Consider the following 72,089-nt stretch of genomic DNA (forward strand, 5'->3'; position numbering starts at 1 on the left):
GATCAACAAGAACCAGATTCTCAGACATCTAACAGCCCGATCCGCAGCCACAGCAAAGCTGAGACCCGTGGAGGCGACGTGAGACGTGGGACCGGCTATCTTGGAAAGACTGCAAAGTGCTTCCTGTGCAGCTCCCAAGGCACCCTCGAAGCTGTGCATTGGGGACTGAGAAGCCTAAGCCCCGAGCAGCTTTTGCAACAAAGATCATCTCTCCACACTCACCGAGTGCTGCATGGGGCCCTTTTGCATTTTCCTGCTTGACACATCTGTCCGGTCACTTGCCCATTGGCTAGTGGCCCCTACGACAACAAACCTTTAAATTTACACTGCTGGTCTGGTTGCTCCAGAGTGGCCCTCGCTCCCCTGAAAAGGAACAGCCACTCTGACCTTGCTGGTCTGAGTAAGAAGCGATCTTCAAATCCTGCGTGGGTTACATTTGCCAAGGCCTGTTGACTCCGATCTGGAAGCCGACACTGCCGACAGCGAGAACCTTTGTGGGACAGTCAGTGTTCCACTCCTGGTCATCATCGATGCCCCCGAGTCCACGTGGCAGCGGAGAAAAGCTTCTCAACAACTACCTGATTGCGCCCGACATCGCCTGGTTCCTTCCTGGTTCCATCCTGGTCACTGGCTAGTGACCCAGTCTCTGTCCCCTCTGCTTTCAGGTACTCTACATCTTTGATCCACCCTTGGATCCAACCGGACTCTTCTCTCCTGGCCGCCTGTAGCATCTTCATCTCCAGGCTCCATAGAACTCCCCGATGAAACCCGACACACTTTGGCACCTATGCACCCACTTCCTGTGGGTGAGGTAACGAGAATACACCGGTGCTCCTGTAGTGGTTTACACCTCTAGTGTCCTAGTTTAAAGTGGCTAAGTTCTAGGCCAGTCGGAAGACTTTCAAAACAGTAACTTTGTAACTTTTACGCGCCATTGACTTTGCATTGGTGCATGCGTATGCTTGAGGCACTGCATCCGTATCCCGTGGGCTACTCCCGTCCTAACCACAGTTAGTCCAGTATAGTCCCAGCGATTCCCAAGGCCCTAGGTCTTACCATTGTTCGTGACGTGGTTCTTATACCACTATTTTAGTATATGGTTTAAGTGGCCACCGGGCCTATCCATAACTGTGCAACTTTTGTATGTTTAACTGTGCTTTTGTTTAAACGCTTGTGCCTCTGGCCTCATAAAGAGTACAGAGGATTATTCTAGTAATAAATGCATATATTTTTATAATATATAACTTGTGTGGTGTCCTTTCATTTGATATTACAGGATTGCATATGGTAAAACAGCTGGCTTCACATGCCCTCTTGAGTTAAGCCTAAGACTGCTTAGGTCCATGCTACCCATAGGATAGCTTGTCTATAAGGTTGACTTACAACAACCCACCATAAGGGTTGTTTGGACTGATACAAGCGGCTCACTAGAATAGTGAACATCATACATCAGGCCAACTTCTCACATTGGTGTGCAGCGGTTGGGATTTGAGCTTGCTGTTGTTTTTACCAATTGTAATCTTGATATCATTTGAAAGATCACATTAAGTACCATAGTTACATATAAACAAAGCTTACATACTTAAGTTCTACTGAACTTAGTAGTTGTAGACCAAAGGGCTTAGCACACCCTTACTACAACTCACTAGCAAGGTTCTAGTAGGTAAACACATAGTGTAGGTAGGTGGATACACCCACACCTCACTAGTCATGTCTGGCACAGGGGAACAAGCCAGTTCTCTACATGTGACAGGTGACCTTCCCAAGGCACCTTCCAGCTATGAAAAACTCAGCTTCAGAGACTTGAGTGCCTTGTGCATTTCAAGGGGGCTGAAAAGGGTCACAACCCTACCATTCCAATCCTGATACATGTCTTAGAGACAGCTGACCTAGAGAAGGCTTCCACAGACCCCTCGGGTGCTACAGGAGAAGGAGTAACCCCCATAGATGATGAGACCATCACCCCAGAAGTAGAGGATGAGGAGGTAGATGGGGATCAAGATTCAGATGATCAGGGGGATAGCCAGGTCCAGGTCAGAAGGCTTAGCCAGGCTAACCTAAGCTTACATGGGAATGGAGAGGTGAACCACCTTTCCAGACCTAATAGTAGACTACTCCCTGGCAATAGAAGAGAGAGATCCCTTTCCAGGGAATCTAACCTTTCTAATGCCTCAAGGGCTTCTCAAAGGGGAATGACTTCCCCTCGGAGAAAAGAGCATAGGGCTAGGATGAGAGCTGTCCAACTCCAGAAAGAGAGAGAAGAGATAGCCCTGGCCCAAGCTAAACTTGCTTTAGCAAGGGAACAAAAATTGAGTGGATTAGAGTCCACTGGTGGCAGCAATATCCCTAGAGATAAAGACAGGTCCTATGAATATAAGAACCTGAGTAAGATTGTGCCCCCCTACAGAGATGGGGATGACATCCACAAATGGATGACTGCTCTGGAGAGGGCCTGCATGGTACAGCAGGTCCCCCAAGATCAGTGGGCAGCAATCTTGTGGCTCTCCTTTTCTGAGAAAGGGAGAGATCTCACTGTTAGACATGAGGATGCTAAAAACGATACTGTCCTGAAGAGTGCTCTTATTGATGGGTTTGGATTAACCACTGAGCAATACAGGTTGTTGTTCAGAGATACCCAAAAAGCTCAGACTCAGAACTGGACTGATTCTGTAGATTGTTCTACTAAGGCTCTGGAAGGTTGGTTACTGGGCAGCAAAGTACATGACTATACAGGATTGTATAATTTGATTATGAGGGAGCAGATCCTTAGTAATTGTCAAAACCAGCTTTTACACCAGCACCTGGTGGACTCAGATCTGACCTCTCCACAAGAATTGGGTAAGAGGGCAGACAAATGGGTCATAACCAGGATTAGGCCTAAGAATCAGGGTAATGACCAAAAGAAGGATAATTCCAAGACTCAAGAGAAGGGTGGGGATAAATCAAAAGACAAGTCTCCCACAGGGCCCCAAAACTCCAATGGTGGGGGTGGGTCCCAAAACACCTCCTCTGTCAAGAAACCTTATTGCCATGCCTGTAAGCAGCCTGACCACTGGAGGACTGATAGCAGTTGCCCAAAGAATAACAATAAGGAGAATTTTCCTCCGAGTAATACTCCAACACCTACTGTTACTGTTAGTAGTAATCCCCCAGGTAGTGGGAGTACACCCAAGAATTTGGCTGGGTTTACTTTTGGAACTCATGTGGACTCTGGCCTAACCAGGTCCCCTACTACAGATACTCTTGTCTGTGAAAATGGCATGGGGCTTGCCAACTTCACTGCTTGTCCAAACACTTTGAGCAAGTACAGACAGGAGTCCCTCATCAATGGTCAGAAAGTTGAGGCCTATAGAGACACACGGGCTAGTATCACTATAGTGACTGAGAATCTAGTCCCCTCAAGGCAACTTTTACATGTTGCCACATACCAGGTGACCAATATTGATGGAGTGCAGACAAATCATCCCATGGCAGTAGTAAATCTCAGCTGGGGAGGTGTCATTGGCCCCAAGAGAGTGGCAGTGTCTACCAACTTGCCTGTAGATTGTCTACTGGGAAATGATTTAGAAATCCCAGCCTGGGCTGAGGTAGAACAAGAAACCCATTCTAAAATGGTAAATCTCTATGGAAAGGTTAGTGGGGCTGTGATGGCCACAGCCCCAATCCAGGATGCCCTCCCTGAAAAGGTTAGCAGGGCTATGATGGTAACAGCCCATACCCAAACTGAGTCCCTTCCTGAAAAGGTTGGTGGGGCTGTGATGGCCACAGCCCAAACTCAAACAGATTCATGTGTTGTGAAGCCTGAAACTATGGATCACTCCACACAAACAGAGAGCATTGAGGAGGAAGAGAAATATCCCTCCCACCAGACTTTAGGAGAGGATCAGCCTCCTCAGGGAACTGATTTTACCCCTTGTAAAGAAACTGCCCCAGAGGTAGTCAGGCCTAGCCTGGCAGAGCCCCTGATGTCAGTGGATCCTTCTAAGGTGGGACCCAGTCTGGAGCAGGTAACCTGCCCCTCTCTACCGTGCCACAGTCAGCCCAGGGCTGCAGAGGTCAAGGAGGTCAGTGGACCCCAAAAGCCCCCCTGTCCAATAAAACTCCCCCATCAGCATATTAGGGGCACCAAAGCTAGCAGCCCTAGCAAGGTGAAAATTTCAAAAACTCCTGAGGGATCTCCCTTACACCTAGTTAGGAACCTCCCCCAGATGGACACTGTTGGGCACAGCCAAACTTGGGACCCAAAGGCCCCAAACCTTACCTGTTCATCCAGTAAGCCAACAAAAGGGCTGTAGGCAGCCAGAGGTTGACCCTGAGAGCACAGTGCAACTCAGTCATGGAAAGAAAGGTACCCATGGTGGATAGTGATTGGAGGAAGTTGAGCCCCACATTAGTGGAGCCTCACTTCAGTACTCCATCTCAACACCAGCCTTTTACTTTGCCAAAACACACTACAGGTAGTAATTCCCATGGTGGAGACCCTCTGATACCCCTAGGGTGAGGGATTGCTTAGTGGACCATGAGATAGGGGTAACCATGCCAGTGCAGGTTCCTCCATATATGGTCACTCAGGCAATATAGGCTTACCTGGTCAAGGATAGCCTTATCTCCTTTCATTTGGTGGGGGGGGGGGGTTATGTAGGAGGATGGATATCTGACTATGGTTACCCCAGTTTTTTTGCTTTGTGTTTAGCTGGTTTTCGACTTATTTGGCCTGGGACCCTGCGAATCAGGGCCCCAGGCTATCTGCTCTCTCTGTAAAATGGACTCCATGTACCCTAGGTACATAACTAATTGGATATTGAGTCACCTTATCAGCCCCTGTACAGTGTACTATAGGTACCCAGGGCATAGGTGCACCCAAGGCCTACCAGGGGCTGCAGCATATCTTTTGCCACCCCTGGCTGGCCATCCAAACTGACACACCTGGCTGATCATTCAGCTGGGGCAAGGTTGTGTAATCACCCCTTGCTTAGATAGAGCATACCTATGTCTAAACCTATATCTGGACACATATACACCTATAGGTCACTCCTATGGCAGGCCTTAACAATCCTGGAGGCAGAGTGCTTGGTTTTATGTGAGCTGGTGCTCTAGCATGAGCTGAGCCTGTCTGCAGCTTTCGGAACCATGTCCTTATAGCTGTTCCAGGGTATTGCCATACCATATACTCTTAAGTGCATTATAATCCTCGCGGTTATTGCTAACTTTGGTTTGGCTTTATCAAAACATGTCGTGTAAGGTGTCATACACTTTGGAATACTACCCCCTCGCCAGTTCTGGCAACGGGGGTAGCATTCCACACTTCTAGAGGGAGAAGACAGGTTACTTTACTTAAATGCGGTTAAAACTAACCAGAGCTTCAGCATCACAAAATGGATGCTACTGGCCTCCTGCTGCTAACCGAAACTCCGGCAGGGGAGGCCTGGACAAAAGGTTTCCTGTCACAGGGAGGTGTTATCAATACTTGGCCACCAGTAGTGTTCTCTGATCCTTCTTTTGGTGGTGGACATTCCCATGTGTCCTTCATGTGCCAATTTGCAAATTCTCTCTCTCAAACTTGAAGGAGGTACTATTTTATCTGATCTGATGATGATGTTTCCACATAACATTAAATCATCTTTAACTTTATAGAATGATCCTAACTCACCAGAAAGCTTTCTTTCTTCGGGCCAACCTTTTACTAAAAACTGCTTGACTTGATTCAATATAACATCATTCTCCATTGCTTCTGACCAATCTTTTTCTGATAGGGTTAAAGGACTTTCTTGATTTGAAATTATGTTAACATCTGCAACTGAGTACGCAACATCACAATCTGTGCTGTCACCTATTTCTACTCTGGCTGGAAAACGTGACATACAATCTGCGTGAACATTTAAACGTCCTGGAATATATACAACTTCACAACGGTACTCTTGTAATTTGGCCGCTAGTCTTGCCAAACGAGCTGTAAGAACTCTTCCACCACCAGCAGCTAGCATGGTGATTAAGGGCTTATGATCTGTTCTCAAAGAGAATTTTGTCCCCCATAAAAACTGTCTAAAGTGCTGAGAAGCCCAGGTACAAGCAAGTAATTCCCTCTCTATAGTTGAATAGTTCTTCTCAGCATCTCGTAGGGCTCTGGAAGCATATGAGACAACAAATTCACCAGTTCTATCTTTTTGCATTAAAACGGCTCCTAGGCCAACATTGCTTGCATCTACATAAACGATACATTCTTTACCCACTGAGTAAGGTTTGAGGAATGGAGCCTCAACAATTTTACGTTTCAAAATTTCAAAGGAATTTTCTTGTTCTTTGTCCCAAACAAACTTTGCATTTTTCTTTAAAAGTATCCTTAAGGGATGTACAATGTCAGAATAATTTTTAACAAATTTGCCATAAAATTCAGTTAATCCTAAGAAAGAAAGTAATTGTTCCTTTGTTTTGGGAGATGGTGCATTGACAATATTTTGGACATGATTAATTTTGGGTTTGATTCCATGACTAGATATTTCATGTCCGAGGTACTCAACCTTGTCTTGCCTGAATTTACATTTGTTATATTTTAGAGTAAGACCTTTAGATCGAACTCTTTCTAGAACTTGGGTTAAATTCTCATCATGTTCAGGATGGTCTTTTCCAAAAATCAGAATGTCATCTTGGAAAGCTATGGCTCCTTTACAATCCATCAATAATTCTTTCATTAGGCGTTGGAAGACGGAGGCTGCACTGGCTAACCCGAAAGGCATGCGTAAATACTGAAACATGCCCTCCGGGGTAACAAAGGCAGTTAATTTTCTTGAGTCTTCATCTAATTCTACCTGGTGGTAGGCGCTTGCTAAATCAATTGAGGTGAATACAGTGGCACCTGATAATGCGGAAATTAACTCGTGTATGTTTGGTAGAGGGTGTTTGTCAACCCATATTTCTTTATTAAGACTGCGCAAATCCGCACATAGACGAAGTTCTCCTGTGCTCTTAAGTGAAATTACTACTGGTGAAACCCAAGGGGAGGATTCAATTGGTTCTATAATACTCTTTTTCATTAAGTCGTCTAGGATTTCTTTTAATTTTGGTCTATAGGCTAAAGGAACATTTCTTACCCTATGCCTGACGGGAACTGCATTATCATTTAAGATAATTTTATGTTTGAAATTTATATATTTTCCTAGTTTGTCATTAAAAATTTCAGGAAAGTTTTTGAGTACACTCTTAGTGAATTCAATATTACTAGATGTGTTAGTGGTTAAGTTAACTGAGGAGTCAGTTATGTGTTTTTCATACCGGGGTTCTTCAACATAAACTGGTGGAATGGAATTTGGATCTAACTTGATCCCTAACGTACGTTGGTGGGGCCAACCTAGGATAGAAACACCCTTGGTAGCAACATAAATCTTTGCTTTGAAATCCCAGTTTTTAAAAAACAATTTGGCCCAAAAGAAACCTTCTAATGCAATTTTTCGTCCTGTGTACCCTCCAGGATATATGTCTGGACTTAAGAGTTCCCTTTTTTGCCATATTTGTTCGAAAATATCTTTACCGATTATAGTGTACCATGCACAAGAATCAACAAAGATTTCGACAGGTTTGTTATCTATATGGATTGTACAAGAGGGAAAGTTATTTTGAATACACTCATCAATAGAAAGTATGCAGTTCAGGCTATTAAGGACTTCTTCTTCTTCAGGAGAGATATAATTAATTCTCTGACCAGATCTGCACACATTGCTGAAATGTCCTTTCCTTTTACATTTGATACAGATTTTATCCCATGCAGGACAACCTTTGTAGTTGCCAACATGGTTGGGACTGCCGCATCTGTAGCAGATTATTGTACTTTTCTTAGTATAGCTCCTGTTTTCATTAGAGTTCCTTAGATATTCTTTCTTGAAAGTAGGTTTAGCATTAAAAGTATTTGGAGTAGACTGACCAGATTGAGTTTTAACAATGGCTACTTCAACCTCAGGGACATTTGTTTTCGTATTTTTTCCTCTAATTTCGGATACAAATACTTCAGAGTGTTCTATACCCTTAGCTATATTTATTACTGCAGAAAGAGTGGTCTCTGTACCCATCCAAAGTCTTTCTTGTATCTTTTTGCTTTTTGTTCTCATCATAATTTGGTCTCTGAGGACTTGTTCGTATGATATAGTTTCGAAGGAACAAGTGCAGGCAAGCGAACGTAGTGCTGCAACGTAATCTTCGATATTTTCATCAGTTTTTTGTTCGCGAGAGTAGAATTTGAACCTTTCCATCACTGTATTTATCCTCCTACCAAAACGAATTTTCATCTGTTTGGAGGCTTTGTTAAATACATCTAGGTCACCTGCATCCTCAAGAGGTGGTAGGTTATCAAATTCTTTTATTCCTGCTCCGCCAAGACAATGTCTTAAAAGAGCAAGTTTTCTTTTTGCTGAACAGTCCTCTTTTTCCAAAACATCTACGTATGCATTAAACATGGGAAACCAAAGATCCCATTCAATAGGAGGATCACCTGCAACTTGTAGGAAATGAGGTGGTGCTGCAATGTTAGACATCCTGTAAATGAAATTTTAATGTTATTATACAATTTACAAATTTGGATGTGTAATTCACAGTTGAAGTTTGTAGTAGATAGGGTGTGCAAATCACCGTTGAAATTTGCAGCAAGAGAAATGTGTAATTTACTGTTGAGATTTGTAGTTTATAAGGTGTGCAAATCACCGTTGAAATTTGCAGCAAAGTGTCTTAGTTAAAATTGGTAAAAGATCGTTTTTTTGTTTATTTCGGTTAAGTTCTTAATTTGCGCGATCATTTGGCTTCAGTCTTAACTAAGATGGCCGCCGAGAGCGTCTGTATTGCGCGGTGACGTGCGTAATGACGCTAATGCCCAGAATGCAGTGCGAGTCTTAACGAACTCCGGGAGGCTCGAGAGCTCCTCGCGCGATCCACTCAAAGGTAAACAAGGAGTTTGAAAGCGCTAAAGTCAATGTTTATTACTTTTCTAAACTTGGGCAATTAAACCGCTCGATTGGTGCGGTCGAAAATTGGATAATTTGATTTTTTGCGGTGATATCGAGTAAAATGAAGAGTTTTGGATAAGATTGTAAAGTAACTTACGTTTTTGAGGGTTGAATCAATGAGGATTCTTACGTAAGTTCTTGTAGGAAGTCGAGTTATTTGATGATACTCTTCACAGTTGATGGAAAATAATATTTTCTTTTCTTAAAGTTGAATAAATGTTGATTGAAGTAAGTGAGCGCTGTCTTCTTAGATTCACTGCTCCCAATCGTCGCCAGTAATTATGTAGTGACTTTGACCACAAAGGAAGTAGGTTTCAAGTGAGTTTATTCTCCAGAAGAACAGCTTAACATCCACAAGTTAGAGAACATGTCTTCATCTCTCAGTAGGACAGGAACTGTTACATTCAAGGGAATACATTCTAAACGTTGCTGACTATTCTAAGTGACATAGATAAGTTCTATAAGACAGGGAGTCATGGTCTTAGTGTGACATGGGGATTACCACACACCCCAGACAGAAGATAGTGGATTGAGGCAGGCAGGGCAAGTGAAACTAGACACTGCCTGGGGCGCACAAGGCCCCCCATGCATAGCCCAGTTCAAACCGGTGCTGGGGCACTCCAGCCCCAGCTCTGGCGCGAAACTGGACAAAGGGAAAGGGGTGTAAACACCCCCTTCCTGGGTCCCACCCATAGGAGGGACCTAGCAGGTAATCCAGCCCCTTGATTTGGAATAAAGGTAGGAGCTGTGTCCATAGACTTTAGATAATCCTGACTGAAACTTTGAAACGAAACTCTGGACCCTTCGACATCCCACTCGACGTGGAAGACTGAAGAATCTCCCTTGTGGTCAAGGAGTGACCACCCTGTGCAAGCAGGCACCATCAAGCACCCAACGGTTTGCTTTGTTGCAGCTCCCGCCGGAGCTCGAGCAACAGAGATCGACAAGAACCGATTCCCAGACATCCAACAGTCCGATCCACAGCCGCAGCAAAGCTGAGACCCGTGGAGGCGACGTGAGACGTGGGACAAACCATCTTGGAAAGACTGCGAAGTGCTTTCCGTGCAGCTCCCGAGGCACCCTCGAAGCTGTGCATTGGGAACTGAGAAGCCCCAGCCCAGGCAATTTTTGCACCGAAGATCACCTCTCCACACTCACCGAGTGCTGCGTGGGGCCCTTTTGCATTTTCCTGCTCGACGGGTCTTTCCAGTAACTTGCCCATTGGCTAGTGGCCCCTACGATGACGAACCTTTAAATTTACACCACTGGCCTGGTTGCTCCAGACTGGCCCTCGCTCCACTGAAAAGGAGCAACCGCTCTGACCTTGCTGGTCCGAGTAAGAAGCGATCTTCAAATCCTGTGTGGGTTGCATTTGCCAAGGCCTGTTGACTCCGATCCGGAAGCCGACACTGCCGACAGCGAGAGCCTTCATGGGACAATCGGTGTTCCACTCCTGGTCATCGTCGATGCCCCCGAGTCCACGTGGCAGCGGAGACAAGCTTCTTGACAACTACCTGATTGCGCCCGACATCGCCTGGTTCCTTCCTGGTTCCATCCTGGTCACTGGCTAGTGACCCAGACTCTGTCCCCTCTGCTTTCAGGTACTCTACATCTTCGATCCACCCTTGGATCCAACCGGACTCTTCTCTCCTGGCCGCCTGCAGTATCTTCATCTCCAGACTCCATAGAACTCCCTGACGAAACCCGACACACTTTGGCACCTATGCACCCGCTTCCTGTGGGTGAGATAACGAGAATACACTGGTGCTCCTGTAGTGGTTTACACCTCTAGTGTCCTAGTTTAAAGTGGCTAAGTTCTAGTCCAGTCGGAAGACTTCCAAAACAGTAACTTTGTAACTTTTACCCGCCATTGACTTTGCATTGGTGCATGCGTTGCTTTAGGCACTGCACCTGTATCCCGTGGGCTACTCCCGTCCTAATCACAGTTAGTCCAGTGTAGTTCCAGAATTTCCCAAGGCCCTAGGCCTTACCATTGTTCGTGACGTGGTTCTTATACCACTATTTTAGCACATGGTTTAAGTGGCCACCGGGCCTATCCATAGCTGTGCAACTTTTGTATGTTTAACTGTGCTTTTGTTTAAACGCTTGTGCCTCTGGCCTCATAAAGAGTACAGAGGATTATTCTAGTAATAAATACATATATTTGTATAATATATAACTTGTGTGTTGTCCTTTCATTTGATATTACAGGTTTGCATATGGTAAAACAGCTGGCTTCACATGCCCTCTTGAGTTAAGCCTAAGACTGCTTAGGTCCATGCTACCCCTAGGATAGCTTGTCTATAAGATTGACTTACAACCACCCACCATAAGGGTTGTTTGGACTGATACAAGGTGCTCACTAGAATAGTGAACATCATACATCAGGCCAACTTCTCACAGTTAGTTACCTGCTGCCAGTCCCTAGGCTCATAGCAGGAATAAATGGGGCAACTCCGGTACCCAGACTTCAGATCATGTCTGTACTGGAGAGGAGATTGAAGAAGGACTGCCTCCGCTGCACCTGTGGGCTGGCAAAAAGAGGACTGTGCCTGCGATGCCCTACTTATGAAAATGTTGCCCATGTGTTCTAGATAGAGGAAGTGACTCCAAGCCCCACAGTGGCAAAAAAGCTGAAAAGCCTGCATCCTTGAGAGCCCAGCAACAAGAAATCAACCTCTGCTGGACATGGAGGTGCCGCCCGGAAGACCGATTCCAGACTGTCACAAATGGACCCAATTCGCTAGACCCCGGAGAGTTGTCAGATTGCTTTTTAGTTACCCAGCAAGGAAGCTATTGCCATTTAAAGAAAACCACTGGGATTGCACACTCCGACCCATCTCAAGGGCCATCTCCTTGACCCCATCTTTAGCAACTGTTCAGATCTTCAAGTAGGAATCCCCTTTCACCTTCCATGTACGGACCACTTCCTTATCCCCCTCGCCTGGCTTACTCCAAATTCACGCCCTCTAAGGCCCACAGCAACTCGTAAAAGCCGTAACTGGTCGAAACTCCCCCAAACTGATTGGTTGGCAGGTCTCGAAACCTCGGAACCACCCAGCATCTCTGACCCCATTCTGGCTAAAGAGAACTATAACAAATGGATATCCAATTCGCTCGACTCTGTGCTCTCCATCAAATCCACCGAATCCAAACACAGCAATATGACCGCCCCGTGGTTCTCCTCAGAACTACGGGAATTGAAACGCACCTGCAAAAAGATGCAAAGGAAATGGTGCCTTGACTACTTTCCCTCTAGGAAAATTGCTTACAGAGCAGCGATTAAATTCTACAAAGCCAGCATTAAATGCGCGCAGTCATCCTTTTTTTGAGGAAAAAATTACCAATGCAGCCTCAAAGCCCAAGGAAATATATTGCATAGCAAAAACCCTACTTCAAGTACCATGAAAACACCGAGACTCCTTGAATGCACGAACCCACTGTGACAACCTAGCAGATTTTTTTCCGCAATATTGAAACTATCTACAATGCTTTTCTCCATCCCCTGACCCCATCCGAGAATCCTCTTGAACCTGGGCTTCAGCCCCCAGCCACACTTGATCATTTCCCTCTTCTAGACCCCACCAATCTAGAATCTATTATTCATCAGGTAAAATCCGGCTCCCCTAATGACCCCGCACCTTACTCTCAGTCACTAATCACATTTTACCTACCATTCTGGAATTACTCAAAGCTTCCCTATCCACCGGCATTGTCCCACTCCCATGGAAGCGAGCCATGGTCAAAGCCCTCCTAAAAAAACCGAACTTAGATCGAAACAACCCCACCAATTACCGACCCATCTCCCTGCTGCCCTGGCTAAGTAAAATCCTGGAAAAACATGCCAATACAGTGCTAACAGTGTTCCTAGAGTCCAACAACCTCTTAGACTCCACCCAGATGGGATTCCACCCCCTTCATGGGACTGAAACTGCCCTGGTCGCAGTAACGGAGGAAGCCAGGAGGATCCTAGACAATGGAGGCTCCGCAGCTATCATCGTCTTCGACCTAAGTGCCGCCTTCGACACTGTAAGCCATAACATCCTACTGCACCAACTTAGCAGGAAGGGAATTTCAGGAGCGGCAATCACCTGGTTTAAGTCTTTCCTCTCCAATCGCTCCTTCCAGGTCTTTGAGGGTGACTACACCTCCCCCAGCAAGCGCCTTAGCTGTGGCGTACCGCAGGGCTCCTCCCTCAGCCCCACACTATTTAAGATATACATGAGCCCCCTAGCTGAGATCGTCTGCCCCTTCGGAGTAAAAATCATCACCTATGCGGACGACACTCAGCTAGTGGTGGCTCTTAATCCCCGCAAACCGCACCCAACAGCCTGAAGAACTGCCTGGAAGCAGTCACTGAGTGGATGACATCTTTCCGCCTTAAATTGAATGGAGACAAAACGGAGCTCATGTTCCTTGGCAATTCCATCAACAACACCATTGACCCACTGTGTCCCCCATGGCTGGGACCTGCCCCTGTGCCTAAAGACTCGATCAAAAGCCTATGCATCTGGCTAGATAATTCCCTTAATTACAACCATCAAGCGACCACATTTTCAGCCACCTGTTTTGGCCTGCTAAGACTTCTGCATAAAGACCTTCCCCTGCTACCTTTTCATGCAAGACAGATAATGTCCAGGGTTTGATCTTGTCTTGTCTAGACTTTGGGAATGTCCTATATCTAGGGGCACCCCAGACTACCGTAAACAAGCTGCAGATTATAAAAAGTTGTGCAGCTAAAACCCTTCTCCAAATTCCCCGCCAGTCAAACCCAGACTGAAGGACCTCCACTGGCTCCCAGTGAGGGCAAGGATCGAATTTAAGGCAATGTGCATTGCACATCGATCCTTCTGGAGAACAGGCGCTATCATTAACCAACCTTTGATAACCGCCTACCATCCAACCAGACAGCTCAGATCTGGTTCGTCCTTCCTGGCCGTAATACCTAGGTTCAAGAGAGCCAGGTGTGGAGGCCGCTCGTTCTCTCACAATGTGGCCAAGCTCTGGAACTCCCTCCCTCTCAAACTCAGTTCGGAGCACAAACTACTCACCTTTCGTAAACTCCTAAAAACCCTGCGTTTTAATAAACCAGAATAGCTCTCAACTGTTTTGGAATAAGCGTGATCTCTGCAGCGCTAGGACGCCTAAGGGTAGCTACAGCGCAATATAAATGGTCTTCTCATTTCATTTAATTTCATTCATTCCCGTAACCAGAGTCACATAAACCAGTGGCAAATGGCCCTGCACTGATCTTTACCAAGACACCATGGGAGCTTGACTCCTGAGGTCAAAGTTGCCCCCCTCCAAGCTCAAGGACAGAGATGTGGCCACAGGAAGACCCACCACACTGGCTCAACATCCTCAGCATCTTCAACCATCTTCAGGATCCTGTATCCCTTGCATGTGGACCACTCCATTGACTTCAATTATGGTTTGACCTAAGAATTTGAACCTGGACTAGACACTGCTCTAACGAACCTTTACATGTTCCCTTGGACCTGACTGATCCCTATGACTGCCTCTGTATTGGAATTGGAGTTGACCTGTCCAAGTGCCTGGAAAGCTGTTTTCAAGTTGCTTGTCTTGGCTAACTGTAGTGTGATGTAATTGTATTGTTTTCAGGATTTCCTTTCTGCAGTTGCCCACTGACATCTCCTAATCCGCCTGACTTTCATGCAGTTTTACAGTCTTCGCCATGGTGTTTCCCTACTATACATCTGGATGCAGTCAGTCAGTCAAAAGCACTTTAGTCGGTTAATTTAAAAAACCATAAAAGCATACTATACAACACATGGAATTAGATAATGAGACAGTGAATCACAATAAAAATTTCAGACACTAAATACATATCAAACAACTAGTTACATTTTTTGTTTTTTTTTTGGTTAAAAACTACCGGTCCATAAAAAAAATATTTAGAATTAAATAATTCAAGCTAGTTCGTAAAAATCAGTCACCTTTTTCTTGTTTTCCTCCTTAATCTAACAGCTGCAGTAAGAAAGCTAGCCATACTAAAAGTCTCCCAAACATTAAATAGCAGCTGCAAATACAAAAGTGCTGGTTTAACTTGCAAAAAACCTTTATCTTTTAAAATTGGGAGAATGAAACGCTTCCTAATGTGCAAAAAGTGCTCACAAAAAAAGATAAAGTGCATTGTGTCTTGGATAGAAAAATCGTCACAGAACCATACCCCCAAATCCTCCACCCTCCTCCATCCCGGGGGGTCAGCAAGGAGGAAATGAAGTTGGTTCAACCTGAATCTAACCAGGAGAAAATGGTGGTTAGGGTTTGTAACAACATTCAGGCATGGTTCAATTGCACAAGATGTTTTTAACAATTGGTGAGCTCTTACAGTTGGTTTTACCAGCTTCCTTTCTTCTCTACCCATAGGGGCCATTAACAAATATGATTTCTTCGCCCATTTCATATCCCCTTTTACCAACTTGTCCGGCGAGCTAGATATCTCTGGCCATCCCAATTTCACTGCCAGCCTGTGGACATAACTCAGCCAGGGGATACGGTTTGATTGATCTAGGGCCAGGGAATCTATCCATACTTCGCAGTTCAGTGCTAGTTCAGGGTTTAACCAAGTTGAAATCCACTTTAGGAGAGGTGCAATGGCAATTAAATCTTCCAAAAAAACAGCTCCAATCTCCTGTTGGACAATATAACCAGACGTGGATTGTGAGGCAGATAAAAGGTTTTTAAAAAGCGTATTCTCAACAACTTGAATTTCCCTTCCGTTCCTAAAACCCCAAATATCTGCGCCATACATCGCAAGGGAGATGCATTTCGCTCCATATATTTTTAAGAGGGCTTGCATTGGTCTGGCCCCTAGTCTGCATGCAAAACCCAGGACAGCTGATGTTGTTCTGGCCAGAACATTTCTTTTAGCATGTATTTGCGGGGTCCAGGTACCTTGATCGTCAAAAGTAATACCTAAATAGGGAAAGGTAGAAACCCTGGTGAGCACGTTACCCTCGCAATGAAGAGTTTTAACCCTTTTCGGTTTAAGGTGGGTTATCATGATATGGGATTTAGAAAAGTTGACGCTTAGATCCAAGGATTTCATAAATACAGTGAAGGAGTTTAAAAGAAGTTGTAACCCTACCGCCGTTCGTGCTAGGAGGGCGGCATCATCCGCGTAGAGGAGTGCCGGGATCAGGCATTCATCTGGATGCACCCTAGCTTCACAGGTGGTTCGCTCCTCCTTTTCATCACTCTGGTTTCCTGGCTGCCCCTGTTGTGAACGTATCTAGGACCCTAATTAAATATTCCCGATTCATGCCTTGATGTGGTTATAACAAATCATATCCTTATAAAGGCATAAGAATCATATCCATATTTAGTCCTAGCCAGTGCAGTCCAAATACGGCAAGGCTACTCCAATAGACTCCTAGAAAGTACAACGCGTTCTTTAAACGAATCTATGACATAATATCGGAACACACATTATCGTAGTACAAAATTATCGACACAAAAATATCGACATCAAATATATCGTCATCCTATACTTATTTAAACACATACACAAATATCGAAATTAAAATATTGCAATACATAAACATCGATATCAATTATATCGACCACATATATATCGCAATATTTAAATATCGATAATAAAAATTTATAAACAGTACGTTAAAAATATCGAGAGTAAAATTATCGACTACAATAATATCGTTATTTAAGCAATATCGAACTTTTTAATTATTATTCTATAACACTGTTAAACATTAAAAAATTACTATTAGCACTAGAACTAACATTTTACAACAATTTATAAATAAAAATATTTTCACATTGTAAAATAAATGATTTACACATTTATAAATTATTTCTTTAACATATTATATAAAGGTATGTATGCTCAACATTAATTAGCCTTTACCATATATGGTAATTAATTACAGCAACAGTTTTTCAAAAATACAAACCAACGAATCAAAACAGTACAAACATAAACTCACCAATAGCTAACTAATTACTAACTCCAAAACACTATATAAACAATTACATCCAACAAACAAATTACCTGAGAAAAGTAGAAGACAGGAAAGAATACTGTGGATACATTTGAGGACGCATACAAGAAAACTAAGATTCAACCTACCATTAAGAGGATTGAAAGTAAGTAACAAAATGTAACTTAATTAAAAGAACTGCTAAAATTACACAGTTAGTAAAAAGGACTAATTACTCATACATATGTATTGTATATTATCTCCTACCACTACAGAAAGCTTCACTACTAAAGAACAGAAAAACCTAAGAAGAAAAGTACGAAACTACTAACAAAGTAATTATTTTCTATTTTTTCTCGAATAACATTAATTAATTGAAGCTTTAACATTAAAACAGCAAACAGACCTGCTACCAAAAATATGTTTCTAAATATGGATTTTAATGTTTATATATTTTTTTTACAGATAAAGACATCAAAGAAAATACAGGCCACAACAGAAAAGTGAACAGATTGCCTTACACCTACAACAGCATTAAAACTCAGCATAACAAGCAACTAATACAAAGTAAGTCAATTAAATGATGTGACAAACAGTAACTCCTAAAGAATTAAAAATTGCTAACATATTGTAATAATTTATGCATATATCCTTATTTTTTTCTAGCACCACTACAACATCCACTAACAACAAATATCTGAGAACAGAATTCAAGAAACAAAGATACAACTACCAAAGTAAGTATATCCAAAAACGTTTCCAAAAGATAAAATAAGTAAAAGCTTTAACTTATAGGAAAACATGTAAAAGCTACCCAAAAAAATATAACTAAACAATTAACACATATAAATGGTTTTTTTCAAGCAAAGAAACACCAGAAAAGACAGACCACAAGGAAAAGAGTAAAGAACATCAAAATCACAGACTAAACTTCAACCAAAGGTAAGCATGCACAAGATAAATATTGATAATTCCCACTTAAAATACATATAACTAGAACTATAATAACTATACCATATATCTCCTATAGATTTAAAAAGGAGAAAATGACAGAAGGAGCTGAATTTGTTACCAGTCAAAAAGGGAAACTATTACTCTGCTACATGGGTTATACTTATACCCAAGAGAAACAATTTGGGATGAAAGTAAATTGGAAATGTTGCAAATATTACTCTAACAAAAGTTATGGAAGAGCAACAACTAGAGAAGCAACTGCCCTTTATACCAGGGAACACAACCACCCTCCAAATGTAACAGAAATAGAAGTCAGAACAGCATTAGAAAATATTAAAGAAGCTAGTACAGGTTCCCAAAAACCTACAAGCCTAATTTTAAAAGAACAAATTCCACAAATCCCAAAAACAGCCACTACCCAAATGCCTAATATAATTTCTCTCAAAAGAACAATATCACGTACCAAAAAAGCAACAACTACTACCACTCCACCACCTAAAACATATAGTGATATAAATTTAACTCATGGCCAAACTATAACTTTAAACAAAATACCTTTTATAATTTACGACAATAAAAACAATGAGAAAAGAATGATAATCTTTGGTACTGCTATAAATTTTATAAAACTCCAACAATGCCAAATTTGGATGATGGACGGTACTTTTAACATCTGTCCCAGACCTTTCTACCAACTTTACACAATACATGGCTTATATCAAAACTGTAACATACCTCTACTATATGCACTGCTTCCAAATAAAACTAATTCAACATATATGGATTTATTAAACATTATCAAACAAAAAACAAATGACTATTCCCCTGAAAAAATTATACTGGATTTTGAACAAGCAATGCTCTCAGCTATTTTAAAAATACACCCCCATACTTGTATCCAAGGCTGCTATTATCATTTTAATCAGTGTCTTTGGAGGCATTTACAAAAAACTACTCTAAGCATAGAATATGCTACAAGCTCATCTTTTGCATATCAAATAAAAAAAACTGATAGCACTAGCTTACGTCCCAGAAACAGATGTGGCCGAACACTACAACCTTTTAATAGACAGCCAATTTTACAAACAAAATGAAGCAAAGTTAAGTCCTCTCTTAGACTACTTTGAGGACACTTGGATAGGTAGACTCCATAGATCTGGCCACAGGAGAAATCCTAAAATCTTAATACCCTGGTGGAATGTTTACAGAACCACCTTAAATGGAGAATCTAAAACAAACAATGCAGTTGAAGGTTGGCACAATGCCTTCCTCCAATCAACAGGCCGAACTAAACCAACATTAGAAAAATTCATTACATGCCTCCAAAAAGAGCAAAGTTATCAGGAATTCAGAATGGAGCAATCCATTACTGAACTAACTCCAAAAACATCCAAACAAACAAAACAAAATGCACAAATACCTAGAGCAACAAGTAAAGCTGTACCCTAGCACAACAGGCATGGAATACCTCAATATAATAGCCAAAACACTACTGTAAACTACTGTAATCCAAAAACAATCTCAATAGAAAAATGTTGTAATACAATAAGATTACATTCATATAATTTATTTCGGAAAAAATTAATGTATGGAATATATATTATATAATTAAATATATATACACACATTAATTATTTTTGAAATAAATAAAACTAAACAATAATCATGAAAACATTACCCACCCACAAATCTAAAAAATTAAAATAACTTACCAAAGATATTCCAAATGATGTAGAATCCATTTCCACCAAAGTAATCCAGTTTCGAATACCAGTTACCCCAAAAAAAAATGAAAAAATACACGTGTCCCAAAATAGATAAATCCATTCCACGAAGCTCTTTCGAAATACCATAAAAAACCCGAAAAATGTAAAAATGTAGAAAAAACGCTCCAGGAAAACCGAAAAATGTGAAGAAGTGTCTACAAACTATTAGTTAATAAAACTAACGAACACTTCTCCCCAAAAAAAAACGCTTCCTTCGGACATCAGGAACTCCTGCAAGTGAAAGACATAAAAGAAATATTCCCACCCACATAAAATAACACATACAGTCCTACTAAAAGTAATAGCAACATAATATTTCGAATAATAAACTTAAACATCGAAACACTAACTCTACACACAAGCCAATACAACACTAAAAAGTACGTTACATGTACATCCGCAAACACAACATATCATAATCTCCAATACAACACATTTACTTCTAACAACACTAAATACGACCAAACTACTCTCAAAATTAATGTAAAACACAGTTAAAACCTATGAAATAAACCTTACCTTCAGAGACGTGAAGTGTTTCCCAACCGCTAGCTGAACTTCCTCAAAATGACACAAAACGACCTAAACCGGTTACAAAATAAAGGACCCAAAAGTAAAGAAAATGATAGAAATTACACACTTATTATTTAATGCAAGCAAAGTATTTGTCAATTTAAAAAACCAAGGAATACTATGAAAAAATAGTGATTTTTTATTTGTATTAAATTACTTAGAAAAATGTACATAATTTGTAAAATTATAAAAATAAATATTATAAAATACATAATATTTATTATTATAATTGTAAAAATGTTGAAATGGTGTAAAAAAAATTAACAAAATGTTTAACAAAATGTATATAAATAAATCTATTCTACAATATTTTCTTCAATTAAAAAGTTTGTTACAAAATGTAATATTAATATATTTATATTAATATAAATACTAAACTATGGTTTACTAACAACATGTATTTGAATATATACATTGTATATGTATTTTTCAAACAGTATATTTTATTTGGATGTATGACGTTACAACTCATACTTTTACAACGCATACCATTACAACGTAAGTATTGGTAAATATATAATAATTTTATTAATTAAAATTAATTGAAAATAATATAATTTAATTTAATTTAATGTAATTTAATTTAATTTAATGAAAATAATGTAAATTAAATTTTATTTTAACCCTGTACCCCTGTACCCCACAAACCCAAAACTGACCCTAAACCCTAAAAATACCCTTTTACCCAAAACCCCAAAACCCAAAACTGACCCTGAACCCTAAAAATACCCATTTACCCAAAAACCCAAAACTGACCCTGAACCCTAAAAATACCCCTTTACCCAAAAACCCAAAACTGACCCTGAACCCTAAAAATACCCCTTTACCAAAAAACTGAAAACTGACCCTGAACCCTAAAAATACCCCTTTACTCAAAAACTGAAAACTGACCCTGAACCCTAAAAATACCCCTTTACCCAAAAACAGAAAACTGACCCTGAACCCTAAAAATACCCCTTTACCCAAAAACTGAAAACTGACCCTGAACCCTAAAAATACCCCTTTACCCAAAAACCCAAAACTGACCCTGAACCCAAAAATACCCCTTTACCCAAAAACTGAAAACTGACCCTAAACCCTAAAAATACCCCTTTACCCAAAAACTGAAAACTGACACTGAACCCTAAAAATACCCCTTTACCCAACAACTGAAACTGACCCTGAACCCTAAAAATACCCCTTTACACAAAAACCCAAAACTGACCCTGAAACCTAAAAATACCCCTTTACCCAAAAACCCAAAACTGACCCAGAACCCTAAAAATACCCCTTTACCCAAAAACCCAAAACTGACCCTGAACCCTAAAAATACCCCTTTACCCAAAAACTGAAAACTGACCCTGAACCCTAAAAATACCCCTTTACCCAAAAACTGAAAACTGACCCTGAAACCTAAAAATACCCCTTTACCCAAAAACCCCAAACTGACCCAGAACCCTAAAAATACTCCTTTACCCAAAAACCCAAAACTGACCCTGAACCCTAAAAATACCCCTTTACCCAAAAACTGAAAACTGACCCTGAACCCAAAATATACCCCTTTACCCAAAAACCTTAAACTGACCCTGAACCCTAAAAATACCCCTTTACCCAAAAACTGAAAACTGACCCTGGACCCTTAAAAATATCCCTTTAAAAAAAAAAAACATATAAAATGTAAATAATAATTATATACTTACCAATACTTACGTTGTAATGGTATGCGTTGTAAAGGTACCTGCGTTGGTAAAAAATGCGCAATTTATTTTAAAAAAAATCGAAAATCGAAATTTAAAATTTTTATTTAAAGTACATCTTTGTTTAATAAATGTTTTTAGATATTTTGGGGTCGATTCCGATCCGGTAAAATCCCCGTCTGTACGAATCGTATCCGGAGCCGTTTCCGTACGACTCGTACGGACGCCGTACGACCGGACGATTCCGATCCCGATCGGCCGACCTGGACGCGATTCGTACGGTACACGTCGATTCGTACGGAAAAGTGCACGATCACCTACACTCTGTACGGCACGTACCCCCCATGATCGCAGGGGTACGGCGCGTACCCCTGCGATCATGCGGGGTACGTGCCGTACACCCAGCGTACATGGGGTACGTGCCGTACACCCACCGTACATGGGGTACGATGCGTACCCCATGTACACTGGGTGTACGGCACGTACCCCGCATGATCGCAGGGGTATGCGCCGTACCCCTGCGATCATGGGGGGTACGTGCCGTACCCGGGGGGGGCGTTCCGTACCTGTTTCAGCGCGAACTGTGCGTTTACGACTGTTTTCAGCTCCCGTAGGAAAAGGGTCGTACGGTGCGTACCCGATACGAATCGTACTTGCTGGGTCGTAAAAACTAGCCGCGATGTCGCGTACAGCGGGGTCCGAGTGAGATTCGTACGGAGATTTGAGTCGTACGGAGTCCTGTACGACTCGTACGGAGTTCGGCACCTAGTACGGATCGTACTTCATCGTACGTACGGGACGTCTACGGATACGATTCGTACGGGGAAAAAACGCCCCGTACGACGATTCGGAGCGCATTTTACCGGATCGGAATCGACACCTTTATAAAAAATTTTATAAAAAATATATATTTGAAAGAAAAATATTTTGAAGTATTTATGTAATTTTTTCCTAATAAATTTACAATGTAAAACACTTTTTTTATGCAGAATTATTTAACCATTTTAATTTTTTTCTCCTATTTAAATATATTTATTTATAAACATTGTTTATATTATATTAATTTAAAATAATTTTGTAAAAATAACATCTATTTCAAATATCAAAATTTGTAAAAAATATATTTGAAAACATATTTTTTAAATAAAATTTTGTTTTGTAAATTTGAAATTTTTAATTTCAAAATATTTTTGTAATTTTATTATATTTTTACAAAAAAAATAAAAAATTAAAAAAATTAAAAACACTCCCCACCCTTATCCCCTATAAACCCAACATCCCGCTCCAAAATTTTTATATCAATAAATTAATTTTTATAAAAAAAAATTAAAAATTTTAATTTAAAAAAAAATTCCAATTTAAAATAAAATTTCTGCTATTTTATATTTTTAATATATACATTTTTAATACACTCCCCACCCTTATCCCCTATAAACCCAACATCCCGCTCCTAAATTTATATATCAATTAATTAATTTTTATAAAAAATTTATATTTAAATTTTTTTTTTTTTAATATTTTCTAATTAAAATGAAAATTCTGCAATTTTATATTTATAATATATACATTTTTAATACACTCCCCACCCTTATCCCCTATTAACCCAACATCCCGCTCCTAAATTTATGTTTCTTTATTTTTTTTAATTATATTTTATAGGTACACATTACTATTAATAAATTCTAAATATTATTTATTATTACACAACAATAACACATATTACTACATAATTATTACTATATATTTTATTTTGATATTTTTACTATTTATCGATATTTCTTTACAACGATATTTTTACTTAGATATTTTTGTTATCGATATTTCAGCACACATACTTATTACGATATTTTTGTAATCGATATTTGTGATTACGATATTTTTCAACATCGATATTTAAACTTCGATATTATGTCACTTCGATATTAAAAGTTCGATATTATGTCTGCGTACCCTTTAAACAAACCAAGCCTCCAGCAGCCCGGGAATTCCCCCTGCTTTTGTTTTGATTTGTCCAAGAAGTTCTGGAGTCCTGAAAAAACTGCAAGTTCTTAGTGACGTCTTATGTCCAACCTTACGTCAAACTCGGCACCTTCCAGGTATAAATATACCAGCAGCTGCCCTAACAAATACACAGTGGTTTGGAGCAGATCGGCTATCTATTTACCCAAAGCCCAGCTGTAACGAGAGCCGAAGGAAGCCGACCCTCCCATTGACGCACTAAGAGAGACGCTGTCTTTTCTCCTGTCGAGAAATCCAGCTCCAGTGTTTCCAGTCACCCTTGCGGGTTGCTGGGAGATCGAGTCCTGAGAAAGAGATACAAGACCTCCTTCATTCTATAACCAAGGTACGGAGCTGATTAGATCCTTAGAGAATTCTTGATTCAAATTCTTGGCAAAAACTATCTTAACTTAAACTGCAACTTACTAACTCCTTCCCACGTACTAGGCTTAGGTTAGGTACACCGGGGTAGGCTTATTTTAGAAACACCAGTCGAGTACGTTTAGTCAACTTTTATCATTGTATGTATTTTATCCGTTTTAAGTATCATATGGCTTAGAAACCATATAAATGCTTTTAGAGTATTATTTCATAATACTCCTTTTACTGTACGCACTTTACTTTATGACAAGTATTGCAATTGTGGCAATTCACTTCTCTTGCATGAGAAAGAGGACTGCTCAATAAATACCAACTTTTATTAAAAACGCCCGTCTCTATATTTTTCCGCACTCCTGGTGAAACTAAACATGCACGTTTGACTGAGTGAAATAGCTGTCTATTGTTTTCCGCAACTCTGGAGATATACTCCTTATTCTGGGGAGAGCAAAGTTGTCATGTTTATGCGGTTGTCAGAAACTAATCCTTTCTTGTCTATTCAGGAAAGTTAACTCCTTCCTGTTTACTCGAGAAAGTTTCTAGTGACCTCTGAGCTAGCTGGCATTCATAATTAAGTCAAACATATTCAATAGAGACCTAGTCGACCTCAGTCCTACGTCTAAACTATCGTTTATGTTATTCCAATGCGCAGAGCCTGTTGGGAATATAGGAACTACACTACATGGTGCCCAACATTTGGTAAGGCGATAATCTAACGCTAGATACTAGAGTAACTCAGTCGTGCTTTTCACACAGACCCCTTTTTCCCATAAAAACTCCAATAGACGTCTGGAGTGGGTAAAAGGTTAATATCCGCCAGAACTTAGTAGGATGAGAATCCTATGTATTAGTTTTTGGTTTAGTCAACGTTGAAGGATACAGTGTTCCAAAATATTGTGCACCTAATCTTTGTTTCCTTGAAACTTGCTCTGCAACAAAAAACTTTCTGTCAGAAATATGTCGGAAAGTGAAGAGGAAAGAGAAAGAGCGGCTTTGGCAGCTCAACTGTTGTTAGACGACACAAATCTCCAAAATGATGACCCGAATGCTATAATCATCCCGGTCGATATAAGAAAAACTATAACTATGAAACTCATAAAAAATGGAGTATCACCAAGAGGTGGTACAGTCATATTTGTGGTAAAGGCCCATGAATATCGGCAGACAGAGGTATTCTATTCCTGGATACACTTTCCAGCAGCACATGCTGTGACACAAGAGTTTCACTACTACAAAAAAGATGAATCTCCAGAGGAATACGCCCCTTTCGAGGACGTTGAAATTCCACTAACATACCAAGAGCACCAGCTCTGGTTTAATGGTGCCCTAAAACATCAAAATCAAATTACCAGGATCGGTCCACTAGGTAGACCAGGAGCCACATGGCCGGTTCTAGCCAGCTACACACCACATCCGGACATTGAAAAAATGTCAAGCGAAGAACTTTTAGTTAAATTAAAAGAATTAACAAAAGCATATAGAGAATTAGTTACATTGACGGTACAAACTGCCGCCAGAAATTGAAAGAAACAGATAGAGCTGAACAACCTTTTGAACTTGCCAGAATAATTGAAAAATTCTATGAAGAACTAGGTAGAGATAGTTTGGGTGGGAAACCACTAAAGCCCCAACTAACTGAAAATCCTGAAAAAACCTTTATTAAGAATAATCTCAATACTCAAAAAAAGAGGTGGGAGGGTAATAAACAAATCACTCCCAGAGAAAAACAATTTCAGTCCAGAGGAAGGTCTCCTCAACGGAGAGATAGATCTCCAGAACGAGGGGGCAAGTCTCCACAAAGGGAACCCTCTGAAAAAAGATACAACCTTAGAAATAGGGACAATTTGAGAAAACCTGACAGATATCAAGACATTGATACAGGTCCCTCTCGATCTTTTCAGACTTCCTCACAGAAATCAGAAAGAAGAGGACGGTCAGAACACAAAGAAGAGCACGTCAAATCCAAAGACAAGGAACCTGCTCATCAAAGTAAAAAATTACAATTTCCAAAAAAGAAGGTAGCTAGTATTAAAATAAAACATGCCGAGGATTCTGAGGACACAACTGAAAAATGGAGAATGGGCCCTAAAAATGCTAGACAGCGCAGCAGAAGTGACCATAGCTCGCAAGATCCTGATGAATCTTCTGGAGACAGTGGACAAGAATGAATACATTCAGGTAGAAACTGCAGACACCAGAGTTAGCGTGCCCCATAAATTATACGAAATAACACTACGTATAGAGGAGGACAAAACTAGGAAAATAAGGGTCTCTTTTGGCATAACCTAATCTAAAGGCTATGATATCCTGCTAGCAGAGAAAGACTGGCCACCAGAGTTTGTCAGGGAGTGCCCACATGGTGAAGAAATGATTATGCCTGCCTTCTCAAATCACATTCCAATTCATAAAATATACACATTTGCTAGAAAATGGGCAGTGGCCCAAGCCCCTGCATTATATAAAAATCATGTAGGATGGGATGAGGATTCTCCTCACCATAAAATTCAGTTAAAAAATCTACCTACTGCACAGAGGCAGTATCCTGTTAAGCAAGAAGCTAAAAAACAAGTCAGGGAGATCTTAGATCAACTTGACTATCAGGGGGTGATTGAAACATGCACCTCACAAATGAACAATCCTTTGTTTCCTGTCTCCAAGCCAGACGATTCATATCGTCTAGTTTTGGATTACAGACATCTAAACTCATGCTGCAAAACATTTGCAGTACAAAACTCACACAGTGCAGCACTAATGAATAACATTGTGCGCAAAAAATATAAAACGACATTAGATATCTCAAATGGTTTCTTCTGTCAAAACATTGCACCAGAAAGCAGGTATTTGACCGCTTTCTCCAGTATGGGGGCCCAAAAGCAATGTTGTCGTCTCCCACAGGGATTCAAGAATAGCCCAGGATTATTCTCAGCAAGGGTAACAGAGTTACTACAAATGTATGATGATGAGGCATTATCATATGTCGATGACATCTATCTTACAGACGACGACCTGGAGACACACTTGAAAAGAGTGAACACCATAATACACGGGTTCGCAGCTGAAGGGTACAAATTCAATTTAAAAAGTCACGAATTGCCCACCTAACTGTCCTGTTTTTAGGATATGAATTATCGAGTGAAGGCAAAAGCCAAGCAGACAACTTCTTAGAGAAGTGTGCAGTACTCCAAGCTCAAAAAACTCTGAAGAACTTACAATCAATTATAGGTTTCCTGAATTTCGGAAGAACTTGCATTCTACATTATGCAGAGAGGGTTAAACCTCTCTACAAATTAATAAAACCTGATTTCAAACCAATTAATTGGACTCAGAAACATACAGAAATTTTACGATCATTACAAACAGACATGTTAACTAAAACAAAACTGCAAACACGCGCAAACCAACGCAACCTTGTAATCCGAGTCATACCAAGAAGATGCGGATTCACATACCTGACCTTTAATGAGGGAGAAACGGTACCAATAGCTTATAAATCACACTTGTACACACAAGCAGAAATGAAATTCAGTTCTACTGAATAAATTCTGACTGCGGTTAAAACTGCTGTAGCAAAAGAAAGAGCCCTAGCCCAAGGGAAGAGCATATCTGTTTTAACAGCAGTATCAGCCCTTGAGGCAGTAACAAGACCAGGCATTCCAAATGCTAAAGCTTTAGATCCAAAATGGATACAATGGGAAAATTCTCTTGCTGCAACAGACGTGAAACACGCATTTTATCCGAAAATGAAAAAACTAGAAGATCTGGAATACGAACATGAATATCCTCTGTCAATCGAAATTCTGCCTCTAGAACAATATACCTGTGTAATCTACACGGGCAGATTTGCACAACACTACGTTGTGGAAAAACAAATTTACAATGCAGCATGCGCGATTGTTAAAGGCCGCTGGCGCTTAGGTAAATTCAGCCCCATGGTCACTAAAACTGAATCCCTCAGAAACTGTACAGCTCAGCGAGCTGAAATAAGATCTTTAAAGATGGCGCTTGAAAATGCCGATCGCAAATTCCCCACACTAATAGTGTGCGATCCGCATTACTGCGTACAATCTTACAATAAACACTTGCAGAACTGGGTTCAAAACAGCTACAAAGATGAGACAGGTGCCACAATAAAGCATAAAAAGCTTTGGGAACAAGTAGTTCTTTTACAGAAAGAACTACGAAAGACTCATGTGATACATACACTGAGTCATCAACGTGATGTCGTTCACGTTGCAGGGAATTCATTGGCTGACAGAGCCACAGTGGCAGCAGTTCAATCGGCTTCCGTAGCTACAAAAAAGCGTTCTAAAAAACAAATAGATGGAGAAACCATGCTGGCAGTAAAAGCCTCATTAAAAGGCGACTATGCGGCATTACCTCTCAACTATCCTCTCGGAAATACATACATAATTGATGCGAACTCCGTTCCTTTTGCTCAAATCCCTTGAGTGGGGGATAGAGTAATTCCAAACACGAACCGGAGAGATTACTTGATTCAAGAAGCACACATGGGAATGGGTCTGCGTGAGGTACTGGGTTTTTCAGAACCGGTACCGAACCGGTAACCCAGTGGTGTCAGGGTACACCCTAAGACCTCGAGTACTTTCCTGATTCAGACACAGAAACTCAGAGTCTTCTAGGTGAAGTCAAAGATCGGATTTATTGGCTGCAACCAAGTAACAGGCGTCCTAGAAGTACAACAACACGGTGTGTATATTCTCAGGAGATTGCTCAATCTTACAAAGCCAGGCTTCTCTTTTTATACGAAATATTGTGCTTTAGGCAAACATTCTTCACATTTTAGTATACCATTTACATGTTTTCACTACAAAGGAAAAGCAGAGTCATGATGACAAGCCCACATTACAGTTCGTCCAGCCCATAACAAATTACCCGGCAAGGCCCAACATTTTCATCAGATATCGGTGTACCCCCGATAAAAACGGGCACCTCCTCCTTGTAAAGCAAGTCATGTAGAAAGGAACAGGGACAGGTGGGAGCAAGATTAGGCAGGGTGTGTGTGCGATGAAAAGGTTTATGGCAGGCTGTGCCTTGATGCTATCTCGCTCGGCCACTGGCAAAGGAACTGGCCGGGCAGGTTCGTCCTGGGGCAATGGTTCCAGCTTGCCCAGGTCACAGAGAAGTCAATTAAGGTGTACGTGTCCTTGGGAATCGAATTTGGCTTTAATCATCTGCCTATGTGAGGGCAACTCACAAAATGGCTGCCCTACACAAAATGGAACCTAAGGTTCAGAACGAAAATGACGATTTTGAAGTGTAATCGTTACTCGAAAGTGACGAAAATGCTCGTACATAGTGTACTCGTCATTCTCGGTCTTTTGATACCAAATTCATCACGTTTCGACGTAGTTTTATTCACGAGTCCAGAATTTTCAGAACTACATGCGGCACCAAGAGATCTTGAAATATCTAATAGAATTGCAATCAGAATACTGGTGGCCGGGGATGAGCGTGCAAATTTATAACTTTGCAATGAATTGTCATAACTGCAATAGAGATCGCAGTTGTGAACCGAACCAGATACCAGCCCAGACACCTCTATTAGACCGCATTAGTATATCTATACGGAGACATCCAGACGGAAAAATGCGATCCCATAATTTTTAAGACGAGATTCATTTAGATGTGGCCCCAGCGCTCGGCTGACGCCAGAACTGTTATAAAAGATTTGCGAGTCTTTATCGGCTCATACGCAACTGGCATGCTACATTCTGACCAGGGTCCTGCGTTTAGCTCTCGAGCTTACAAGGAGGCCATGGCCAGCATGGGCATTTCATTGCGGTACTCTAGTCCATTCCGAGGGAAATGCGGTAGTGGAGAGAACGAAACGTGACATAAAGCAATCTATAACAGCGAGGGTATTAGGTTCGGGTGACGGGTGGGTCAAACATCTAATAAGTGTCCAACTTAGTCTTAATAATCTGCCAAGAAATTCTCTAGGAGGTATCACTCCGTACAAACTATTGTTTGGTACTAGAATGATCATTCATAATCTCGATAGTCAGACTTCAGTGGTGAAACAAAAAACCTTTGATATCAAAGATCGTTTGGCTGTTTTACAGGACTTAAATGAAATAAGAAGAAGTCTAAGTAACACAAAGCTAAAGCCAACGGCCACTGAAGAAAAACCACCTGTCCCAGCAAGACCTGTCTGGATTCCAAAGATTGGGGATCTGGTCAGAGAAAAGATTGCAGTGAAGAAGAAATTTGGGCCTTCTTACAGAAAATCAGTACCTGTCTTAGATGTCAGCGGAACAAGATCAGTAGTATTACCGCCCCTTGGTGGTAAAAAGGAGAACAGAGTTGTATCAACCGACCTGGTAAAACCACAATCATGTGGCCAATAATAAGTAGTAGGCCCAGTGGACTCCCAAGAAGTAGCAGAAGATCAAACCTTGCTACAATCCAAGAGATTCAAACTGAAAGACTAAGCACTTTTGATAAACCAGCAGTGAATAAATAAGGACTATGCAACAAAGCCATGGAACTTGTCCCTCTTGAAACACAAATTGCAACAGTTCGTCAAGAAACACCTGTCTACAATGATGTAGCCTCTGAACATACAGAATCAAAGATTAATAACAATCCGGAAGCAATTCCAACAATTGACAGAACTGCATCTGGCTACTTCATTAATTTCGATGACTTTTCTGATGATAAAGTGAACATGAAGAAATGCCAGCAACAAAAACTTTCAAAGAAAAAATGACTGAACTCTTTTATCAACTAAAGGAAACATATCTGATTTCACTGTGGATTGAATTATGGATTGTGTTAGGTGTACTTTTCCTCCTACTTTGGCTCATCTTGGTTTTAAGTTTGGGTAGATTTATTGATGGAAAACATAGTACAATGGACACAGCAAGTCAGAACTTCAACTTGGTCCTAAAGCCTCACAGATCTTCTCACGTCGAAAAAAGAGAACTGTCATCAGTAAACATCACAGCCAATCCTATACCCGGTGGTGTAGCATGGGACGATACTGATTACGAAATCTATGGCCCGATTGAACTTTTGAAATTTCAACATCAGTTTAAGGTTTCATTAAGTCACTTTGTGACACCAAGTACTTTCTCTGATGATTGGGACTTTGAAAATATTAATAATATGATGTCAGATTTAGAAATGTCAGCAAAATTTACAGAACATGATTACTTACAGGGTTCATCAAATTATGAAGAAATGTACTGTTTTAATCATTATGGTCATCACTATTTGCATAAATCTGCTAATCCTAGATATGTTTTTACTTATAACCAATGGGAACATTGTCCAACACCGCCAAAAGACAGTTCGAAAACATTTTATGAGAAATTCCCATACTTCTCAGGGTTTAACAACACTGATCCAGAAACGTTTTATTTTAAAATGTTAAATAAGACAGGAATGAAAAACATGTTGACAAATACTAAATTGATTTATTCTGAAAAATTTTATGAAAAAATGTCTACATTTGGTTTTGAATTTTGGAAAAACAACATTGAGACAAAAACTATCTGGGGTACAAAAGACTGGCAGGTACAAGGTCTAGAATCATTATTCAGAGCCTGCATGATCCCAGAACAGATAATATTCCTGAATGACACCATTCAACAAACAACCTGTCTTGGCCTAGCCAAGATAAAAGAGTTAAACAAAGCATCTATTCCAAAGCCCATACCTGATAGTAATAGCACTACAGATGTGGAGATAGACGTATCCCATATTTTACACAAAACAGAACAAATCCTGATTGGAAAAAATGGTTGATCTGGCCCACAGACACTAATAACTGTCAAGATAGATTCCTGAACAAAACACAGGGGTTCAAACAGACCAGGCAAGACCCAAGATATTCCCAGAGACAACATCAAGGGATAGTTACAACATACAGTGTAGGAAAGCTATGCCTCGAATGGTTAAAAAAATCCACACTGCCTGAAATTAAGCAACACTTGACTTTACTTAAAGAAGGTGCTGACTTGCGAGATTTCATAATGGGACCTCGCAAACAGCGTCAAAAATGTTTCATATATGCCAGTATATACGCTGCTTACAACGAAGCTTGGAAAGTAATGCAAATTGAAACTGCTGAAAAAATAAGAGAGATTGATCGTATTAATTTGGGAAAATCACTGTCTGTAGTGGACAATGGGTTAACGACTCTGTCCTCCAGAATTTATTCACTGGACAGCATTGTATCATCTGCTATTGATATAATAGAGCAGGACTTGCTAATGTTACAACATGGCCAGTCCCAATTGCGTTCTATTGTACAGTTAAACTGGACGTTACAAAATCTCCGTTCAGGCTAAGTGCCATGGCGTCTAATCAACACAACATCATTATTTTCTATCTTTAACCTTAACTGATAAACAAATCTCGTTGGCACAAAAAGGAGCAGACTATACGGTGCTGAGCATTGAAAAACTAGAAAAATTACCATTGACAATGTCAGAACGACCTGTCATTGAATGGATAATACATGGTACAATTACAATTCCGATAACGACTTTTCAGTTTCAGTATTGCCAAAAGTATATAACGGATACATCAAGTCAACCTGGAATTTACCTTATACACATAGATGTTATAGTGAAGGGAAAAAAGAGGTATTTCTTAGTGGTAACAACTGTAAAAAATCACTAAGCGGTACACTTCTGTGTCAAGTATTAACTTGCATGGAGCCTGCGAAGGTTCATCAAATAACCTTTCATGTCACCTGCACGGCACTCCTGCAACACAGATAGAGCCTTTTTTCAGACAGCTTTCCAACGGCAGCTACGTTATAATAAGTGACCACAGCTGTTGTGGCATGGTGCCAGGAATAGCCTATCTTGTGAGTGTTACTTCCAGGGTCATTTGCTGTATGCAAGTATTGTATCCAAACAGCAAACCAGACAAGGAGGCACCAATATGGCCTTCTCTGAATATCTCTTCTATTTGAATTGATACTTTAAGCAGAATGAAGTCTATTCTTTTACAGACATCTGTGCCTTTAACCTCATCCAAAGAGACGTATGATCTGCAAGTTGCAAGGACAGCGGCAGAGATACATACACTATTATCGGCAAATTGCCCCGTGCATTTCGTAGAAATGTTAGGTCAAATCTTAAACATGTCTGATACCAGTGGCATCGCACATGTATTTAAGACAATTTTTTCGGGACTATTAGCACCCTTTGAAGCAGTCCTGAACATCTTCCCGAATTTCATGCACTCTGTGTTCGGTGGCCTGCCTCTTCTCTTGGGACTTGTAGCAGGAATTTTATTTTTGTTCCTTCTGCTCTGATATGGCAAGTCAAGTCACAGACAAGACCCAGGCAACAATGGAAGAAATGATCCTAGCGATGAGATACCGAGAAAGGATTACTAAAGTACTCGGATTGGCTCGGCTAAGAGATCTGAATACTACCTGGTTTCTTTCATTAAGACCAATCTGGCAGGATTGCATCTTACCTGTTCTACGATGCCTGCTATACGGAGAAGAATACGTGTTGGACGTCTGTCTTACACTACCATCAGCAGTACCTATGGATATCGATACTTTGCTTGGTTCGGTAACGGCTCATGCAACGTGTTGTCCCCAGCGGCTACCTATTCTGATGACGGCATTCGTTGAGACCTCACCATTACGATTAGGTGGCGGTGAGGTACGAGATGAAAGCGGCACACAGGTACAACCTTCTGTGAACATTGCTGATCCAGACATCGATGATGGCAATGAATCTCACATCTGCACTATTTCTACTTTTTCGGACTTGGTCCAACTTTCACCTACTGTTGTAGACAAATTCTTTGCCAGCCTCTCTGAACTTATGTTCTCCCCTAACAACGAGAATAACTTTTGAAACAAAACATGAGCACACAGCGTTCCCTGAACTCTGAATTCGGCCTTCAGTTTTTGATAAACAAAACTTCTGAAAACATTTTGAACAATTTTTCTTCCCTGAAAGCGAAATTATTTTTTCCCGTTCCCAAAATATTTACCTTTTTTGGCACATGGTACTCTGCTTAAAGTAGAACTATTATTAGAGAACAGAAATTTCTATTTTTAGAATCTCTAGAGCCAATATTTTGACTTAGCCCCTAGCACATGTACAGTCTTGTATAAATATGTGATGAAATGGTCTCGACCTTCTTTTCTGAATTAAGAGCAATTTCATAAATGTAATTTTTGCAAATCATTCAGCCAACGTACCATATATGCATTATCTGAATGATACCACTGCTTGAAAACGTACAGTATAATACTCATTTTTCGTGTATATACCATTTCAAATGCATTTTATGTATTTTGGGGTGGGTTAGAAAACACGTGCATCGTTATATGTTTAGTATTGCTTAGTATTTAGTAAATATGGACATTATACGTGGAGTGGGTGTTGTGAACGTATCTAGGACCCTAATTAAATATTCCCGATTCAAGCCCTTATGTGGTTATCACAAATCATATCCTTATAAAGGCATAAGAATCATATCTATATTTAGTCATAGCCAATGCAGTTCAAACACGGCAAGGCTACTCCCATAGACTCCTAGAAAGTACAATGCGTTCTTTAAACAAACCAAGCCTCCAGCAGCCCGGGAATTCCCCCTGCTTTTGTTTTGATTTGTCCAAGAACTTCTGGAGTCCTGAAAGAACTGCAAGTTCTTAGTGACGTCTTATGTCCAACCTTACGCCAAACTCGGCACCTTCCAGGTATAAATATACCAGCAGCTGCCCTAACAAACACACGGTGGTTTGGAGCAGATCGGCTATCTACTTACCCGAAGCCCAGCTGTAACGAGAGCCGAAGGAAGCCGACCCTCCCATTGACGCACTGAGAGAGACGCTGTCTTTTCTCCTGCCGAGAAATCCAGCTCCAGTGTTTCCAGTCACCCTTGCGGGTTGCTGGGAGATCGAGTCCTGAGAAAGAGATACAAGACCTCCTTCATTCTATAACTAAGGTACGGAGCTGATAAGATCCTTAGAGAATTCTTGATTCAAATTCTTGGCAAAAACTATCTTAACTTAAACTGCAACTTACTTACTCCTTCCCACGTACTAGGCTTAGGTTAGGTGCACCGGGGTAGGCTTATTTTAGAAACACCAGTCGAGTACGTTTAGTCAACTTTTATCATTGTATGTATTTTATCCGTTTTAAGTATCATATAGCTTAGAAACCATATAAATACTTTTACAGTATTACAGTATTATTTCATAATACTCCTTTTACTGTACGCACTTTACTTTATGACAAGTATTCCAATTGTGGCAATTCACTTCTCTTGCATGAGAAAGAGGACTGCTCAATAAATAACAACTTTTATTGAAAATGCCCGTCTCTCTATTTCTCTGCACTCCTGGTGAAACTAAGCATTAACGATTGACTGAGTGAAATAGCTGTCTATTGTTTTCCGCGACTCTGGAGATATACTCCTTATTCTGGGGGGAGCAAAGTTGTCATATTTATGCGGTTGTCAGAAACTAATCCCTTCTTGTCTATTCAGGAAAGTTAACTCCTTCCTGTTCACTCGAGAAAGTTTCTAGTGACCTCTGAGCTAGCTGGCATTCATAATTAAGTCTAACATATTCAATAGAGACCTAGTCAACCTCAGTCCTACGTCTAAACTATCGTTTATGTTATTCCAATGCGCAGAGCCTATTGGGAATATAGGAACTACACTACACCCCAAGGTACATTTTTGGGGGTTTTATCCTTTTTTACTGCTTTGCACGCTGTCTTGTGTGCAGCCTCTCAGTCCTGGTTCACTTACCACATGCATACCACCATCATGTGCCAGTGGTTCCAAGCTTTGTCCACTGTATGTGTACATGATGTACGGAGTGGCGGCCAACTTGACTTGGGGAGCAAAGTGCAATAACGCACCTTACATATGGCATCAGTTTTTATGTCTCCATGAAGTCCAACTAAGTTTTTTCTGCATTGTACACATGCAGGAAGTGCCATTAGTTTTATACGCACAACAACCGCTGGGACTGTATAAACCCACAGAAATTATCTGGATGAAATGCAGGTACGGATTTATTTCAGTTTGGATTAGTGATTCTTCACATTGGGTTGCACCTGTGGTGGTGGCCTGGAAAAAGTTGGGGGAGATCACATTGTCTGCTGATTTACACACACTCAACAGGAATATTGTGGTAGAATAACATCTCTTTCCCATTATACATGATCTGCTGGCCAATTTGGGTGTGGCACAGTGGTTTTCTATCTTAGACTTAAGATCCGTTTATCACCAACTTTCATTGACCACTGACTCACAAGAGTTGATGACTTTTGTAACACCATTTGGTGTTTATAAATATCTCAGACTGCCATTCTGTTTAGCATCAGCTGGAAGTGTATTCCAGAAGCTGACGGACAATCTATTTGGAGATCTCAAAGGAATGGAGGCATATCAGAATGAGATAGTCTGGAGGTACATAATCAAATCTTAAGGAAAGTGCTGTATGTTTTCTCTGATCAAGTCAACAAAGAAGCCAAACCATTGGTGGATAGAGATGTTCTGTGCTCTTTCCTATGGTTAGCAGAGCATTATGCACGCTTTGTACCAGGTTATGCTCATGCTGTTGAACCATTAAGGGTGTTGCCTAGGAAAGGGCAACAATTATTGGGGACTGAAGGATTAGATGCTGCATTTGACAATGTTAAAAAACTGATTGAGAAGGCACAAGCTTGCGTGCATTTCATGAAGAATGCACCTCTATAATAAGGGTGGATGTTAGACTACATGGTTTTGGTGCTGTTTTAATTGGAAAGAGAAGGCACTGAGAAATGAAATGAAGATGAACATGTCTAATACAATTTTGCAATGAGAATGTACCACTAAGTCCTATGATAACAGTTGCTGCACTAACTGTAAGACTCATCTTATGTCAGTGGGTGGCAGTAAGAGAAAAGATGGTGGCTTTTGCCCCAAGATTACTAAAACAGTATGAGTGTGTCAAGGGGTGTTGTTCCTCAGGGCTTGCACGATGCTAGAAGGGTCCTCCTCCAGGCGGCTCCAAATCTGATTGTCGTTATGACACTGACTGTTAGAGTGGCCAGGTGGGGGAAAGGGTGGTGGGGAAGGAACAGCAAGGAAGGAGCCTTGAAATGGAAACCACAACACGTGTTAAAGGGAATTATACCTGATGATGTCTAACACTACATTGTTTAAAAGATAGACATATTCACCTGTAGCATCCCTACTGCTTAACCTGAGGAGCGGGAGAAAATAGGAAGCTATGAAACAAAAATATGTAGGATGATTAAGCATTGTATTTTGTTCTATGAACCATTTTCTATAATAGGCATTAACTAAACTCCACGTCTACCATAGCTTAACCATTTGAAGCTTTTCAGTTTCCCCCTGTGGTTCTGAAATAAGAAATAGCTCATTATGATTTCCTTCCTTGAGCTATCATCAGTAACGGTGTTTAAGCGGGACCTGCCACGCAACTTTATACAATGAACAATGTTCAGACCTTCCGTCTTATCAGCTGAGTCATTTATGACTGTGTATATTGATTATGTAAACCTGTAAATGTTCGATGTTCAGCAAAAATGAAACTGTCCAAAAAACTATGCGCAAGGCATTCATTAAAGAAATGCTCAATTTAATCCTTAAGAGGAATGTCAAGAAACGAATGCTCTTACCCTGACTCAGAAGAGCATATTTGTCTCTGCATGCGTCGTGTTATTCTCCGTGCATCTGTTCACCGCATGGAGGTTCATCACTGCAGTCTAGATGCCACTGGAACGACTGCACCAGCAGCAACCACTTCCTGGATGGCGTAAGAATAACGAGCGTTCAAACAAGGGTGTAGTCTCCTTTTATAGAGGAGACCCGCCCAAGATGGCTGTCACATTCGAGGACGTTCTTGAAGAGGCGTGGCCACGCAGAGATGCCAGATCTGCATACAATGCCTACAAACAGGCTTAGATAAACATCAGCATACAGAACAAAATCATAAACAAATACATAATGCCCATGGTGATTTGCGCATCTGGTGCATGACATTATTGACTATGAGTACAGATGTCTTGTGCTTCCTGCTGGTAGGGCGATGCTTGACATGAGGATGACAAGTCCACCAGTAATGCGCAGGAATGTAGGCGTAGTGCATTTTGCAACAATGCCCATGCGCGAGAGTGCAACCACCAAGACTGCCAGTGAATCTGCTCGTAGTGGCAGTGCCCCTAGAGCCGCAGCCCATAGTCATGACAGTGTGCCAGTAGAGTACCATAGAGTGTGAACCTCTTGCATGCATATGGGTGGTGCAGAAATTCAAGATGTATGTGTGGGGTTGTAAATTTGAGTTACCCAAAGACCACAAACTGTTGGTACATATTCTCAATGGTAGTAGCCTCAACAATGTTTCAGCCAGGCTGACCAGGCTGGGGTCCACGTTGCAAAAGTACAATTTAGTAGTTTAACACCTGCCTGACGGAAAACAGAGGTTTGGGTGGATGATGTTGAATGCATTGTAGCCTTCATGAATGCCATAAATGAACATGAGATAGTGGTGACAGAAAAAAAACTGAATTGAGATATATCATGATGATGACATCCTAAAGAATGTTATGGAATATATCGTGCATTGCTAGCGTGAGAGTAGATCCTTGTCGGGTGAGTGGAAACCTTCTCACAAGTCATGGGGATTTGTCTGCGGTAAAATATATGTTTATTTGCTTGGATTCTTCTTAGAAAAAAACTATGCCCAGGAGCACACAACATCAGTATGTAGGGGCTTTGGGGCACATGCATCAACCAAAAAACAGGTCGCAAATGGGCCGATTCACAGAATCGGCCCCTTTGTAACCAGTATTTTGACATTTAGGGTGCATCAACTCAAATGCGAATTCGCTGAATAGGTAATCGCAAAATTTGTGATTACCTAATTTGCAAATGCATTTAGGGAATCGCAAATTGCGATTCCCTGTTTGGGATGCTGGAAGCCTCTCCTAAATGTGACTTCGCATGTACTCCTGCACTCTTAAACTGACCAACCAACCCTAAAAAATTACTTCGCTGGCAAGCTGCAAATGCTGACATATCAGAGAATACTCTGACTATTGCTCCATCAGTTAGCAAAATGTCCTTTTTCTGAATCACCTTACTATAAATGACTTCTTATATATGAAAATCTGAGAAATTTGCAATCATTGTCCTTGGGTACTTGGCAGCCACTAAACGTTGTGCTGGAACCCTATGCCTATTCTTGTTCATTCTCCAGAATATGCTCTTTAATAATAGGTTCCATGTATAACATGGGGTCAGTCTGGCAATTTATACGTTCATTTTTCTCCAGAATACCTATAAACTCATATTAGGTCATCTCGCATAATTCTCCATTTCATCCACTTTCAATTGTGAAGCCTGATTTCTTTTTTGAAGAGTAGCAATATCATTGTCTCAGCTCAAGTTCTTTAATTTGTTTTGGAATTTGTTGCACCATACCCTTGATTTTGTCCAAACTTTGGTGAACTGAGACAATGTCCTGCACTTGTAAGCTTTTGCATTGTAAGATCTCAGCTAAAATAGTTTCGAAGAACTGCTGGACCTGATAAATTGAGGGTTGACCAACAATAGATATCCCATTTGATACTCATTAGTTTACTGTTGGTCCTGCTGTCTTATAACAGTAGCATACTCTGCCTCCAGGGGTCTTGGAAGTCCTGATGACCCATCCCGTATTAACTTCGCTGGCCCTGATGCAACTGTAGCTTGGGGTAGTGCATTTAAAAACTTCCCTACCCCTATTTTCGCCATTGGTCCTACATTTAACACATATACGTTATCCATAGAAGCGGGTACAAGTTACACGGCAGGGTCACTTATTGACAATACTCCAACTTCATCCCAACTCTCTGGCTGTATAGTTGAACTCTCCTAAGTTGGTTTTCAGCTTTTCGCAAACAATGGGTAATCTTTGTGACCTCAACCGACCATTTTCACCTCCTCAGCTCCAATAGGTATATCTATCGCCACACTTTTACTACGATGGGTTTGTTGAGGGTTAACAATAGCATTTGGATCTTCCATCCTCTCTATGTTCTCCATATTCTATACCTCGGACACAGACACGGATCCTGCCATTGAACTCATAACAGTGGCAGCTACTTCTAGGGGAGACCCCGATAAAGCCAACTTGGGGGTGGGTGATATACTGGCTGAAAAAACTGGAGATAGCTGCTCCATAGATTTATCTGCTGCACTACCTTTTTTTACAGAATTATTTTCCCTCCTTACTGCAAGAATGCATGTTTGTGCAGCTTTTCTCTTTGCTCTTTGGTTTACTTACGTAGGACTCAATGCTGGGGCTCCCACTCCTGCTCCCCTCAGAACCATTGGTCGCATATTTTCATCCATCAAAATGAGGGATTTTGAAGGCTACGGAGCTCCAGGGGGAGAGAGTTCCACGACTTAGCTGCCAAATAAGACAGAGAGCTATCCCCCTTTCTTTTCAAACGGATTTTGGGTAGGGAGGCCAGGCACCTATTTTAGGAACGCAAGTTTCTGGCCGGGACATAAAACGAAAAACGTTTCCTCAGATACATTGGGCTGCATGGGCCGTAACTAAAGCCTTGAACAAGACCCTAGCTTTGAACGGCAGCCAGTGCAAGTTATGGAGATGTTTCCTCAAACTAGTGTGTTTGGGTAAGTCTAGCAGCAACTGCTCAGCTGCGTTCTGCACCACCTGCAACTTATCCATTAGGTAGCCAGGGAGACCTACATACAGTGCACTGGCATAATCAAGACAGGAGGTAACTAAGGCCTTATTACTGTTTCTTTGGCAGAAAGAGGCAACCAAGAGACCTCCTTACCTCAGTGAGACACCTGACGGCTCCCTCACATCTCCCATCTGATTAAGATCCTTCACTTGTGCCACCTGGACGGCGAGAATTATCCTTATACCGGCCATGACAGAGAAAAATCAAGAATTCTCTGCTGCGCTCGACTGCATCGTGTCCCCAGCTCAAGCTCTAACATTTCTGACCCGGAAGCTGCTTCTAGCTAAGAGTTGGAGCGCATGCGTTCTTAGAAGCGAGTCATGTGGGCTCTTCCTCAACGCCTTGAGCCCACATGTGTAAGATATTGCCACTCCACGTTATCAATCATCTGAAAGTGGCAGTGTACTCACCGTCTTCAAACGGCTTGGTTGAGAGAGATAATAAGTGCATAAAAGAGGGTAAATAGACTGCAATTGCATAATGCCTAGATGTTTGCAGTTTCATCAAACAAAATATATTGAATTACTATATGCCTCCGCGATGCACAACTGATCTTACTCCTTTTTCCCTACTTAGAAGAAGAGAAGTTTACAATGAGTTATTGCCTACATGGCTGAATGAACAAGTACCAAAATAAAATGTAACATGCACAAAAGCATGGAAAAGGTTACCTCTAAAGTGTTTGTTAGTCAAAGCAAAATAAAATATGGCTTAGATATAAAACACGTCTGATAAAAACATAACTAAGGTATGAATGGGTGCTAAGAGTCCTGAAAGAGTCAAGAAAGGTGAATCCAAATTTTCTCTGCTGATGAAGGTATGTAAAAGAGGTAAAGGAGCAGTGCTGTGTGAAAGTAAAGGATGGAGGAAGAAGAGGCACTTGGTAAAACCTACTTAGCAACAAGCTAATAGCAGACATATTAAAAATGTGTCTATTGCATTGGGTGTGTTGGTTACCACCTATGAAGAAATTGCAGACACCATCAGAAGACATTGATTCTGTGGCTGACGATTCTGTTTGTGTTCTTGCAGCCCCAGCTTTGGCAGCGAACCAACCACTAGGGGCTGGTGTCAGAAGACATGTCAGGTCTTGTGAAGTAAAGATTCCCAATAAGTTCAATGATGATATAATGTATTGAATGGGGCTTACAGTTCTGTTTGCATTTATTCTATGTTGCTTTTGTTTTGCATTTATTCAAGGGGGGGAGGTCAAGTAGTGTGACGTAATTGTAATGTGATTGTATTGTTTAAATGTGCCATGAGCGTGGGATGAACGGTTGGTGAAGAATCCAACAGCAACCGGGAGTTGCGGTGGGGATCTCAGTCGACCGGACGCTTCACTACGTGGGCGCTGTACTTCTGCAATAAAAGTACTTTCTACTTACCTGCACTTGTGTGGTCCCCATTACTACATATACTCTAAATCATGATCATAAAAATTGATTTATTGTATTGAATAGAAACCAGTGATTTATTAATTCTTTAAAACTTCATATCTCCAGAACCCTCCACTGGATTTTTGTTGGTATAGGGTCTATTCAAAGTTAAGAATACAAGCTACTTATATAAATTACTATTGTGTTTTTCTTGTAGCATGTTTCTAGCTATTTTACTGTTTTGTTTAAATGTTTTACGCTTGTTCCTTTGATAAAGACTGACGGCTCTGTGCCACAGCTCCCCAGGATTGAACTAAGATTTTTACAAACAAACCTGACTGGACTGTTACAGATTTCTTTCATTATTACACTTTGAGGTTGTAAAACTACACCATATACGAATCACTGTCAAAATATCGACCTACAGGAATATCGATGCAGAAATATCGAAGTCAAGAATATCAATATCCTATCTACAACATGGTAAGTACAAAAATATCGAACAAAATATATAGATGTTAAAAATATCGATGTTAAAAATATCGGGTTTTTTCGTGTAAAAATATAAATCTAAAATAAAATAAATAACACTAATAAATAAACTAAGCATAATTAAAAATATCTAATAATGTTTAAAATTAATAAATAATACATATATAATAATAATAAATTAATTAAACATATACATAAAATATATAATATATACATACCTAATAAGTTGTAATAATTATTTTAATAATTTATAAATTAATAAAAATATTATAAATTACAAATACATTTACAAACATAAAACAAAAACATAAATAAAAAGTAAAGAATTACGTATAATAAATTAAAAAAATTAAATATACCTTTAATATTTTTCAAATTAATTACATACTACTTTATCTAAATTTATACAAAAAAATTAAATAACTAAATAAATAAAAATACTATTCAAAATCCATAAGTAAAAAAAAAATACAATAATAAAAATGTTGGATAGCATAGAACTTAAAATTACCATTCCCACTCCAGAGAGCGCAACAGTAGAGAAACCGTTGTATAGCGTAGAGGTAAAAATTACTATTCCAACTCCAGAGAGTGCAACAGTAGGGAAAACATTTGATAGCGTAGGGGTAAAAATTACTATTCCAACTCCAGAGAGTGCAACAGAAGGGAAAGCGTTAGATAGCGTAGGTGTAAAAATTACTATTCCCACTCCAGAAAGTGCAACAGTAGGGAAAGCGTTGGATAGCGTAGGGGTAAAAATTACAATTCCCACTCCAGAGAGTGCAACAGTAGGGAAAGTGTTGGATAGCGCAGGGGTAAAAATTACTATTCCTACTCCAGAAAGTGCAACAGTAGGGAAAGCGTTGGATAGCGTAGTGGTAAAAATTACTATTCCCACTCCAGAGAGTGCAACAGTAGGGAAAACGTTGGATAGCGTAGGGGTAAAAATTACTATTCCAACTCCAGAGAGTGCAACAGTCGGGAAAGCGTTGGATAGCGTAGGGGTAAAAATTACTATTCCAACTCCAGAGAGTGCAACAGTAGGGAAAGTGTTGGATAGCGAAGGGGTAAAAATTACTATTCCCACCCCAGAGAGTGCAACAGTAGGGAAAGCATTGGATAGCGTAGGGGTAAAAATTACTATTCTAACTCCTGAGAGTGCAACAGTAGGGAAAGCGTAGGATAGCGTAGGGGTAAAAATTACTATTCCAACTCCAGAGAGTGCAACAGTAGGGAAAGCATTGGATAGCGTAGGGGTGAAAATTACTATTCCAACTCCAGAGAGTGCAACAGTAGGGAAAGCGTTGGATAGCGTAGGGGTAAAAATTACTATTCCCACTCCAGAGAGTGCAACAGTAGGGAAAACGTTGGATAGCGTAGGGGTAAAAATTACTATTCCAACTCCAGAGATTGCAACAGTAGGGAAAGTGTTGGATAGCGAATGGGTAAAAATTACTAATCCAACTCCAGAGAGTGCAACAGTAGGGAAAGTGTTGGCTAGCGTAGGGGTAAAAATTACTATTCCCACTCCAGAGAGTGCAACAGTAGAGAAAGCGTTGGATAGCGTAGGGGTACATTTTACTATTCCAACTCCAAAGAGTGCAACAGTAGGGAAAGTGTTGGATAGTGTAGTGGTAAAAATTACTATTCCCACTCCAGAGAGTGCAACAGTAGGGAAAGCATTGGATAGCGTAGAAGTTAAATATAAAATACTTATAAATAATTGTTGTAAAATAAAATATTTAAAAAATAAATTTTTAAATAACTCAACATCATTTGCAAATACCCATTTATAATTACTAAAAACATATTTAAAATTGAATAATTAACACTAAATTAACATTAAATACCAATAAATATGAATTAATAAATATAAATTGCCAAATAATAAATATTGAACACAAAAAACATAGTGATAATGAAAAATTGATTAACAATTAAAAAATGGTAAACAATAAATTTATTTTTAAATAAAAAAAGTTTTATGAAAAATTAATTACCAATTATTAAAATAAATTTCCAATTAATAAAAAGTAATTAACAATTAAAAATATCAATTACCAATTGTAAAAAAATAATTACCAATTAAAAAAATTAATTGCCAATTAAAAAAAGTAATTTCCATTTAAAAACCTTAATTACCAATTAAAAAAAATTAATTGCAAATTAAAAAATGTAATTTCCAATTAAAAACCTTAATTACCAACTACATTTTTTATTGCCAATTACAAAATGTAATTACCAATTACATACCTTAATTACCAATAAAAATAAATAATTAGCAATTAAAATAATTATTTACCAATTAATAATTAATTAGAAATAAAAAAATTATCAATACCAATAAAAAATAAATAATTACTTAATTACAATTAAATTACTTCCCACCCAATTACCCTATAAGCCCACAACCCGCTACAGAACTTAAACGCAAAAATTAATAAAAATTAAATCACAATTACTAAAAATGTATAATTAATTTACTATAATTAAATTACTTCCCACCCTATTCCCCTATAAACCCCCAACCCGCTCCAATACTAAAACATAAAATTAAATTAAAAATAACATTTTTAATATACAAAAAATAGTACACATATAATTTAAAACAAATAAAATACTTTAAAAAAACATATAACACATACATATAAAATACATAATAAAATACATAACAACATACATAACAACAAACAAATATCGATATTAGTAACATCGAAATTAGTAACATCGATATAATTGATATCGATATTACTAACTTCGTTATTACTTACATGGATATAAAAAAAATCGATATTACTTCCCTTAGGGTCGATATTCTGTCCAACGATATTCTTGACCTCGATATTCTTCACCTTCGATATTTTAAACTCAATATTAATGTAAGTCGATAATTAGGAATCGATATTTTGACTGTGCACCACCATATACAAATCCACCTTTCTCACAAACAGTATAGGCAGTGTTGCAAAAAAGGCAGAAACTGATTTGGGTACTTTCTACCGTTAGGTTTGTGAGCCATTACCACTAACTACTAGTCAGCAGCTGCTATGTGGAAGGTACTCTCTGATGAGACATGAGAACAAAACTGGGCTCAGAAGTAGACAAGAAGAAGGAGCCTTCTGTTCTCTGCCTCGGAGAGGAGTGAACATTTGAATCCTACTCTCCCTTGTACTCAAGCTTTAAAAGTGCTTTTGAAGGGTCAAACCAGTGGCCTCTTGTAGCCCCATCAGATAAAGGACAAAGGAGGACATCTTTACATAAGAACCAATACACCAGTTGAAAGTGAACTTTGGTTGACTGTCTTCCACTGATATCTTTTGCCTGTCATCAATCTGTGGAACCAATCTCAGTGCAAATTGGTGCAATATTTAATTGTCTGACTCGGGTCATTCAGGAGGAAAATCAGTGTCTGGATGGCTTTTGGGTGCAGTGTGCATGTTTACATTTAAAGCAATGGTGAAATCTTGCAACGTTACAAGATTTTGAGATCTCGGCAGCTATCTTGGGCATGGTTAGGGAGTTTAAGGCATGCCAAGGCTCTGCCTTCTTGTTTGAAATCCAGACAAATGAGAAGACAGTTGACAAAAATGAGAAAGGTAGTACTAGATTGTTCATTGCTTTTATACAAAAGCATTTTCTGTATTTGTTGGTCAAGAACAAGAAACTTTCTCCACTGGTTGTGCAGCCTTTGACTAACAAAACTGGCAACTAGCATGTATTTGAGGTGAAGTTAACCTAGGAACCTAATTCATATCATGAAAGAACTGTCACTTTATCATTCTGAGAGAGAAGGGAGATAAACAGGTAACAAAGAAGAAAAAGCACGAGGGATTTTATTTCCTAGGGATAATTACTTTTCTCCAGTGTAAAGCATACGCTTGAAGGAACAACAGTCTGAAGTCATTCGAAAAGTGGGGAACAGGAGAGTTTCTGATATGGAATGGGGCTCAAGACCTGGTTTCACGTTGGGCACCCTGGATTAATAAACCGTAGTCCGTGGTATCCAATTGCAACAAATTAGCATTAAACAAGAATCCAAGACTTGTTTTTAAAACAATCATACCTATCGTCTTGACAAGTTAAAAATTAAAGGGCCAAACAACACAGGAGGTTCATCCCCTGAGGTCAGCCGCTTTGAGGAATGCACAGTTCGAATACATATATAATTAAGACATGGGCATAGCCAAGTGGGGACCTGCACTATTCCTCGGTCTGAGTACCTTGATTTTATGAATTTATATAACTTGAATAGGAGACAACGTATAGTTTCGTCTTGATAAAGGTGTGCGATATCAAGTCACAACACCGAAAGGTGTCGACGCATATATTCATCATTAAATCCGAGGAACTACTAAGGGGTGTTATCAGCTGATATTAGTTGCACCGCATAAATTGATTCTAATCAGATTAATAATTCAAGATGTTTTCCAAATGATTCACTTCCCTTTTTTGTCTCTTATGTATATTTTACATGATATTATGTGTATTTTTGTGGATATTTCGTTTTTAATATTGTGAATTTGTGATTTTATGTATTTTTAATATTTGATGCAACAATTGTACAATAAATTTTCAATAGATCTTACATCAGTCAACTTTGTTATATTTAAATTTTATTAATTCTTCTGCTATGTTTAGTTCAGGAGTGTTCTGATCTCTGACATTAGAGCGAATGAAGGGTGTTCGTATTGGTACATTATTACTACAAAAAGTTTTTCACATCCCAAGGGGCCTTTCCTTTGTTGATTGATATGGAAGGGGTACAGTTCAGTTTGGCATACATAAGATAGGGACTAAGAGTAGACTGGGGAATAGTTAATAATTCTCTTGTCACACTTGAGGTATATATGATTTGACTTATAGCACGACTGTCAACAGACACTTCTGAAGATTTGAACAAGAACAACGAAAAAGAGGGCAGTGACCTGTAATTAACCCACACAACCGTATCTCCTTATCTCCTCCACACTTCCTTTCCCCTCCTTGGTTGATCTAAGCCCTTAGCGTAAACCTTCAATGGGCACAGATAGCTTGGAGGTGAAGTTGGGACTGGGTCATAGCTGCAGAAGATAGTTTGCTCCCTCAGGGAATTAGATTAGTGCAATTGGTCTGGACATTTGTTCCCTGATATCTCTTGCAGTCCGGGAGCTTTAGGATTTATCAGGAGAAGGACATGCAACATTCGGAGAAATTTGGAGTTATAAGATTGTTTGGTTTCCATTGGAGAGGGAGGGGTTCTGAAGTTACCTAATTAATGTTACCTTGGCAGGAAAGGCTTCTTGATTTGCACTCCTCAGAGTTTGTTGTTGAAACAACCAAAGATTGAAGGGAACCTCATGCAGAAAGTATACAGCCTTAAGGAGTTGTACCCAGCCACCACAATTCCCAGCCTTGCCCTGCTGGAGATTTTCATGAGCCAAAAACTTGAGTAAGTCTGAACTTAGAGAGAGAAAGCTGATGAAGGAGTCAAGTTGACCTCAGAGACAAGAAAAGTTTTGCTATTGAAGTTTGCCCAGCTGTAAGCTTTTGGTATTCAAGCCCATGTCTGGGGGCAGACCCTGAGTCTGAAGTATACAGCCTCCCAAAACCCTCCTGGGCCACTATGTTCTTTGTTCTTTGGAGGATTTAAAGCTCCAGAAATGTGACTACGTCTGAACAGAAACAGAGCTGGCAAAAGCTGTAAGGTGCCCAAATAAACAAGAGGACTTTTGCCAGCTGCGAGTTTGTCCTTCTCCAGGCCAAACCCATGGCTTTAGTGAACTCTGTATATGAGGTATGGAGCAGTGTTAATTCCTCCTCAATTACCATGTCGTGCCTTGTCTCTGTAAAGGATTTGGGGTTTCAGAAAAGTGAATAATCATGAATACACAGTGTGTCAGAGTGCAAAAGTGGCTATGTGATCCTGGCGATAAATAGCATTGGCAGTCGCAGATTTTAACTGGTCCCACTCATAGCTCTTGGCCACAAAACTGATGGTGTCAGCTGAAGCTTGAATTCATAGTATCCATCCTGCAGGTCTCTGACTTCCATCTGTGAATCTGAATGTAATTCCATTGACTGGGGTGAACCCAGAATGTACACGTCCCACATTACATTGCTGTCAGCCTGAGAGGGCGCCTAGGTCCTGATGTCCACTGCCAAATAGACTAACATTGTCTTTTGACTTCAAATTGCTTATTTTGATATTTTATTGAGTAATTCTTAATTCCTGAAAACCTGAACAAATTGTAAGCATTTTGGCGTTGTTTTACCGATTAAATAATGTTTTGCTAAGTTGGTTTCAGAATTCTTTTGATTCAATACTCTACTATTTTAGCATTGATTTGGTGATGCTTAGAAATGCTACTAGCATTTTCTTTCAGAGAAGCCTTTTGCTTGAGTCATACTAGGGGTATGTCTAGGTTTCTTCATTGAAACTTACTCTCTAAGGAACTGTGTTCTCTCAAGGATGCAGGAACAAAGATTACAGCAATTGCCATCCTGGCTGTGGGTTAGTGAATAGGTGAGGTAATGAAGGTGGAGAAACAGTTATTATTGGGAAAATGAATCTAAAGTTTCAGACAGTGTGGGTAGCAGAAGTGAGTCTAGGGGGGAAGACAGGCAAGATGTAATGGTTTGTGTTAAGTGGATTACATAATGCAGATGAATTTAGTCATGTTGGAGATAAACAATGTGAAGTCACTAACCATTCAACATCTCATAGCAGAGGAACAATCTTCCACAGAGGCTCTGGGCCAGAGAAAAGGAGGAGGAAGAAAAGATGGGCCTTATAAGGAACGTGTAGTTAAGAGAAAACATTTATTGTGTTAGATCTTTTTATTGGCATTTTAGAAATTAAAGAGTTTACATAGGACACATGTCACTTCATGCAGCAAATGTAGACACAGTTAGGTAGTATAAATATGAATTTTACAAGGACAGTGACTTTGCTGTCGCTAATTAAAAGCAGGTTCCACATATCAAGGGGGAGGGCAAAAAGGGGTGTCGTTTATTAATGCATGCCGCAGGTTGCTAGTGGCACAGAAAAAGTCTGTCCTGCATCAGAGACCATAAACTCTATAAACTCACTCTATATATTTCACCTTTAATGTATTAGAGGGAGTGGTGTATCTTCGCTCATCTGTCGCAGTACATTGATGTCAGAAATACAGGAAACGTGGGCATGAAATGAGTAGTTTGGAACAGCTTTACATACCCACTGCATGACTATATGTCTCTTGACCTACCCATTGCATGACTATATGTCTCTTGACCCATCCATTGCATGACTATATGTCTCTTGACCCATCCATTCATTGACTACGTCTCTTGATCCACCCATTGCATGACTATATGTCTCTTGACCTTTCAAGTAGCAAAGAATATAAACTTCAACTGGTGTTTGCTCTTAATGAGTGGCTTTAATATCTCAAGTAAGCAGATTTTCATTGGCAATGGTATGGCAGTAGCAATAAAGGCGCCCATACCAGCAGCCGCAATGGATCGGATATCAAGGCATTCCCAAGCTAGACACAAGAAGGTAACTGTGAAAGTAGGGCATGAAGGGCACTCACTGAGCCTAGTGGGTTAGATGGCATGCAGGTAGACAGTGTTACAGCATTGTCAATATAGGAACTTTTCCTCTACTAACCTGTGTCTCTCATATACAAATGACCCCTTTTAATTACTCCCACATTCAGCCTGACCGAGTGGACGGCCTGTGTCTAATTTCCCTTGGGATTTGGCATGGATTTGGATCCTGGGTGTATCCAGATCTTGCGTACATCCAGATAAATTGTTTGTTGCAGAGTCTTGAGACCCTCGGCACGGCTGGCTGTTATCCGTAATAGGAGTGTGGTGGATTATTTTTGATGTCCAGTAATGCTTCATAGCATTCCTGGGATCCTAGAGGACAGGAATTGCAAGGGGGCAATATGCACTCTGTCTTTGATTTAAAAAAATATTTAAAGGAGTGAGTCTCTTTGTAAATACTGCACTGGGATGAAGCTGGTATTGTGCCATGTCAGTAACAGAAGCAAATGCCGGACTACCCCCAAATAGGCAAGTTCTGAAAGAACTGTCTAGGTGGGTTAAAGTGAGAAAATGGTTTATACCAGACAGTCAGTATGGATACCACTGGTCCCATATATAATTATATATATGTTGTCAAGTAAAATACATGAGTAATTGCAGAATGTGATTCTGTTGGATACCCTGTGAGATCTGAGTGTGAATTATGAGAATTGTGTCAGTGAGCCAAGCAGCCATTAGCTGGGCAGACCAGTAATATTGTTTAAAAATTGGTTTCCCCAGTCTCCTCTCTGGTACCCGAAGGATGAGTGCAGATTGTTTCATTCATCGGACCTTGCCCATACATTGTAGGTTATTGATGGGTCAGTAAGTTGATTGACACCATTTGCTGGGGTCTACAACAGGAAATCTTTAATTTAGCAGTAGTTGGACGTCATTTGGAAGTTATTTTGGAGTATACTCTCCAATGTATCCCTAATCTGTATGCCCAGCTAACATGTGCCACCTGGGCCTCACAAGAACAGCACATGTAAACAATTCTTCAGCAACTTCTATAAGTGGGAACACATCATTTGCTAACGCTCTGTTTCTAAGCCCACATTCTTCCACTTTAGATGAATATAGGGCAGGGTTGTGGCAGGGACAGTTCCATGTTCCAGGGAGGCATTGATGATGCACGCCCAATGTTGGATTAAGACTGTGTCCCTCTGCAAAAGAGGGCGGGACAGAGTCCGTGGCATAGTGACAGGGTTTAAAGTCTGTGATTACTTTATTAATGATGGTGGAGCTAATTGTAATGAAATTCGTGTAGGAACAGAGATGTTTTGTAATCAAGAGTTAACTTTTCATGGACATTGAGAAGTCAGAGGGATTCAAATTAATTCCTGATTTCGGGTATTTCATTAGTAATAAGAGTACTACATTGGGATGCTAATGTGTTTGCAAAATGATGGATTGAAATGAACACAAGAGTGTCGTACAACACAAACAACAGCACATGCAACACAAATGCAAAACGTCCCTTCGTTTTTGTACAACTCAGCAACATCTAACGGTGGAAAGTTATTATTGTGAATAACAATAACCAGCAGAAACTCAATAAAGTGAAAGAAAAAGTGTATTTTCACGACATATAGATTTCTGATTGGAGGTCACTCTGCTGCAATTAATGGGATTGTACCAAATTGAGGTTCCCTTTTTTCAGCACTTTTTAAATAAACATCTACTTAAAGATGTAAATTTCACAATCTGACAGGATATTCCTATTATGTTCAGGCCTTGCTCTATCTAAACCTTAAGGCATTTTATCAACGTGCTTTTATTTAAAACGTGGGGGCATATTACCAAGAGTGGCTATAGGCAATTATCGGCGGTTTAGCGGCCGTTTTCGGACGCTAAGCGGTGATAATTCTATCGCTCTATTAGCAAGCTGTCGCTAACTGATGTTAGCGACAGCTTTTAGGCGATAGCGAGCGGTTTTGGGCCCGCTTTGCATGTCAGCGATATTTACCTGTCGCTATCGCCTATTAGCAAAGCAGGCATAGCGATGGAAATATTTCCGCTATCGCCAAAAACTAACGCCTGCTCAGACCAATTCTTAGCCATGTTATCCAATGGGAGGTGGATAACATGGCTAAGAGCATTTCGTCGCTAATGCGTGAATATCGCTGTATTCTCTGCGATATTCACGCATTTCGCCGCTATTGCTGGATATTTTAGCACAATGGAGAAAAACATTGCTAATAGCATGTTTTCTCCGCTAACATATCCAGCGATAGGCAGCGATAAAAAAATCGTCGCTAAGCCTATTTAGCGATAATTATCGCTACTTGTTGGTAATATGCCCATACATTTTTATTGTCCCATATTATTATAGTGGTAAACTATGTAGAAAGCAATAAGATCATATTAACATCGTGCTTCATAATTTCAGCTATTGAATTTTCTCAATATCCAATATTATAAATGATGAGCTCTTCACAGGGCTGGCATACAATCTGTCATGTGCTTTTTTTCTATCACACCTTTAATCAGACCAGTCTTTCAAAGGTCATGTTTTATTGACTTGTGATGTTCAGTTATGTCTAGTCCACTTAAGGGAGCGCTGCATTTCTCATATGTTCATCAATACCTCTCAGACTTTGCTATCAATATCATGGATCTAATATTAACTGTGCGAGTCTCCTCCTAAGGGCAGGCTTACATCCCAGAGTACACTATTCATCCAAACTAAATGTGTCTTACCTTTTAATATCAGCAGGCTTCTTGGTGGAAAATAAACAGGACAGAGAAGCTTTCGCCATACTACAAGGGCATCGAACGGTGAGAAAGCTTGCAAAATGTAAAATGCAAAGTGACTCTTCGCAATTATACCTCTTAATGATTACTGTTAGGTTTTTCTTAATTATGTCTCGGCTACATACAGTTAGCTTTCTGTTGACAGGCCTATTGTGTCAAATACACATCATACACTTAGGCCCTAATTAGGAGTCTGGCGGTCCGAGGACTCATGGGGGCGCAGCGGTAGCGGCCCAGCCACCGCCGCACCGGCAGGCTGACCGCCCATTATGAGCTGGGCGGTCGGACTGCTCTGGGACCACCAACACTGACAGGGAACCGCCTTTCCCTGGAGAGCTCAACTATTGAGGGTTATGGCCCGTAATCAGTAAGGCTAGGCCAATAATATTAAGCTCAAAACAACATGCATGCCAATACTGATATTTAGTCAACATTTATTCCATCAGATCACACATGACACTCATTGTGACTGAAAAAACATTTAATTTTTTATTCTTTTGTCTCAATAAGAAATTGCAAAGTCAATTTTTTTGAAAATCTCAATGGTTAACGCAAAAGTACATTGACCAATTGTTTCATAGACCACACATATTAAAATATATACATTACATATATTACATATACCATTCATCACATATATTGGACGACACTAGACATGACGTAGACAACAAATTATATAATTCAAAGAACGAATAAACACGCTTAAGTTCCAAAATGATAAAGACGTGAAAAAAACAGTGAAAAGGAAAAAAGGGGGAAAAGAGGCCAAAATCGGTTGCAAATTATTTGAAAAATCAGTGTTTTGCAACAAAACAACCCTGGTCTGGGCAGTGACCAAACAGTGTACTATTCAGGGTAGCCAAGCAATTTCATCATTCTTATAAAAAAAATCTTTACAAAACGCCAAAGAGGGTTAGCCTGATGGTATGTTTTTAACCACTTCTTTAGTCTTGATGTGGTCAACGCATTTCGAACCCCAAAAACAGTTCGGTGGGGTTCTCCTCAGGACCTTGAATTCAGAAGAGCCGAAATGTGAAAAGAAGAAGAAAAAGTGCTCCTGTTATCACTTGCCACACCACTTTTTACAAACCACACCTTCCTTGTGGATTTAACTCCATTACTAATTATCTTAGTTTGAGATTAGCAAATCTCTGCCAAAAAGTAGGTCTTAATTTTGTCCTATGGATTTAAGTTTCAGGGCTGTGAACTAAGTGAAAAGAAAAACAAAAGAAAAAGACAAAATAGGAAGCGAAGTCACTGTTGTTTGTAGGCACATACAGATAGGGTTCTTTTGCTGTACTTTGAGTTTTTTGTTATGATCTGATGAGGGACACTTACTTGTGGCGTCTATGGTATCGTGAGATGGTGGGTATACTTGGTAACTTTAGGGAATAAAAGAATGTTGTTTTTTGGAGGGACTCTCAGTATGCAAATATTTAAGGCGGGGCATGATTGAAAACTTATTGACTCACTTAGTTTTGATGAAATTTGTCTGTGGGCACTGTAAAATGTGGTAAAAGGCTTATAACTTTCACCCGTTTCCTGTTGGTGGACGCGAGAATCAATCGCATGTAATCCTGGATCAGGAGAAAAAAAGGATGGCTTGGTATTGAGTGCAGAAAAGAGAGGGAGCGCTTTTGGTAGCAAGCTTGTTACAATACATTGACGTCTGCTGCAGAAGTTGTTTTATAGTAATGGTCAAGTGGTTAACCAGGATGTTTGAAGAAATGGATAGCATGCAAAGATTTCTGGTGTCATACGGACAACTCAGTTGAAAATGGATAGCATAAGTGCAAAACGTGGTATTTTTTCATGCTGGAGAGGGAGTAACGGTCAGGAGGCCGCAACATGCTTGGCTGGACCGCCGATGTCCCGTCAAGCATATTACGAGTTTCCTCTCCACTAGGATTTACATGGAGGGTCTTACTCCATGTAAACCCTGGAGGATAGGAAACAAAGAAGTCCCCACACGGCCCCCATGTGCATCCTAAGCATGTGGATGCACATAGTGGGGCATAACATGTGCCCCCCTGTGTGGATGCACAACAGTTCCTGCACAGCATGGACATTTGAGTCCATACCATGCAGGAACCTTGTGAGGTGCCAACTTTGAATGAGACACCGCCATGAGACCACCATGCCGCCCACCCTCCAGACCACTTTAAAGTCGCAATCTGGATGGTGGGCGGCGGTAAGTCTCAGCGTATTGCCCGCACCCGCGCACTACCGAAACTCGTAATCAGGCCCTTAGAGTGGACTTTGGATCACCCCATTGCTCATGACTGGATCGCTTTATTCTTCATCTCTGGTGTTTTCTCGATTTCATGTCTTTCCTTCGTAATCTTGTTTTTGTCCCACCCAGGGACACTGAGGACTCACAGGTTTCTGATTGAATGAGTGGTATCCTTCCATTGCTGCCTTGAGGGAACTCATTTTTCTTTGTGTCAGCAGTCCATATGAATATATACGCTTCCATTATAGCTACCCTGCTTCATTTCTTGTATTAATTTGCTTAATGAGGGCTCAGCAACTGCCAAGTGTTACTGGGCCTTTGAGTGATTTGTTCTTAAAACCCAGCTCTCCGTCATTCCTGATTCAAGTTAAAAAAACTAAATTGTTTCAGAGGGCTTAGCATCAGCAAAGTGCTGCAGAGCCACTCTGTAATTTCCTGCACTGGTTCATACATTGGAGCCTATATTCAAACTACATCTTGTATGATGTAAAGTAGTATTACCGTAGTACTACTCACGAACTTCAAAATCCCATTCAGGAGCCCTCTGCTTCTCCTACCTTTTCTGTGAAGTGAGTTCACCATAGCTGCAGCAGAGATTTCCACACATTTAGGTTTAAGTTTCAGTAGATAATGTGGGAGGAAGAAGGGCGAGTGGCTACAAAATGGGAAATACTAATAAATGGGAGGGGTTTAGGTACATTTAATGAAGGTTTAGGGAGTAACATGCTAATACAAACACACACCCACACCCACAAAAGAGTAAGAATTTTGGTACTCGCAAACTACACTTCTAAAGTTGCTACAACCCTAAATGTGTCAAAATGAATGTAAATGTATTTCATTCCAGTCTTGGATTAAGCCAAGCACCACACATGGCCACTCAACGGTACTGTACCACACTCCCATAGAAAACAACGGAGGCAGGGAAATAAGCCCCCCATAAGAACTAATGTTTATTAATTAAAATATTTCCATAATTAAGTGTGTGTGTGTGTGTGTGTGTGTGTGTGTGTGTGTGTGTGTGTGTGTGTGTGTGTGTGTGCCTGTATTTGCGTTTGTGTGTGTGTCCAAGAACACCACTTTATCTATCCCAGGCCCTGAGTGTCCACTAATGACAGTTGTACGTGAACAGGCAGAGATAGCAACCAATATCCAATTACCGGTTTAACGGATAATATAATCAGACAAACTCTGCGTACTTTCTTTTTTATGCTGGACACATGAGAAAGGCTTTTCAACCGAAATGCATTAGGGCTTAAAGTCACAAGAGTAATAAAAGTGTTTCTGCATTTTTTTATTTAAAACAGATATTAGTTAAATTAAAATGATTTCAATTAATTAAACATATTTTTAAAGAAAAAGAAAAATGTACTACAAATTAAAATGTTTATTGTTTAAAAAATGTTATTTATAATTTATGTCCATGTATTTAATTTAACTAATTATTTATTTGCTAAGCATTTAATTTGATGAGTTTATGTGCTATAACATGTTATTTTACTTGTTCTAGTTTAAAATGAAATATTTTAGCTTAATTTATGTCTATAATTGACATTAAAATATCATAATAAAATGTTTAATGTTAAATAACTTTCCCTATACGTATCCATAGTGAGATCCCCCCCCACTATTGTGGCGATCACCACCTATGTGTGCAAGGTTACTAGTAGTGCCTTTACACTTTTAAGTCCTGATATAGGAGGCTTCAATCTCTGATTTAAGGGGTTGAAGATATGTAACTCTACTTCTTTGTGTAAATGTCCACTCGGAGATGGTGAATGATAAATAAAAGTGTAGAGTTATACGGGTGTATAGTAGTAAATATGCACTTGAGTAAATATACATGTGTGCCTTTACCTTTGCAAATGAGTTCATTTGTTTTTCCTTTTTCTCTTTTAATTTGTTTACATTTTTGACATGGCCAGGCATCCACCCTTTTAAAATGGTAAATGCAAATAGTGGTGGTGCGCTACAAAACACATGTATGCTTCAGCAGCCATCTTTGAATGTGTTTTGATTGATAAAAATCCTATTACAAAATTACCAGCCATGCTTGTGCATGCATCTTGATGGAAATGTTTGTAAACAAAAATCAAAAATCAATAGCAAAGCCAACATCTCGGCCTTTTAGAGCTGAGACCTATTGCCTTTGCCACTGCTTCTTCTTAATAACCTAATTCACAAATCTATTTGTGCACCTACTGAAAGTTTGAGAAGCTGGTAAATCAATTTATGTAGGCATATTCCTATTTCTGATCGTTGGTATTAGGCCCTCTTAAATTGGATTTTCTCCCACAGAAATTCCTATAGCATTGTGGAATTTCAATGCGAGTAAATGTGCTCATAGGGGAAGATTTGTAGATATTTAAAGGCGGATCTAACTAAAAAAGTTGGTGAACTTCCGCCGACATCCCATCAGAACTCCTTGCAGGTAGTTTACCACCCAGAAACCTTCAGATACTACTGTTAAAGGCAGGAGTAAATCATTATTTAAGGTGAGAATGGAGAGAGAGCGCCACCAAGCTATTGTGCATGAAAGGGAAAAGAATTGTCTATGAGGAAACATGTTTTCTCATGGCAGAACAAAAAAATGAAAATAGGTGCAAATCAATTACAGCGGTTAACCCCTGTATGCTGAACTGTGCTCCTTGTGAATGTTTTAAGTGATGTGTGTGAGTGTATGGGTTTATTCCAAGCATTCCGTACACTTAAAGCATATATATATTAAGATCCATGGAGAGTAGTATACTATTTTGTATACTTGCTGAGTGTCGGTAGAAGCCTCATGAGGAATGAGCCACTTTAATGTCACCTCTCATAACTCTTTTCCTGTTCCCACGTGCAACACTAGCAATAAGTAACATTACGGGTGGCTTGATAATTCCGACGGGGCTAGTAATAGGAAATGTCCTGCCAATCATAATTTTAGGTTTAGTGAGAACACCGAATGGTATTTCTCCCTGAAGCTGGTAGCAGACCAAGTGTCCTAGTTTAATACTCGGGAAAACATGTGGGAATTGGCACTGAAAGTTGAATTCCTGCATGTTATTTTTTTGAAAGTTATAATAGCCAACAATTTTTCTAGCCTCCTTGGAATTACCAGGAGCCCTGTTTTGGTAATCGTTAGGGAGAGGGAAAAAATTTAACAGGTAGAAGGGAAAAAGGAGAAAAACACAAGAAGTGATATGCCCTCCCCCTGCACCCAAGCACTCCCAAAGAGGTAAGCAACAGAACAGAAAATCATGCATTCACTTCTTAATAAAGAGTTTCCTGCAAAATGAGTGAAAAAACAACCTGAAAACTGACCCCTCCTTTCAAGACGAGGTTTGTTTTCAGAAACAACAAAATGCTGCTAAAAATGCATCCCCTGCCGCCCAAAGCGGTATTATCCTGCGGGGAAAAACATAAAATATCCATTTCTCTCATTTCTCCTTCAGCATTCTGCAGCTTACAATATGAATGTGAAACATACAGCTTTTTAAAACATTTGTTAGAGAAAAATAAGGTGTGTTACTATCCCCCTCACAAGTGCTAATAGTAGGTTTTGTGGTATCATATTGTAGTTCACACCATGGCTATAGGCTCAGTCTATTTTCAGCAAAGTCACCAGGTCAGTTTTTTAGAAACATTTGGGTGCTGAACCTTTTACCAGGTGGATTAAGTTTTCAATCGTTTTGATAATAGGTGTTACATGGTGTAAACTGCTGTGTGCTGAAGCTGATCTGGGCTGTGTGATTTTATTTGAGGCTGGTTATACTGGCCATTATAATAATATTGGGTTTGTAAGTGTTGCGTTTTTTATTATCATTTATTTTAATAGAATAAGTTTGCAATTGCTGTAAAGCCAGGGGTAAGCGGTTCCAGAGTGGAGGGACCACAACACACAGTGGTCGCCTGGTCGCACATGCCCGTTTCACTGTGGGTACCACCAGAGGCCTGGTTGTGAGTCAGTTGGCATGGTATCCACACGTGCCATACTGCTCTACCCAGTGCTTAGTTTGTAAAAAAATAAGTGCCAGGGCTCTGATCAGGAGACGACTGCAGCTTGCACCACACATTGCCCCTGCTATGCTGCCAACGATAGTAACAAAAAAACTACTCAACAGCTACAAGTTTAAAAATACAGACAATTTCTGGCCCCCGAATCTGTAAGAATGTCTTGGCCGGGAGGTAATAGTCATTTTTAATGTATATTGAATTCATAATTGACTGTTGTTGGGGTCATCTATAAATTGGCCAGACAGCGTCACCTTGTTGCAGACTGTCTCAAGTGCCGGTGTTGAAAACTAAGTGCAGTGCCGAGCACTGGAAACCACCAGCTCAAATTAAGCTCTCGTTCCACCTGATCACGAATGTTACCCCACTTTGCATTTTTTGTGGGTGCAGAAACACCAAACCCAATTTTACCAGCCAGAAATTCTGGCCCTTAAATTCACATGAGACCTTGGCTGTAACAGCAGTCAAACCTCAGCTCTGTCATGTTTTTTTCTTGCTCCCCTATGCTCCCAGACTCCTCGCTCCACACCTGCTTCCAAGGAGAAGCCGCGCTCAGAGCACTGGTAAGTGGGAGAATTAAACCTTGAGGACTAGGGAATGCATGGCAATTCCATGTCTGCACACTTATTCTCGATCCGACGGGTGTTACTTAAGGGCAAGCGCGTCCGACTCTGAGGCTGTGGAACTAGGCTTGAGTTTGGCGGGAGGCTCAAACATCCTGTGATTCTGGGCAAGTCATTAAGGGGCTCATTATGATGGCGGATGGACCGCCACCGCCGGGCTGGTGGTGGCAGTCCTTCCGCCATCACACAGGAAATTCCCATTGCCAAATTAGATGGCGGTGGGAATCCCAGTGTGTCCGCAGTGGATGGAAAGTCCATATGCCAGGGTTCCGCAAGGCGGTCCTTTTTCGCCCGCCTTGCAGAACCAAAACACAGGCGTGCACTGTGCGGGTGCCTTGCAGGCACCACCATAGGGATTAGGAAATCCCTTTCCGCATGTGTTTTCGCTGCGGTGATCCCACCTTGAAAACGCAGGCAGATGCTGGATTCGGGGGCCAGTTGCAGGCCCCCTCTGTGTTGGAGGGGTGCACTGGGGGTTGTACCCATGGTACCCCCTGCATTTCCCTGCACTCCGTGGCAGGCACCGCGTGGTGCCTGCCATGTAGTGCAGGGAAATGCTCAGCGTGGCATTTTAGCATTGCGGACGGTGCTGCAGCAAGCAGCACCGTTCACAATGTTAAAAGGCCAGTATGCACCCGCCAGCATGGCGGGCGCATCCTAATTGCACTGATGGGACCGCTGCACATCTGGCAGGCGGTCCCAGACTGATGTCCGCCCGCCATCGTAATGCGCCCCTTAATCTCCTTGTGCCTAAAAGATTTTGGGGAAAAATGACTATGTCCTTCTGTAATGCAACTGGTGCTCATGTAAAGCGCGCTAATACCTTCGGGTCGCGCTAAATAAAACTGCAACAAAGTAAAAACCAACTCATAAAAGGCAGAATTTCTTGTGTTGAAACTGAAATTACGTCCACTTGGAATCCCGCCTAACTTGTAATGAGGGTGTAAGATGGTCACGGTGATTTAATTGCATGTGGTGAATGTGTTCTTCAGAATATTTAAACGAAAAAAGTCTTGTTTAAAATCGCCTCAGTTGGAGTCAGTATACCATTTCATAAGGAATGCATCACTTTGTATGCAGGGACAGCCAGTCTCCCCATGTCATGCAACAATCCTCTCAGATCTTAGTCTGAACTTTGCCTGACCATTCTAAACGTAGGCCGAGCTCAGGGCACGTTGTGCGAAGCTGCAAAGGAGTCAGCACCTTTCAAATAGCTGCAAGAAATAAACTTACTACCACAACACTTTTTTTGGTAGACTGTGTTCTTAGCCTGGCCAAACATTTGTTTCTTTACATTCATTAACACAAGCGACCACAGCCGGGAGTCAACAGATGTCCCTCTATGATGGCCTTACATGGAACTGCCATTCAATGGAATCACTTTATGAGGCATAATAATAACCCTGGTGCCGCCAAAGGAAAATCATAAGGCGCTGCCCCCATAGCCGCTTTATTAGTAGCAGAGAGACATCAAATAGAAACAAGGAGAGGTCTGTGAGTCAGTCATTAGCCGGCTTGAAGACTGGGCAGTAAAACACTCCCCTCCCTAATTCACAGTGACACTCGTATCGCTTTATTTCATTGTCTACTTCATGGTCTATTTATGGGGGCCTTCCAGAACTACTGCGGCTGAATAAGCGCATTGATTTTGTTATACATCACCTATATTATAACACGGAGGTTATTGAGTTCGCCTGTGCTTTCTAAGTGTCTCGCTCATGGTTTATTCCAGCAGCAGCGCATAACATTTGATTGCAGATATTGTGACACCTCAGATGCTTTGTGTTATTCAAGGCGATAGTGATTCTTTCAATCAACCGAAGTCAAGCAAATAAAAAAGAACTGCAAAGTAGGGAAATGGGCGGAATGCCGAATATAAGTATATATATATATATATATATATATATATATATATATATATATATATATATATATATATATATATATATATATATATATATATATATATATATATATATATATATATATATATATATATATATATATGTATATATATATGTATGTATGTATGTATGTATGTGTATATATATATATATATATATATATATATATATATATATATATATATTTCTCTCACCAAACACAGCGGCCGCTGTGTCGATGCACTCCGAGCCAGCTCCTCTCAGACAAATTAACAACGAGATAGCGTGAATATTCAGACGTGGTTTATTCCTTCATTTTAGGTCCAGCATGGAAACATAGAACAAAAAACCCAACGCGTTTCGGCGATTTAGTCTCGCCTTGCTCACGGGTAACTGGTAAACAAAAATTGAAGCTTTTAAATAAAGTTGTAAAGTGCACATGTGATAGGTGAAATAAAATAGACAAAGGACTGGTGGCTTGTGAACGTGGCGGCCATCTTAGGCTAGTCTTTGCACTATTGGTAGTAAGGGTGAATAGGTAAACGTTCTCATTACATAAGAGTATGTGATATATATATACAATCAGGTTGTTAATAATTCCACTCCCAATTCACCATATAATTTTCAAAGTCAAGTGACTTGCAGCAAAGACTCCATAGTTCTGGCATGTTCGAATCCTACCAATTATGGTACATATCTGACATATCCTGTCTGAATATTATTGTCATATTCAATCATCATGGGCGGTCCATATAACTACATGGCGTCTAATAGCCCTGTTTGGTTGACACATTTGTTCTGTGTCCAACTGGCAGCACATAAATAAGTCTGTCAGTGGGCGGCACGGGCATCCAGCTAAAACGAACAAATATTTTCTAATCAGAGAAGCGTGGGTGTATAATGCAAAACATTGAATAAATACCAGCACATGTCTTTTGGGGTATTTAACCCATAGAAAATATAAACGGAAACATGGATGAGGATACAGAGTCTCGCAGGAGGCTAAGGGCAAAAACAATGTTTGTACAAACGCCTACAAGTCAGCCCAATAAAGAACCACAGTCTGCCACTATGAATCTGCAAAACAAGTATAACAAATTAGAAAAACTTATACGGAAAGAAGTTTCCAAATGGTGGGAGGCTATTACTTTGGAGAAGTATCAGGAAGAAAAAAGAATACCCAGAGGATTAAGAATTTTAATAGCACCCTCATACGAAGAACCAGATATGGAATTGGCAGAAGAGTGGGCAGAGAACTTGATGGACTGCTCCAACAGGATGGTATCTATCCTAATAAAACATGCATGGAAAGACAGACTTATACTGCTGAAAAAAATAGCAGAACTAAAGGAAGAAATCTGTAAAGAAGAAACTACGGAAGCTTTCTCCAACAAGATGGAAGAAATTAATAAAAGAATAAGTAAACATGAAGATGAGATTGTGGCAAAGAAGGAACGTAAATTCCTAAGGGACCAAATTGACTATAACTCTGGGAGAGTGTTCACATTTAGTAAAAAATATGACTATGTGGCACGCAAAGGAATACAAGCGAATATCGACAAAACCCAGATGGGAGGTGAATCTGGAGAAGTGGTGGAAAGCGATGTCTCTGTGGAGGAACAGACATTAGCAACCGCTGAGAATGTAATAAAGAACCCAACAAAGCTGACAAATTTTTGGGAGGAATTCAAGCGCATGAACCAAACGCAACAGCAGCAAAATTGGCAAATAGACCGAGGTCGGGGAAGGGGTCGAGGATTCAGAGGAAGAGGCAAAGGCAGAGGAAAGCAAGGAGAAGACGCTACCAAGTCCAGTCCGAAGACAGGCGGGGCGGAAGCTACAAAAAGAAATTTAACCCCAATGGGAGTGGAAACACGGGGTCAAAAAAGAAGAGGACAATGAATCAACAAAATGTGATTAACCTGTCTTCTTGCGCTTTATCCAAAAGCGAATATGAGGTACTCCAATTTGGTCTTTCTTTTTGCCCTACATCTAACTTTTGCTATTCACAAGAACGCATAGACCTTTTTAAATTCACTCGTAAATTAAGGCTACACAAATGGAACAAACTTAAGGTAAAAAACACTGTATCTGTTCCACCTAGTATTAAACCAGCAAGTGAGAGCATTATTGAAGTGGAATCCTTGATCACGCTTAAATGTTTAGAAGTTGGAACTCCGGCGAATGAATCGATTAATGCAAAAACTTTAGGTTTTACTACTAACTTGAATTGCCCCAATTTATTTAAATCAAAGTCGACATTTAATCCCTCCCTACCGCCTTGTGGTATCGATACTTTTGAGTCCCTTATGATTGAGGATTTTAAATGTCTGGCTAAACAAAAACACTGGTCAGGAGACAATCTGACTAAATGTGAGAGAATTGCCATCAAGTCACTGCGAGAAGACCCCTCAATTGTTATAAGACAATCGGACAAGGGGGGCAATGTGGTTTTAATGGATATAAAAGATTACATTGTCGAAGGTATGCGACAATTGAACTGTGCAGATTGTTATGAAATCTCCTCACTGGAAAGTATTGAGAAAACGAACAATGATTATTTTGAAATGTTGAAAGGTTGGAAAGATCAGGGGTTGATCGAATGGAATGAATACTCGTTCCTCCTGAACCGCAATCCCACTATAGCTGTCCTTTATCTTCTGCCAAAACTGCACAAGGACGCCAGGAATCCACCAGGAAGACCGATTGTTTCTTCAATCGGTTCTTTACTGGAAAACACATCGAGATATATCGATTACTTCCTGCGCCCTTTTGTAGAGGAGACTCCATCCTATCTAAAGGATAGTAGAGATTTTATGAACAAATTAAAAGACTTTGTATGGAAGGATAATTATCTTTTCATTACATTAGACGTGTCCAGTCTGTACACGTCTATAAGACACAGCGATGGTGTTGAAGCATGTCGTGTGTTCTTGAGGAGAAGATCCATCTCTTATCTCGAACACACTGAAATGATCATCACAATGATGCAGTTCTGCCTGGAACACAATTATTTTGTGTTCAATGATGTGTACTATCGCCAACGCCAAGGGACCGCGATGGGAACCTGTTTTGCTCCCAGCTTTGCCAATCTATTCATGGCGAGCTGGGAGCAGCAGGTGGCCAGAACCAACATGTTGTATCGCAGCCATGTGAAAATATGGTTGCGATACATAGATGATTTATTTATCATCTGGGAAGGTCCAAGCAACGTGGCAGAACTCTTCATTAGGGAACTCAATAGGAATGACCTCAACTTAAACCTGGAAGGCAAGATTAGTGATTCGAAGGCAGTCTTCCTTGATCTCTCCGTAGAGGCCTCAGCAGGGAAACTTTCCATGAAACTATTCCGCAAGGAAACTGCTGGGAATACTCTGCTCCACGCAGAAAGTAGCCACCCCAAAACATTGATTGAAAGTATCCCGTTTGGAGAATTCCTCCGGGCTCGGAGGAATTGTAGTATGGATTCAGATTTTGCAAAAGAGAGTGAGTGCATGAAAGCGCGCTTTATGGAGAGAGGTTACAAACAAAGCGTCGTTGATTGCGCATTTGAAAAAGTAAGTAAGATCAGTCATCAATCCCTACTCACTCCTAAAGAGAAAAGTGTAGAAGAAAATAAGGAGACTATAAGATTTATCTCTACCTTCCATTCTAAGTCATGGAGGGTACAGAAAAGTCTACAAAAACATTGGAAAGTACTGAGAACAGAACCCACCCTCGATGATATTCTTAAAGAGAGGCCAAGCACTACCTACCGTAGAGCAGAAACATTGAGGAGTAAGGTAAGCCGAAATGAGATCAGCATGGTCAGGTCACCAACTTCTAAAATTCAAGGTTTCTTCACCTGTATGAAGTGTAAAGCGTGCAAGTTTAGCACAAATGTCAAGAAGGTACACTTCCCGGTAGAAGAGAAAGATAAAACAATAGAAAAACACCTGACATGCCTATCGGAGTATTGTGTATATGTACTAACATGTCCCTGCCCTAAGAAATATGTGGGGAGCACGATGTTCCCTGCGAAGATGAGAGTCTTGCAACATATGAGGGCAATACAAAACAAGGAACAAAATTCACCTGTAGCTCGACATTTCGAGGAACTACACGGAGGGAACCGCAATCTCCTTAAATTCTTTGTGGTTGACAAGCTACCACAAATGAAAAGAGGGGGGGACAAGATTCGGAAACTACGGCAGTTAGAGAACAGGTACATTATAAATCTCGATACCCTGATTCCGAGAGGCCTTAACTCCGAGGAAGAAATGGCTTGGCATCTGGGAGAGTAATAAGACACCACCAAATTTCTCTAGACGTACTTACATAATAATCTTATTCTATAAAGTCTGAATCCTTACACTCAAATTCCCAATGAGACTCATTAAGCCAAAGATATGCTGGATCTATTTTGGGAATTATGTAATGCTGTTTTGAAAATGCTGTTTTTGGATATGTTGAAATGCTTGAACTGGAGCAATTACTTTGATGCCTTTTTTCTGCGAGAAATTACTGTTTTTTGGTTTTAATCACACTAGTATTAGCGAGGCAGAGGATGGGGTGTTAGATGCTATGGTAGTGGCTAATTGCGAATTTGTCGCATGGATATAACAACCATACCTGACAGGCCATGTTTCTTTTCCTATTTTTCCTGCTACTATACAGGTTAAGAAGATATGCCACCTGAAGAGAGAATTAGAGAAATTCTTTGTATCGATATGTATGGAACACGATATGTGGGGCCCAAAAATAGCCATCATGACAATTGGATATATGGACTAGTCACTGGACGAATTACAAATTTGCATGTGATAAAAATTAAGTTTAAATGTTAAATGTTGATATGCAATGAAATGTGGGGGCCACGTGGTCCAAATGTGTCAACCAAACAGGGCTATTAGACGCCATGTAGTTATATGGACCGCCCATGATGATTGAATATGACAATAATATTCAGACAGGATATGTCAGATATGTACCATAATTGGTAGGATTCGAACATGCCAGAACTATGGAGTCTTTGCTGCAAGTCACTTGACTTTGAAAATTATATGGTGAATTGGGAGTGGAATTATTAACAACCTGATTGTATATATATATCACATACTCTTATGTAATGAGAACGTTTACCTATTCACCCTTACTACCAATAGTGCAAAGACTAGCCTAAGATGGCCGCCACGTTCACAAGCCACCAGTCCTTTGTCTATTTTATTTCACCTATCACATGTGCACTTTACAACTTTATTTAAAAGCTTCAATTTTTGTTTACCAGTTACCCGTGAGCAAGGCGAGACTAAATCGCCGAAACGCGTTGGGTTTTTTGTTCTATGTTTCCATGCTGGACCTAAAATGAAGGAATAAACCACGTCTGAATATTCACGCTATCTCGTTGTTAATTTGTCTGAGAGGAGCTGGCTCTGAGTGCATCGACACAGCGGCCGCTGTGTTTGGTGAGAGAAATTGATTACAGGGCGACCTCCGCCCCTGGCTTGCACCGCAGTAAAAAGGTCCCGGTGAAACGGAGGTAGAGGACTTGTGCATATATATATATATATATATATATTTGTATATATATATATGTGTGTGTATATATTATCATCAAAGGACAAACATATGGAGTTAGGAATAGTAAATGTAACTTTTACTGTTGCGATTTTTATTCATAGTCCTTGAGCTAGCCTTCAGTTGGAGATCCTGAAAGGAAAACACCCAACAAAAGAGACGTACCACTTACTACCGCAAGACAACACTGTATGTAATCACTAGGATGAACAACGTTGGCTATTTTCATCTCAATTTCCCTTTTATTTGTAGCCATCATTTAAGGGGATTTACCACTTTTGAGTTCCATAAATATATGCAAAGCCGGAGTGGGCTGAAAGGTGCTCTGGTATGGATGGTAAGAACAGTGAAGTAGTAGATAAAAAAGGAACATGGGACAGGTGAGCTAATAAACCACTTGAGGATGAAATACTTCAGAAACTTGCGGTAACTAAACGTCGTAGAGACAATAGGAGTGGAAACCGCAGCACGGTATTAATAACTGAACAGCGAACACGCGGACAGAAAATCTAAACATGTATACCACTAATGCTGCTTTCAAAAAAACAAAGTTAAAAAGCATGGTATTAGTATGGTCATGTCCCCTGCTACTAAACTGTTGTGTACCTCTGCCCTAAGTAACTCAACTGCATGTGAAACTAGAATCAGGATATTCTTTTGGCCAAAGCACACATGAAATCCTGCATGTGTGCTGATGTCTAGGCTCAAAATTGACATAGTGAACACAAGGCTACCATATGTCTCATTTGGGACCTGTACTGTGAGCAGAGATGGCAGCATACCGTTTTGGATTCCATTGTAATGGACAGGCCTTTGTACCTGATCCATAGTGAGTGTGCAAAGCCTGAAAACCCACTTGTATAAACTTCCACTTCCATGTCATGACCAGGCCCTATGCGGATATCCCTGCCTGTGTGCGTCGAGTGAGTGAGTAAGTATGAATATTGGTAGAAGAAGTCCACAGTGCTTGTGAGTGTGTACATTTTGCAGCAAGTAGATGCATTTTGATTGCACCTGGCTTGACATGGAACAAGCTGGAGTATGTGATGCAGCCTTCCCAAACATTGGAAGTGTATTCCCGGCATTCCTGAGCTGGAGGGTGTTTCCCTGCACATGAAGTGTGAAAGGATTGAGGCAGAAGTGCCTTTAGAAATTCTATAGTAACCTTTTTAAGTAAGGAATTTTGGTTGGTCTTCCTGAGCATTGCCATTTGGTTGATGGCGGAGGAATGAAAGTGTGTTAGCACATTCAGATGTAAGATAGAGAGAAGTTTTTGAGCAGGTCCTGGTACTTTTCTCTTCCCCTGGAGTGATAAATCAAGAATTTCTGGTAACAGTCAGATGCAGAACTTAATACTTACTGTGCTCATGTTATGCAAATTTCAATTGGAGCTATTAGTTTTGGGCAGTAGAACCTCAGGGAGAGAGCACTGATTTTTTAATTTTATCAGTGGATTTTGGCCTGTCCAATAGGAAAGGACCATTGCTGCTTTTCTCTTGTACTTAATTTAGTTTTGAAAAGGTGCCAGTGTTTGGTAGACTGTGAGGGAAAATTCCTGCCAGTGGGAACGTACTGGTTATGGTCAGTCAGGCCTTTGCCGTCACAACACTTGCTCCCTATACCAAATTGGTATTGCTATGCCAGCAATGTGAGATTCTGCATCCCTATTTATGCACCTTTAGTTCCCATATGTAATCAAGGAGTCTTAATCCATGTTGTGCTTTTTAATAATTTCATTTGTTCATGTATGTGAAACATGAATGTCAATACAAGTGGCATCCCTTTGCCGCAAGGCATTTTGGAGGTGACCCCCTCATCGGTATCAATTTTATGTAGAAAGTAATTATGCAAATAATCAAAAAGTAAAACACAGTGCAAGAACTGAAGCTCAATAAAAGACATCAAACCTTAAAAAACTTGTATCTCACATCCCTTACAAATTTAGCTCAAGATTTTCCCGTTCAAAATTGCTGAAATATCTATTTTACAAGTTTTCTTTTATACCAATGGTTCAGCAATTTAATTTAGATATGTTTTACGAGTACCTCGCCAATTGGTGATAATCTGATACTCATTGTACAAATGTAATATGTACAATATTTGCAACTGCTTAAGGGATTATGTTGTCGTTTCTGACTAGCCAACAGCTCCTTGAGCCCATCGGAAGCTAGCAGGAATGACCGGCTGGTTTCACTTCTGTAATCCAAATATGGCGGTCGGAAGTCAAACCAAGGATCTGCGTAGAGGTCTCCCTATAGAAAATACACAACTGATGGAGATTTCCACCTATAGGTATGTGATTTGCATTTTGTGATAAATAAGTAGTACAGCTCTGGTACTTCTTTATGTACCACAAAATGTAGTTTATGACTCATGCCCTCAGTCTTCCGCAAAACCCATCATTTAACTTGATATGTCTACTGGTGCCCGCACTTCACACCATGAAAGTAAGACTGCAGCACACTGACTGCCTCCAGAAGCATAAACAACCACAACTGTGTAATGCCACCACCCCATAACTCGATCCCCTAGCTTAAGCAGTTGCAAATATTGTACATATTACATTTGTAGAATGAGTGTCAGATTATCACCAATTGGCGAGGTACTCGTAAAACATATCTAAATTAAATTGGTGAACCATTGGTAAAAAAGAAAACTAATAAAATAGATATTCAGGCAATTTTGAACGAGAAAATCTTGAGCTAAATTTGTAAGGGATGTGAGACACAAGTTTTTTAAGGTTTGATGTCCTTTATTGAGCTTCAGTTCTTGCACTGTGTTTGACTTTTTGATTATGTGCATAATGACTTTCTACATAAAATTGATAACGATGAGGGGGTCACCTCCAAAATGCTTTACCGCAAAGGAATGCCACTTGTATTGACATTCATGTTTCACATACGTCAGGATTAATATGTAGGTTTCCAACAGACTTTTCACATCAAGCTTTTCAACATGATAAAGCATGTTGGAAAGTGAATTTGGGTGCCCCTAGCAGGGCACCCATGCCTCAGTGGCTTCCGGTTGGAGGCCATTGGTGCCCCCCTGTAAATTCCTGCACACTGTGGCAGGCACCATGAGGATTTACAGGAGCTCAGATTTCTCTATGGGAGCTTGTCATGCGGCGAGTTCTGACTGTTGCACAAGCTCCCATAGGGAAATGGGAGTTTGCGACCGCACCATATACAGTCGCAGTGTAATAGTGTGTTCGGAACCCTCGACCTACGGTCACTCGGTTCCCACACCGAAATGGTGTCAGGCGGACTCAAGTCCGCCCGACATCGTAATTAGGGCCTACGTAATAAATGTAGGAGGAAATGGGGCATGGTGGGAAAATGCAGCATACCTAGTACTAAATGGGAAGTGTTTTGGGAATAAGGAGATGTTTAGGGAGGGTTAACAAGAAATCTATGGAGGGGAATGCTAATACAAACACCCACTCACATAACAGTAAGTACTGCAACACATTCCCATGGAAAACAATGGAGACTCTGAGTTAAAATAACATCCAATAGGCAATAATGTTAAAATAAATACATTATTTTGACTTTAAAATTATGTGTGTATATGGATATATAATATTTCATTCCTCAAAATGTTTCAAAATTAATAGCTAAATGTTTTGTTACATTTGAAATCAATAGTTAACTTTTTGAAAAACATACACTTTTTAAACTTTTCTCAAAAATTAAAATGTAACATACCTTAATTAAGTACAACTTTTCATTCTATATCCAAATCATGTATTTCTGTGGTAAACACGTATTTTAAACAGATAATATGCTCTAACTCTGCATTGTATAAGTTATAGGGTAAAAAAAATATGTTTTATAAATCAATACACTTTCACCATTTTCTATATTCTTTTCCATATCGGCAGAGATTTCCACCACAGTGGCAAGCATCCTCACAACAGAAGCTGAGATCTCTGTCAACGTGGCAGAGATCTTCATCTATGCATAAAAAGCTAAAATGAGTAACTTTACATGTGTAAATTTGTCTTCACCCACTAATATCAAGGGATGGAGACATGGCAGTCTTCAGTTTGTAGTAAATTTACACTTAGAAATGATCAATTTCCAAAAAGTAGTAAACTTATTTCAAAGTGTGAGTAGATTTATACATGTAGATTTTCTTCGGTGTCAATTTACCTTTGTGTATAGACTGCTAAATATTTGTCAAACGGAAGATTAATTATGAAATATGCACAAAAGCTAAACCATCTATTGGTCCAATTACTATGTTGGGTGATCTTAAACTGGAGGAATTAAAAAACATGAGACAGCAGAGGGATAATAGAGGCAATATTTAGTAGTCAAAAGTGGAGAAGAAATAACAGTTGAAAATGCTGTACTGCACCATTGGGACCATGTTAAATAATCAACATTTAAAAAAGGACACCATTAGTTGGCAGAGTGCGCTGGTAGGGAATAGGAAAGAAATGTCCACTGTAAAGGATGAGCCATTAGCCATGATGGCAGATTGATTTTTAATTTCAGTGACGAGGAAGAACATGGGAAGCAATTGTCAAGATAGCCAATTTCCTGATATTGAAATGTTCAAATATATATGGATTAAAAAGCCTGAAAAGATTATACAAGA

This window comes from Lissotriton helveticus, chromosome 8 (assembly GCF_964261635.1).
Source record: "Lissotriton helveticus chromosome 8, aLisHel1.1, whole genome shotgun sequence".
Classification (NCBI taxonomy): domain Eukaryota; kingdom Metazoa; phylum Chordata; class Amphibia; order Caudata; family Salamandridae; genus Lissotriton; species Lissotriton helveticus.